The sequence below is a fragment of the Ranitomeya imitator genome, chromosome 1, assembly GCF_032444005.1.
Source record: "Ranitomeya imitator isolate aRanImi1 chromosome 1, aRanImi1.pri, whole genome shotgun sequence".
NCBI lineage: Eukaryota > Metazoa > Chordata > Amphibia > Anura > Dendrobatidae > Ranitomeya > Ranitomeya imitator.
The window spans coordinates 573,547,542-573,619,630 of NC_091282.1; the positions used below are offsets into that span (position 1 = coordinate 573,547,542).

Below are 72,089 nucleotides of genomic sequence, written 5' to 3' on the forward strand. Positions count from 1 at the left end.
GATGCGGGCTCCCTCTGCCCACCGGGCCCCATACGCCAGTCATGGCTGTCATGCCCTGATGGCGGCCCTGCTGGTGATCCCTGTATTACCTGTACACTGACACTGTATAGTAAGTACAGATCTCCTGTGTATAATGGCACTTATGGTGATATTAGTTTTTTTTTTTTTTTTATTAACCCCTTTACCCCCAAGGGTGGTTTGAACGTTAATGACCGGGCCAATTTTTACAATTCTGACCACTGTCCCTTTATGAGGTTATAACTCTGGAACGCTTCAATGGATCCTGGTGATTCTGACATTGTTTTCTCGTGACATATTGTACTTCATGACAATGGTAAAAATTATTTGATAGTACCTGCGTTTATTTGTGAAAAAAACGGAAATTTGGCGAAAATTATGAAAATTTCGCAATTTTCCAACTTTGAATTTTTATGCAATTAAATCACAGAGATATGTCACACAAAATACTTAATAAGTAACATTTCCCACATGTCTACTTTACATCAGCACAATTTTGGAACCAAAATTTTTTTTTGTTAGGGAGTTATAAGGGTTAAAAGTTGACCAGCAATTTCTCATTTCTACAACACCATTTTATTTTAGGGACCACATCTCATTTGAAGTCATTTTGAGGGGTCTATATGATAGAAAATACCCAAGTGTGACACCATTCTAAAAACTACACCCCTTAAGGTGCTCAAACCCATATTCAAGAAGTTTATTAACCCTTCTGGTGCTTCACAGGAATTTTTTGAATGTTTAAATAAAAATGAACATTTAACTTTTTTTCACAAAAAATGTAATTCAGCTCCAATTTGTTTTATTTTACCAAGGGTAACAGGAGAAAATGGACCCCAAACATTGTTGGACAATTTGTCCTGAGTATGCCAATACACCACATGTGGGGGTAAACCACTGTTTGGGCGCATGGCAGAGCTCGGAAGCGAAGGAGTGCCATTTGACTTTTCAATGCAAAATTGACTGGAATTGAGATGGGACGCCATGTTTCGTTTGGAGAGCCCCTGATGTGGCTAAACATTGAAACCCCCCACAAGTGACACCATTTTGGAAAGTAGACCCCCTAAGGAACTTATCTAGAGGTGTGGTGAGCACTTTGACCCAACAAGTGCTTCACAGAAGTTTATAATGTAGAACCGTAAAAATAAAAAATCATATTTTTTCACAAAAATTATCTTTTCGCCCCCAATTTTTTATTTTCCCAAGGGTAAGAGAAGAAATTGGACCCCAAAAGTTGTTGTACAATTTGTCCTGAGTACGCTGATAGCCCATATGTGGGGGTAAACCACTGTTTGGGCGGATGGGAGAGCTCGGAAGGGAAGGAGCGCCGTTTGACTTTTCAATGCAAAATTGACAGGAATTGAGATGGGACGTCATGTTGCGTTTGAAGAGCCACTGATGTGCCTAAACATTGAAACCCCCCACAAGTGACACCATTTTGGAAAGTAGACCCCCTAAGGAACTTATCTAGAGGTGTGGTGAGCACTTTGACCCACCAAGTGCTTCACAGAAGTTTATAATGTAGAACCGTAAAAATAAAAAATCATATTTTTTCACAAATTATCTTTTTGCCCCCAATTTTTTATTTTCCCAAGGGTAAGAGAAGAAATTGGACCCCAAAAGTTGTTGTACAATTTGTCCTGAGTACGCGGATACCCCATATGTGGGGGTAAACCACTGTTTGGGTGGATGGGAGAGCTCGGAAGGGAAGGAGCGCCGTTTGACTTTTCAAAGCAAAATTGACAGGAATTGAGATGGGACGCCATGTTGCGTTTGAAGAGCCACTGATGTGCCTAAACATTGAAACCCCCCACAAATGACACCATTTTGGAAAGTAGACCCCCTAAGGAACTTATCTAGAGGTGTGGTGAGCACTTTGACCCACCAAGTGCTTCACAGAAGTTTATAATGCAGAGCCGTAAAAATAAAACAAAATTTTTTTCCCACAAAAATTATTTTTTTAGCCCCCAGTTTTGTATTTTCCTGAGGGTAACAGGAGAAATTGGACCCCAAAATTTGTTGGCCAATTTGTCCTGAGTGCGATGATACACCATATGTGGGGGGAACCACTGTTTGGGCACATGGGAGGGCTCAGAAGGGAAGGAGTGCCATTTGAATGCAGACTTAGATGGAATGGTCTGCAGGTGTCACATTGCGTTTGCAGAGCCCCTAATGTACCTAAACAGTAGAAACCCCCCACAAGTGACACCATTTTGGAAAGTAGACCCCCTTAGGAACTTATCTAGATGTGTGCTGAGCGCTTTGACCCACCAAGGGCTTCACAGAAGTTTATAATGGAGAGCCGTAAAAATAAAACAAAAATTTTTTCCCACAAAAATTATTTTTTAGCCCCCAGTTTTGTATTTTTCCGAGGGTAAAAGGAGAAATTCGACCCCACAATTTGTTGTCCAATTTGTCCTGAGTGCGCTGATACCCCATATGTGGGGGGGAACCACTGTTTGGGCGCATGGGAGGGCTCGGAAGGGAAGGAGCTCCATTTGGAATGAGGACTTAGATGGAATGGTCTGCAGGTGTCACATTGCATTTGCAGAGCCCCTAATGTACCTAAACAGTAGAAACCTCCCACAAGTGACACCATTTTGGAAACTAGACCCCCTAAGGAACTCATCTAGATGTGTTGTGATAGCTTTGAACCCCCAAGTGTTTCACTACAGTTTGTAACGCAGAGCCGTGAAAATTAAAAAAAAAAATCTTTCCCCCCAAAATTATTTTTTAGCCCCCAGTTTTGTATTTTCCCGAGGGTAAGAGAAGAAATTCGACCCCAAAAGTTGTTGTCCAATTTGTCCTGAGTACGCTGATACCCCGTATGTTGGGGGAAACCAACGTTTGAGCGCATGGCAGAGCTCGGAAGGGAAGGAGCGCCATTTGGAATGCAGACTTAGATGGAATGGTCTGCAGACGTCACATTGCGTTTGCAGAACCCCTAATGTACCTAAACAGTAGAAACCCCCCACAAGTGACCCCATATTGGAAACTAGACCCCCCAGGGAACTAATCTAGATGTGTTGTGAGAACTTTGAACCCCCAAGTGTTTCACTACAGTTTATAACGCAGAGCCGTGAAAATAAAAAATCTTTTTTTTTCCCACAAAAAATATGTTTTAGCCCCGAGTTTTGTATTTTCCCAAGGGTAGCAGGAGAAATTGGACCCCAAAAGTTGTTGTCCTATTTCTCCTGAGTACGCTGATACCCCATATGTTGGGGTAAACCCCTGCTTGGGCACACGGGAGAGCTCGGAAGGGAAGAAGCACTGTTTTACTTTTTCAACGCAGAATTGGCTGGAATTGAGATCGGACGCCATGTCGCGTTTGGAGAGCCCCTGATGTGCCTAAACAGTGGAAACCCCCCAATTATAACTGAAACCCTAATCCAAACACATCCCTAACCCTAATCCCAACAGTAACCCTAACCACACCTCTAACCCTGACACACCCCTAACCCTAATCCCAACCCTATTCCCAACCGTAAATGTAATCTAAACCCTAACTGTAACTTTAGCCCCAACCCAAACTGTAGCCCTAGCCCTAACCCTAGCCCTAACCCTAGCCCTAACCCTAACCCTAGCCCTAGCCCTAACCCTAGCCCTAACCCTAGCCCTAACCCTAACCCTAGCCCTAACCCTAGCCCTAACCTTAGCCCTAACCCTAGCCCTAACCCTAGCCCTAACCCTAGCCCTAACCCTAGCCCTAACCCTAGCCCTAACCCTAGCCCTAGCCCTAACCCTAGCCCTAACCCTAGCCCTAACCCTAGCCCTAACTCTAACCCTAGCCCTAATGGGAAAATGGAAATAAATACATTTTTTTAATTTTTCCCTAACTAAGGGGGTGATGAAGGGGGGTTTGATTTACTTTTATAGCGGGTTTTTTAGCGGATTTTTATGATTGGCAGCCGTCACACACTGAAAGACGCTTTTTATTGCAAAAAATATTTTTTGCGTTACCACATTTTGAGAGCTATAATTTTTCTATATTCTGGTCCACAGAGTCATGTGAGGTCTTGGTTTTTGCGGGACGAGTTGATGTTTTTATTGGTAACATTTTCGGGCACGTGACATTTTTTGATCGCTTTTTATTCCGATTTTTGTGAGGCAGAATGACCAAAAACCAGCTATTCATGAATTTCTTTTGGGGGAGGCGTTTATACCGTTCCGCGTTTGGTAAAATTGATGAAGCAGTTTTATTCTTCGGGTCAGTACGATTACAGCGACACCTCATTTATATCATTTTTTAATGTTTTGGCGCTTTTATACGATAAAAACTATTTTATAGAAAAAATAATTATTTTTGCATCGCTTTATTCTCAGGACTATAACTTTTTTATTTTTTTGCTGATGATGCTGTATGGCGGCTCGTTTTTTGCGGGACAAGATGACGTTTTCAGCGGTACCATGGTTAGTTATATCTGTCTTTTTGATCGCGTGTTATTCCACTTTTTGTTCGGCGGTATGATTATCAAGCGTTGTTTTTTGCCTCGTTTTTTTTTTTTTTTTCTTACGGTGTTTACTGAACTAGTGGGCCAGTTTTATAGGTCGGGCCGTTACGGACGCGGCGATACTAAATATGTGTACTTTTATTGTTTTGTTTTTTTTATTTAGATAAAGAAATGTATTTATGGGAATAATATTTTTATTTTTTTTTTCATTATTTTGGAATATTTTTTTTTATTTTTTTTTACACATTTGAAATTTTTTTTTTTACTTTTTTACTTTGTCCCAGGGGGGGACATCACAGATCAGTGATCTGACAGTTTGCACAGCACTCTGTCAGATCACTGATCTGATAGGAGTGCAGGCTGCTTCACAGTGCCTGCTCTGAGCAGGCTCTGTGAAGCCACCTCCCTCCCTGCAGGACCCGGATCCGCGGCCATCTTGGATCCGGGGCTGGAGGGAGCAGGGAGGGAGGTGAGACCCTCGCAGCAACGCGATCACATCGCGTTGCTGCGGGGGGCTCAGGGAAGCCCGCAGGGAGCCCCCTCCCTGCGCGGTGCTTCCCTGTACCGCCGGCACATCGCGATCATCTTTGATCGCGGTGTGCCGGGGGTTAATGTGCCGGGGGCGGTCCGTGACCGCTCCTGGCACATAGTGCTGGATGTCAGCTGCGATAAACAGCTGACACCCGGCCGCGATCGGCGGCGCTCCCCCCGTGAGCGCTGCCGATCGCATATGACGTACTATTGCGTCCTTGGGAAGTAAAGCCCACCCCACATGGACGCAATAGTACGTCTAATGGCAGAAAGGGGTTAACGATCAGTATTTCAGTATTAGGTCACTATGTGGTGGTAATATTTGATCTGGTCATGGCATGGTGGTATTTATCCCTTGTATGTGGTATTATAGGTCACTATGTGGTGGTAATATGGTGTCACTGTCTGGTCATGGTGTGGAGGTATTTGACCCTTGTAAATGGTATTATTGGTCATTTTAAAAATTGAAAAATAGATAAGAATATACCTAAAATTGTATTGGATATTTTAAGAAATGTTTCCTAGGTTAGAGTAGGACCCTGCCAAAAGAGTCTACCTTGTTGTGGTGGCGGAAAAAACAATCTCTTGTCCAAAAGCTGCTGCTATGTCATCTGGTGATGGGAACTGTAATGTGTGATTGCTGAGGATGTGGTGCAGAAGTGGAGCTTTCCCAAGAGTGGGCAGTGGGACTGAGGAAGGTTAGAGGGGCGGAGGCTCAAGGGGGCCTGAACTTTTGCCAATATGGTGCCCGGAAATTCCTGGTGGCAGCCCTGGTGCAGGTACTTGACGGCCGCTCCAAGCTTCCTCTATGGGGCTGCTAGAGAGAGCCAAGCGCAGCCCACTGATCAGTAACTCATCACCTGACAAGCCTGAGGATGGGCCTAAAAAATTACAAGGTTAGGCTACGTTCACATTAGCGTTGCGCGCCGGTGCGTCGGCGACGCAACGCACGACACACAAAAAACGCGCACAAAACGCGCGCAAAAACGCTGTGTTTTGCGACGCGTGCGTCGTTTTTTGACGAAAATCGGACGCACGAAAAATGCAACTCGGAAACGACGCACGTGTCGAAAAACGCACCCAAAAAAACGCACGCGTCCCCTATGTTAAACATAGGGGCGCGTCGCCGCTGCGTCGCCGACGCAACAGCGACGCACATTAGCGGAACGCTAATGTGAACGTAGCCTTATGGGGCAACAGTGTCTATGACGCGCAGCCCCACACTAGCGTCAGCGTGTAGCATTGCCAGTCACAGCGCCACCCACTGGAGGAGACAGCACACTGCTCGTCTGGTATACACTGGATCTGAGGACGCTGCAGCCATTACACCCAACCAGTACGTGAGGACATTGGCGAAGACCGGAAGTGCGTAGAGCAGCGCTCCGCCCCCCGAGTTAAGGAAGCAGGTGACCTGCTCCTCGTCGCCATTGGCTGCCGTTCGGTGAGGAGATAGGACGCCGGTGACCTGTGTGAGGCCGGGGCGCTCTGCAACATGAAGGGGTCCGGGCTGTTAGTCGCTGCCGTGCTGCTCGTCCTGAGCTGGAGCGGGGCGGAGTGCTCAGGTAAGCGGTTAGAGGGCAGTGAGGACACTGTGGTGCGGTGACCCCAGCGGCGGTTCCTGTGTGTGGTGTGACCAGGGCCCTGCGCGGCTTGCGGTCACTGAGTAGAAGCCCCGGCCTGCTGGGCTGTAAGCAGTGCTCTCCTGCCGTGTCTGTGGATGGGGGAGCAGTAGCAGGCTTCTGAGCTGGGGTTACATAAGTTCTTCCACCAGTTTAGGGGACCCAGACATTTTCTGACCTGCCCAGCGCCTGCAATGCTGGGCTCTCACTACTGAATGCTCTGAAAGCAGCATTACAACACACTGAGTATATTCCATTTGTTGACTAAAGGTTTATCCAAGGGGTAACATTTCTCCTTGTGGCGCGTGCGTAACATGTTGCTCTCCGCGAGGAGAAACGTTACCCCTACGCCAGATCTCACACTTTGCGCTGATGAGGGGCAGCACCCTGAAACTGTCTGCTAATTGAGATTCTGGTTTGGCTCTTATCCTAAGTCATGTGACAAGGCTCGGTAAAGGGTGAACATTGACTGTTAGGATTGCTACTTCCTATAGGTGGCGCTAGAGTTCTAGTCCTCTTCCTCTCTGAAGAGACCATTGACTAAGGCTATGTGCACACGTTCAGGATTTATTGCAGAAATTTCCTGAGAAAATCCTGAGATTTTCTGCAAGAAATCTGCATGCGTTTTTTTACTACGTTTTTGGTGCGTTTTTTTTGCGGATCTTTCCGGACACTTCCCAATGCATTATATAGTGGGAAATCCGCTGCGTTTTGTTACCGCAATGGTTTTTTTTTTTTTTGCGGGAAAAAAACGCATCATGTGCACAAAAATTGCAGAATTCATTAAAAATGATGGGATGCATAATGTATGCTTTTTTTTTTTTTTTTTTTTTGTGGTTTTATAGCGTTTTTATTGGGAAAAAACTCGAAAGATCAGCAACGTGTGCACACAGCCTAAAAGTTACATCTTATTGACATCACTGTAATTAATTACTTGGTGAAAGTCAGAAAATGCCTATTCTAATAGAAACGCATGGGTTATTCCATTCTTCATGTAATAGCACGCCTCTAGGATATGATTTAACTCTGACAGCTGAGGTCCAAACCAATCCTAAAGATAAGGGGGCTGCACTCTGTGCACAGCAGCCCCCTACTGTATAGGCTTCTGCAGCCAGCACTGGTTAGTGAATGGACCTCAGGCGACCAGACGTGATGCTGCACAGAGAAAAACCTTCATAAACCTTATCTGTGGCCTCTTCATTCTCAGACTTGGGTAGGGTGCCTTGAGTTTTGACCTCACTGTGGTGTCATAATATGCCATAGCAGCATGGTGGCTCAGTGGTTAGTACTGCTGCTTTGCATCTCTGGGGTCCTGGGTTCAAACCCCACCAAGGACATCTGACACTCCAAACACATACTAATAGGGAATATAGAGGGTGAGCCCCAATGGGGACAGTGATAATGTATGTAAAGCGCTGCAGAATATGATGGCACTATCTATATAGGCAATGCAAAATAACAGTTAATTTCATTTTCCGACAATATCCTTGTCAAGCAATTGCTGTGCCTGCGAATCAATGTAGTTGTAGAAATATATATATATATATATATATATATATATATATATATATATATATATATATATATATATATATATATATATATATATTCTGTACCAATCCTTTAACCTTATTTGCCATATTAGCAAAATGCCCTTGTGTGGCAGCTTTCCTCGCTGCAAGGACTCCTTGTAAGCCGTAGCCAATCCCATATCCATGGTGCTAGTTCTGCCTGCTAAGGGCACACCGACCAGTCCAGCTCCCTACATGAGTGTGTACAGGCCTCTGTCAGTACCTGCTCTAGCTGTGAGGGGTTGTCTTCTTCTGTATACATCACTAATCCACCATGAGTTCTACGTTTTAGTTGATGAATGTTTGCCATTTTCTTGTTTATTGGGACAGTATACGGCATTTCTTTAGTACAGTCAATCTAATTACATGTGACTTGCTCATGCAATGAAACTTTGAGTACAGAAAGCCTATTGGCCTGTTAATAATCCTCTTTATTAAAATGTTTGGCCGCCTTGGGACATGGCATGTGATTCCAGCTGGCACTCTTCAATAGCTTGCATTCTTCAGCAGAGGCAGCCTTGCTGCGCCATTTATTCACCCTGCTGCTAATTCTCAGTGTGTCTGCTCATGACAGGTTCTTGTTGGCACACTGGCCCTTTGTTTTAGGCTCTTTACGAATGCATGTTATCTGGACTGCAACTAAAGGTACCGTAACACTAAACGACTTACCAACGATCACGACCAGCGATACGACCTGGCCGTGATCGTTGGTAAGTCATTGTGTGGTTGCTGGGGAGCTGTCACATAGACAGCTCTCTCCAGCGACCAACGATCCGGGGAAAGACTTCGGCATCGTTGGAACTGCCTTCAACGATGCCGAAGTGCCCGGGTAACCAGGGTAAACATTGGGTTACTAAGTGCAGGGCCGTGCTTAGTAACCCGATATTTACCCTGGTTACCATTGTAAAAGTAAAAAAAAAAATACTACATACTCACATTCCGATGTCTGTCACGTCCCCCACCGTCAGCACCGGCCGTAAAGCAGAGCACAGCGGTGACGTCACCACTGTGCTCTGCTTTATGGCCGGTGCTGACATCAATGCAGGGAAGCTGACGGCGGGGGACGTGACAGACATCAGAATGTGAGTATGTAGAATTTTTTTTTTTAACTTTTACAATGGTAACCATGGTAAATATCGGGTTACTAAGCGCGGCCCTGTGCTTAGTAACCCAATATTTACCCTGGTTACAGGTGAACACATCGCTAGATCGGCGTCACACACGCCGATCCAGCGATTGACACCGGGTGATCAGCGACCAAAAAAAGGTCCTGATCATTCCCAGCGACCAACGATCTCCCAGCAGGGGCCTGATCGTTGGTCGTTGTCACACATAACGAGATCGTTAGCGGGATCATTGCTACGTCACAAAAAGCGTGATGTTGCAATGATATCGTTAACGAAATCGTTGTGTGAAGGTACCTTAAGTGTTTTTGGCTCTTTGCATGTTTATGGGGCATGCACCCCTTGACTTCCATTGTGTCATGCCAATCCGCCGCAAAACCGCAGGTGTAAAAAGGTTTGCGGTTTTGCAGCGGACTTAAAGGGCCACTGTCACCCCCTCCAGCCGTTCTAAACTAAAAGAGCCACCTTGTGCAGCAGTAATGCTGCATTCTAACAAAGTGGCTCTTTTAGTTTTTGGTGCATGTATTCCCAAAATAAAGCGTTTTATTACTTCTCCAAAATACCTGTCTTTCGCCAGGGATGCAGGTCCTCACCCCCCTGCTTGAAACGCCACACTGCCGTCACTCAAATATTCAGGGGCTCCGGGCACCGCGCCCTCCGCGCTGTTCTCGCTTGAAATCCGGCGCCTGCGCTGTGTAGTACTGTGTGGGGCAGGCGCAGTGAGCTCTGGCCGTCTGACGTCACAGCCAGAATGCAGACTGTGCCTGTGCGGGCAGTGCGGACACCCACCTTGGGAATCCCAGCCCTGCAGTGTGTTATGCATTATGCACAGTGCGGGGCTGGGATTCCTAGGCAGGGCGGCCGCACAGGCGCAGTCTGCATCCTGGCTGTGACGTCAGATGGCCAGAGCTCACTGCGCCTGCCCCACACAGTAGTACACAGCGCAGGCGCCGGATTTCAAGCGAAAACAGCGCGGAGGGGGCGGTGCCCGGAGCCGCTGAATATTTGAGTGACGGCAGTGTGGCGTTTCAAGCAGGGGGGTGAGGACCTGCCTCCCTGGATAAAGACAAGTATTTTGGAGAAGTAATAAAAGGCTTTATTTTGGGAATACATGCACCAAAAACTAAAAGAGCCACCTTGTTAGAATGCAGCATTACTGCTGCACAAGGTGGCTCTTTTAGTTTAGAACGGCTGGAGGGGGTGACAGTGGCCCTTTAAGTGCGAGAAACGCTGGAGGAAGGAGTAAGTGTATGGGCGCAGATCTATCTACAGTATGTCTGTGTAAACATTATTCAATGGACTATGTAAACAAAGAGGTTGGACAAGAAATGACATCACAATTTTTTTTTTTTGTTAAATAGATCTTTATTTAGCTTACAAAAACGCATACATATCCGCATCAAATCAATTCCACAGGCAAATCTGCAATGTGTGCACATAGTCTCAATCTCCTTCGCCTTCTGGCTCTTTTCTCCCTGCACTGATATGGATAACATTATTATTATTATTATTATTATTATTACTACTATTGTACATTTTTATAGCGCCATTTACTCCATGGCGCTTTACATGTGAAAAGGGGGCAAATATAGACAAATACAACTAAACATGAGCAAAAAACAAGGCACACAGGTACAGAAGGAGGGAAGACCCTGCCGCGAGAGCCGAGTCTGCAGGAGATGGGTGAGGATACACTAGGAGAGGGTAGAGCAAGTTGTGCTGCGGTCCAGTAGGTTGGGGATCACTGCAGGTTGTAGGCTTGTCGGAAGAGGTGGGTCTTCAGGTTCTTTTTGAAGGTTTCTCTGGTAGGCGAGAGTCTGATGTGTTGTGGTAGAGTTCCAGAGTATGGGGGAAGCACGGGAGAAGTCTTGGATGCGGATGACAGATCTGTGTGTATAGGAGGCCGTCCGTCAACTGTAAAAGATCTCGTTAAACGTTTTTCTCTGAAACAGCTGCATTTAGGTGAAAAATATAGCTGGAAGCAATTGTGCTGGGCTCTTGGCAGTATAACTAAACGGTTTCTTTCTTTTAAAAAAAAAAAAAATTCCAAGATAAAATTGAATATTGCCTGCCATAAACTCCATAAATTTCTATAACAAATTCTTTGGCTTTGAAAGGGTTATAAACTGTGGTAAATCTGTAGTTATATCTACATGCGCATTTTGCTAATTGTACCTGTAAACTGGGTATTAATAATTATTATTAGTAGTATTAGTATTATTATTTTCATACAAATTACAGATATCACTTACAGTAAGCAAACTAACAATTACAGACTGATACAGAGGGGCAAGGACCCTGCCCTTGCGGGCTTACATTCTACAGGATGGTGGGGATGGAGACAATAGGTTGAGGGTTGCAGGAGCTCCGGTGTTGGTGAGGCTGTGGCTTCGGTAGTGGTGAGGAGGCAGCGGGGTTAGTGCAGGCTGTAGGCTTTCCTGAAGAGGTGGGTTTTCAGGTTCCGTCTGAAGGATCCAAATGCGGTTGATAGTCGGACGTGTTGGGGCAAAGAATTCCAGAGGATGGGGGATGTTTGGGAGAAGTCTTGGAGGCGGTTGGGTGAGGAGCGAATAAGTGTGGAGGAGAGAAGGCGGTCTTGGAAGGACCTGAGATTACATGAGGGAAGATATCGAGAGATTAGTTCAGAGATGTATGGAGGAGACAGGTTGTGGATGGCTTTGTAGGCTAGTGTTAGTAATTTGAACTGGATACGCTGAGGGAATGGGGGCCAGTGAAGAGATTTGCAGAGGGGGGAAGCAGAAAAGTAGCGAGGAGAGATGAATTAGTCGGGCATCAGAGTTAAGAATGGACTGGAGAGGTGCAATGGTGTTAGCAGGGAGGCCACAGAAAAGGATGTTGCAGTAGTCAAGGCAGGAGATGATGAGGGCATGCACAAGAATTTTAGTAGATTGACGTTTGAGGAAAGGACGGATTCTAGAGATATTTTTGAGCTGGAGGCGACAGGAGGTGGAAAGAGCTTGTATGTGCGGATTGAAGGACAGAGCAGAGTCAAGGGTTACTCCGAGGCAGTGGACTTCCAGTACGGGGGAAAGCGTGGTGTCATTAATTGCGATAGGTCAGGTAAGGAAGTTCTATGAGATGGAGGAAAGATCATGAGTTCGGATTTGTCCACATCGAATTTGAGGAAGCAAGAGGAAAAGGAGGATATGGCTGATAGACACTCTGGGATTCTGGACAGCAGAGAGGGGACGTCTGGCCCAGAAAGGTAGATCTGAGTGTCATCAGCATAAAGGTGGTACTGGAAAACATGGGACTTTGAGTTGTCCCAGGCCAAGTGTATAAATTGAGAAGAGTAGGGATCCTAGAACAGAGCCTTGGGGGGCTCCAACAGAGAGACGGTATGATGAGGAGTTAGTATGGGAGTGGGAGATGCTGAATGTGCGGTTGGAAAGGTATGAGGAGATCCAGGATAGGGCAAGGTCTTTGATGCCAATGGAGGAGAGGATCTGTAGTAAGTAGGAGGCAGTGGTCAACTGTGTCGAAAGCAGAGCACCGGTCTAGAAGGAGGAGTACAGAGTATTGTCCGTTAGCTTTAGCTGTAAGTAGGTTGTTAGTAATTTTGGTCAGGGCTGTCTCAGTTGAGTGATGGGGGCGGAAACCAGATTGTAGATTGTCAAAGAGCAAGTTAGATGAGAGGTGGGAGCAAAGTTGTGTGGACGTGCTGCTCCAGGAGTTTGGAAGCAAATGGGAGCAGTGATATTGGGCGATAGCTGGACATAGCAGTTGGATCGAGGGTTGGCTTTTTAAGGAAAGGCGTGATTGTGGCATGTTTAAAAGCAGAAGGGAAGGTGCCAGAAGTTAGTGAAAGGTTGAAGAGGTGGGTTAGGGATGGGATAAGTGTGGTGGTGAGGTTGGGGAGGAGGTGGGATGGGGTCGGGTGCACAGGTGGTGAGGTGTGATTTGGAGAGGAGACAATTAATCCCCCCTTCAGTGATGTTGGATAGGGAGGTTATGGGGTTTGGGCATTGGTCTGGTATACAAAGGGGTTGTGGTGGTTGAACAACGAAGATTTGCCTTGTTTGGTAGATCTTATTTTTAAAGTGTGTGGCAAAGTCCTCAGCAGAGATGAGGGAGGTTGGAGGGGGCAGTGGGGGCCGGAGGAGGGAGTTAAAGGTTTTGAATAACTGGGGTTGTAGGATAGGGAAGATACGAGGGTTGTGAAGTAGGCCTGTTTAGCAGAGGTGAGGGCAAATTTAAGGGCTTGTTTTCACTTGCGAGGAACACGTCCGTGTCTCGCATGTGGAAACGAAGCTCTGGTGCCGGCACTGTGGAGTGGAGCGTACGGCCACATTTGTTGCTATGCGGCCGCACGCTCCGCTCCACAGTGCCGGCACCAGAGCTTCATTTCCACATGCGAGACACGGACGTGTTCCTCGCAAGTGAAAACAAGCCCTAAAAGCGAGTGTTGCCTGTTTGAATGCAGTGAAGTCGTCTTGCGGATGTGTTTTCTTCCAGTGCTGCTCTGCAACCCTGGACACTTGCTGAAGCTTTTTAGTGGTGTTGTTGTGCCAGGGTTGTCTATTGATACGTCGCACTCTGCCATGAACGAGAGGGGCAACTGTGTCAATAGCTGATGCGAGAGTGGCATTGTAGAAAGCAGCGGCACTGTCTGTCATGGAGTGAGGTTATGGATGCCAGTGGTAGGATAGTCAGAGTGTGTGGGTGTCTAGGTGTGCAAGGTTTCTGCAGGGTGCGCATGTTGCTGGACGTGGGTGACCGGTGAGGAGGACAAGGATGAGAAGATGAGCAGATGGTGGTCGGATACAGGGAGAGGGGAGGTGGTGAAGTTAGATAGAGAGCAGAGATGGGTGAAGACCAGGTCTAGTGTATGTCCGTCTGTGTGGGTGGCTACGGAGGACCACTGAGTAAGTCCAAAAGATGAAGAAAGGGACAGAAGTTTGGAGGCTGCTGACTGAAGGGTATCAGTGGGGATGTTGAAGTCACTAATGGCTACTAATGGTTATAGCTTTGGTAAATTATATTTAGACCAGAAAGCATGGTGGCAAAAGTATACATGCATGAAACCTGGGGACATATACTGTAAATGGGGTGCTCTTCAACCTATATCCTGCAGTTCAGATTGTATTTGTAGAGACGCTTTGTAAAGACTGTACTTGCTTGCCATGCATTATGGTGCTGAGGATGACCAAAAATATGATGGTACTGTGAACATAACTGAAATGTCTCATTGATCTAAAGGCATCCTGCATATTACCTCCATTGTACATTCCTACCATGTGAGCAGATGCAAGTACTTGTGTGCATTTCTAATTGTACTTAGTAGCTTCTTCACTGTATTTTTTTCAGGGGGGGTAATGAGTAGTGATGAGCGAGTGCACTCTTGCTTGGGTTTTCCTGAGCACGCTTGGGTAACCTCTGAGTATTTGTTAGTGTTCGAAGATTTAGTTTTCATGATGGCAGCTGAATGATTTACAGCCAGGCTGAGTACATCTGGGGGTTGCCTGGTTACTAGGTAATCCCCACATGTAATCAAGCTGGCTAATAGCTGTAAATCATGTTGCTGAGGCAATGAAAACTTAATCTCCGAGCAGTCATAAATACTCGGAGACCACCCGAGCAACGAGTACATCACTAGTAATGAATGTTTTCTCACTTGGTCTCCAAAAATATACCCTTGATATTTCATATTCAACCTTTCTTTGCATTGTCGTCATAAGGGAATCCATCTCGAATGTTGTCTGCCCTCGAGGTCCTGTGTGCTTATCAGTGGGCATCACGAAATTCAGCCTAATAATGGCAGATGGAGTCTGAAGTATTAACAGGATGCTGTTGATGCCAGTGGAAATGAGCTTAAAGGTCATTACAGCTTTAATACATAATACACGTTAAATGGTATGTCAAATCGTGAGTAGTTAATCAGTAAAATGATTAAAGTGACCTGGGCTAGTGCCACATGTGCTTTTTTTTTTGCCACCTCCATTGTAAAAATGCAAATAAAACCACGTAATTTTGCCAGAGCAATGGTTAACTAAAGTGTCTTGAAGATTAGGATACCGTTGGTCACCAGCCACACCATAAATATTTTGTTTGCTAAGCAGTGGCCTTAAAGGGAACCTGTCACCCCGTTTTTTGAGATTGAGCTATAAATACTGTTAAATAGGGCCTGCGCTGTGTGTTACTATAGTGTATGTAGTGTACCCTGATTCCCCATGTATGCTGAGAAATACATTACCAAAGTCGCCGTTTTCGCCTGTCAATCAGGCTGGTCTGGTCAGGTGGGCGTGTTCATAGTGCTCTTTTCTTCCCCAGCTTTCCGTTGGTGGCGTAGTGGTGTGCGCATGTCCAGAGTTCCGACTTCCCTGCGCCCACGTGAAGACACGGCGCGCGATCTGCGCTGTAATCCCTTGCATCGGTGGGGGCGGCCATCTTCCTGGGGCCGCGCGTGCGCAGATGGAGTGCTCTGCTGCACGGGGCTTCAGGAAAATGGCCGCGGGCAGCCGCGCGTGCGCATTAGAGATCGCGGCGGCCATTTTCCCAAAGCCGAGTTTACATCGCGCGCTGTGTCTTCACGTGGGCGCAGGGAAGTCGGAACTCTGGACATGCGCACACCACTACGCCACCAACGGAAAGCTGGGGAAGAAAAGAGCGCTGTGAACACGCCCACCTGACCAGACCAGCCTGATTGACAGGCGAAAACGGCGACTTTGGTAATGTATTTCTCAGCATACATGGGGAATCGGGGTACACTACATACACTATAGTAACACACAGCGCAGGCCCTATTTAACAGTATTTATAGCTCAATCTCAAAAAACGGGGTGACAGGTTCCCTTTAATGTATTCACCCTTGCTTATTAGGTATGATGTATCTGGAGAAGAAAGGTTTGGTTCCCAACTTTTAAAAGTGATCCTTTTGAGGTCTGTCACATCATCCTGGAATAAAACTAAAAACCCAGCTGAGTTTCTAGAGAGACTATTCTAGTGACATTACCAGTGATACAAGGTGTTGCTGCTTTCTTCTCTGATGCAGCAGCGTGAGCGGTCAGGTTGGCCTCAAAAGCTGCAGCCCTTTCGAATGCAGCCCGGAGAGCATTATGGCTGAAAATGAGCAGGAGATTTAGCCATGGAAGGCCTTCCAGAGACCGGACCAAGTGGGATGATAGGAGGAAAGGTAGGGATTTCATGTTTGGAAACTCTTCCCAAGATCATAAGAAACCATCTCAATGACTCCTGGGGGTGGGCTGTTAAACCTTAGAAAGTCACGTCTATAACGCCTAGGAGTTCTTGGGGTGAGTGCTAGATTCTGAGGTTCAGGAGTGTCGGCTGCTGGCTAACAAATTTTGAAAGCATCCAACACCAGGTGTTGAGGGCTGTGAACAGTCCCTCTATGTCCCTTAAAAGGGCGATGCTGCTCCTTGGGTCACTAACTTCCTGTATCCAAGCTGTCCGGTGGGCTCCATTTCAAACTAGATCCTTGCAGTGGGACGTCTTGCTTAAAGGGCCACTGTCACCCCCTCCAGCCGTTATAAACTAAAAGAGCCACCTTGTGCAGCAGTAATGCTGCATTCTAACAAGGTGGCTCTTTTAGTTTTGTGTTCATGTATTACTAAAATAAAGCGTTTTGAAACTTTTCAAAAATACCTGTCTTTGTCCATGGAGGCGGGTCTGAAGCCTCCTCTGTGAAGCGCCCAACTGCCGTCACTCATCTCTTCTGGGGCGATGGTCGCCGCCCCATGCGCGCTGTTTTCTTCTGAAATCCGGCGCCTGCGCTGTGCGTGCCTGCCTGGGGCAGGCGCAGTGAGAATTGGCAGTCATGGCTCTCAGACGCCGGTTCCTGACTGCGCCTGTGCGGGCAGTGCGGTCACCCTGTTACTGAATCCCCGCCCCACACTGTGTTATGCATTATGCACAGTGCGGGGCTGGGATTCCTGGGCATGCGCACTGCGCTTGTCAGACGCTCCCCCAGGTTCCCCGCCTTCCAGCGTCGGTCTGTGCAGGAATCTGCCCAGGAATCCCAGCCCCGCACTGTGCATAATGCATAACACAGTGTGGGGCGGGGATTCAGTAACAGGGTGACCGCACTGCCCGCACAGGCGCAGTCAGGAACCCGGCATCTGAGATCTATGACGGCCAATTCTCACTGCGCCTGCCCCAGGCAGGCAGGCATGCACAGCGAAGGCACCGGATTTCAGAAGAAAACAGCGCGCATGGGGCGGCGACCATCGCCCCAGAAGAGATGAGTGACGGCAGTTGGGCGCTTCACAGAGGAGGCTTCAGACCCGCCTCCATGTACAAAGACAGGTATTTTGGATAAGTTTCAAAACGCTTTATTTTAGTAATACATGAACACAAAACTAAAAGAGCCACCTTGTTAGAATGCAGCATTGCTGCTGCACAAGGTGGCTCTTTTAGTTTATAACGGCTGGAGGGGGTGACAGTGGCCCTTTAATGACAGTTCTTGGGGTCACATCCTGGTAGGTGTGACAGGCGAGCTCAGGCCACTCATCCATTTTTGAAGACCAAAATGTGAAGGGGTCCAAACCCTTATCCCTTGGAGGTTTTATCATGCCCGGCAGCCAGCATTCTCTCAAAACAGGTCTTCAGCGCTGCTGGTGGTGTCCTGACGGATAAATGAAGTCTGCTGTCCCCTGAAAGTGTAGGCTGCCTAACTTTCATCGAGATGAACAAGTCATGGATCCCCAAGGCCTCTTGCACCCCAAATCAGACTGTACAGACTAGGCGATTTTGTAGTTAGTGTGTTGCATTGATCTTGCGTAATTGCAGTCTGCAATATCTTTAGTGGAGCTTTTGCGCCTGCTGCAGATGTTAACACCAATTTGTTGGAAATTTGAACACTCCTGGCTGAGTCTCCACCTGCTGGATTGGCTATAATGGAAGATGTCAGTCCCCATTATACTAGTACTATTCTGGTGAAAGGGATGCCACTTTGGTAGTGTCTGTCTCCAATTTTTAGAAGTGTGTAGACTCCTGGTTGGGTCTCCATGTGTTGCTTGTAGCAGTAGGCCTCCAAGACCGGCAGCCCTCCACTTCCTTTGTGTCAGTTACTTTTACTTTTTATACATTTAATCTGGAAGTGTAGGCAATGTTTAAAATATAAAAATAGGAGCAAAACAATAAGGTATATGCAATTACATTAAAAAAAAAAATACAAAGTGCTAAACCTGATGTCGCAGAAATGTCTCAGAACTTAGCTGAGGGAGGAACGCCTTAGGAAAACTGACAGAACTACAGCAAGCTGCAACTTCCAGAATTTACAAGATAAAAAGCAGAATTTGGGTTTTTGTATTAGATGAAGACTACACCCACATACCTCCCCTTGGTGAGCCCATGTTAGGACTAGGTTCGGGATATGCTAGGTCTGTTCATTTTTTGAAATCCATCTTTCAAGATGTCTTTGCCCCTGGAGTTTTCAGGCAGAAGATAGTGTGGTCATGTTTCCCATCCAGAGTTCACCTTTCTATAGCAGATGAAACATGGCGTGAATAGCATCATTGAGCTGGCCTATATTAAGTTGGAGGTGTTAGAACGGCCCTATGGTGATGTGGGTGAATGAGTTGTTAGTCTCTTCACCACGGCAATGAAAATATATCGCCCATAAATATCGTATCGATGCAAACCATAATATTCATCACTGACCACTGGCTCTAAAGTGTTTCCGGCTAGCCCTTTAAACAGAGGAAGCTCTTGCCTTGGAAGTACTTTCCCCACCTCTGAATAAACCTATCCCAGTGCTAGAGGCTCAGTCTCAGAAAAGATCTCCTGTTGTAATTACCTGGTCATTGCAAGGAGGTCCTTACTTCAATTGAGGTTTACGTTGAATCTCATTCAATTTGAGTGTGATCAGTTCCCTCCCTGGATAGGTCTTTATGGATTTTTAAATTGCATCTACTAAAAATATGCACAGATGAGTTGTATAGTTTTACAACAGAAATCTGTCAAATTGATAAATACGAGACCAAATGCTATTCTATACGGTTGTATTTGGAAGTCTGAAAGACACTTGCTGCCTTTTTAACATCTCAGTAAGGCAGTTATCAGAAGTGATTTTAGTGCAGTGGTCCCCAACCTTTCTGACCTTGAGAGCCACATTCAGCTCCGTAAGAGGGTCGCGAGCCACATCCAGCTCCTGTCCCACTCGCAGTAGTGGCAACCAAAGCCCCCATTATGGGTATAATAACCAAAGCTTCCTAAAGCAAATCACCCTACAGCAGTATACCAAGATCCAGGGGTACCCACCACATTCAGCATTCTCCCATCATGCACTCCCAACAGTCACATCCATCTTCAAGCACCTCCTCTGACCGGTAGTATCATCCTGTCTCCAGCGTACCATACTTAAATTATCTCTAAACCCCCCAAGACCAGTAGATGTATGTGTACCCAGATCTGCTCTTCTGTGCAGGGCTACTCACAAAGTTCACCATTTTGAGATGTGCTCTTCATACCAGTTTATTAAATCTGGAGCTTATGCACCAAGCTGGCAGACAGCCGCAAGCTACAATTCATGGGACTGTGAGTTACTTGTGGCTCCCGAGCTAAGGTCGGGGACCCCTGCTTTATTGCATCAAATATAGATCAAAGTATTAAAAATCATGAAGATAACAGGAAATACCCATCTCTTAGGATCTACTATGCACAAACCAATAAAAGCCAAAATTCCTGTAGAAGTTGCAAAGACCAATGTGCAGGCATATGGTTACTAAATATTACATATAGTTGAACCTATGAAGAGTTGCGCTCCAATGCTTGTAGGAAATAAAAGATCAGATATACTTGTCTATATGAAAGTCTTAGTTACTTACTGTTAAAGGGAACCTGTCAGCAGGATTGTGCATTCTAGCAAACAGTGGCAGGTCGGCGCCGTTATACTGAATAAAATGATACCTTGGTTGGTTTAGATTTTAGCTAGCCACCAGTGTTTTTATTGTCCCCTATGGGGCATGAAGAGGTCCTGGAGAGTGCTGCTGTGGCCGGCAATCGGGAGCACTTCCCGATACATGCTGGGCAACTGAGGTCGGGGGCTCCGCTTTCCTCCGGTGGCTGCTTCCGTCTCCATAGCTCTTGTGTGACTCGGGGACCCCCTCTCCCGCCCTTCCTGCGCCTCCTTGTGGGATAAGGCAGGGCGGTGACGTGCGCTGGGGTCCTCCTGTAGCTCCCCGGGACCTTCCTCCCTCCAGAAGTGATGTCGCCTGCACTTCCGGTTTGTTCATGTGCATTTCACGCTGGAGCGTGCGCTGGCCAGTGTTTTCTAGGAGCCAGCAGTGTTTGGGATGCCCTCTTCGGGTTCCCCTACCCCCTTCGGACCACAGGGAGGAAGAGCACTCAATTACGCTATGACCTCAATCCTTTAACATCCTGGTCTGGGGATGCCTTCAGGCAAGGCCTATTTGTCTGTATCCCTCTGTGACTGATGACTGACTGACCTATGGATGGCGACAAACCTTTACTCTCTGCCTCTGCAGAGCCCAGTGTTCACCCTCCTACTTTAAGTAGCGGATGTGGGTCCCTTACTGTCCAGGGTATAACCTTATGTTGTAGTATACCTTTTCTCTTTTTAGGGAGACGAGCTCCCTGCCCCTAAAAAGGATAAGTTGCCCAGCCACAAGTGTGGTATTTGTGCCTCCAGACTTCCTTCTGCATATAAGAAGCTCTGTCAGCTTTGCATGGATGACCTATTACGTACTGAACAGCCCACTCTCCTGGACATCGTCAAAACCCTCATAAACCAAGAGGATCAATCCTCTGACTACACTTTCCCAAACCCTGATACCACAACCACCTCCTAAGAGGCGAATTGCACCTGTGGAATCAGACTCTGACTCAGGCGAGATCCATACCTCTGGTTCGGAGGACATTTGGGAGAATGAGGGTTCCACTTCCACCTCCAGACCCAATAATAAAAAATACCTCTTATCGGTCGTCCATGACAGCACTACGGAGAGAGGGGATCCGCCCTTCAGGAACAGAAAACCTACAGATACAGAAGGGCGGCGCCTCTCCCATGCATCAGTTGGTTTCCTGTTCCTGGAGGACAGGATTCCCTTCAGATACGACTTTGTTCTCCTATCAACACCCAGGCTGGCTGTCCGACCCAGGTAGCGAGGGGGTCTCCTACCTCGGGCAGTGCGGGTCCCTGTAAGTGCCACGGTGGGTACGGGTAGGACACCACGACAGTGAGCGGTGCAGGCTGCAGCGACGTCCGGAGGAGGTCCATCCCCAGTGGCAGCGAGGTGAGCATGTCCCCCCCTCCCCCCCCCCAAGGTCCGTTCACCCTCCTGGGCCTCGGTCTTCCCCGCCTCTGATCCCCCATCAGTGCAGTGCGGTGCAGGCTTTCCGGGAGCGCCCTGTGCGCTCCTTTCGGTTCGGGGGAGGGACCGGAGCCGGGGGTCGGGCGCTGGCTTCTGCCGCGATCGCCACTGTGCTGCGGCCGTGGGCGGTGGTAGTGTAGCGGCGGGCGGCTGGGGGGTCCGGCGGAGCCGTCCCCGGCTTCCGGGAGCGTCCCTGAATGCACTGCCCGAAACCGGAAGTGACGCGCGGGGCCGGGACCGGAAGTCAAACGCTGGCAGCTTTTTTTGCTTACAGCGCTGCTGTCCTGCATGCGGTGGTTGTGGGGGGAGGGCGATTGGGGGTGGAGGAGTGTCCTGCACGTGGGGGGGGTTGATTCGGCCACACAGCTGCACATGTTCCGGATCCGGGTGAAGGGCTATTTATAGCCGAACAGAATGCTGCAGGGCTGCTTGTATGCCCATCTGCAGCTATGGATGAGCCGGAAGCTGCCGTCGGTCTGCTGGAGCAGGAGCAGGACAGATCCTCGGAGAAGTCCCATTCGAACCCCCAGCCGAAGACCCGCGGACGCAGTAATCAGCCCAGTCGCAGATCTAGACAACAGGATCTGGACCGACCCCCCCCCCCCTTAGTGATCCGGTACCTACTGCTACTGCCTGGGTAAGAACGTGAACGTACCCTGATGCAGTCTTTTCCTATGTTTATTTCCTTAGGGGAAAAAATGCACTGGTAAAGTAAAAAACAAGGAGTGCGCACTATGCGCTTGCCCTTTGCCAGACGCCTACCCTAAAAGACTTTGTCAGTCGTGTGTGCGGCAGACGGTAGGGAATAGATTGATGGGAACACTGTATAGCGGTAGCACCGGGTGAATTACATAGCCTTTTTCTCCACTCCCATAGGTGGCGGAAGAGTCTCCTGATTTTACATCAAACCTTAGGGAGATTATCAGGAAGGAGGTGAAGGATTCCCTGAAATCCCTGTCCCGGGGGGAGCCTTCCAAAAGAAGGGAGCCTAGCGCCTCAGATTCGGATTCGTCCGCTGGCCCTAGAAGGGAGAATGATTCAGACACCTCTGTCTCCTCGGGATCCTCTTCAGAAGAGGATTCTAATCGTTTGTTTCCCGCTGGACTAGATGGACAAGCTGATCAAATCAGTTAGATCCACCATGGGGGTGGCTGATGAAAGGCAAGAACTTTCAGCGCAGGACCTAATGTTTGGCGGTCTAGACCCAAAAATGCGTAGGTCATTTCCGCTTAATGACAAGGTTCAGAACCTTATCAAAAGAGAATGGAAAAAGCCAGAGAAAAAAGGCTCCTTTCCACCGGCCTTTAAACGCAGATATTCCTTTGTGGACCCCCTGGTGAATACGTGGGATAAAGCACCAAAATTGGACGCAGCGGTGGCTAAAGCGTCTAAAAAGTCATCAATTCCCTTTGATGACATGGCTTCCCTAAAGGATCCTCTCGATAAGAAGGCTGACTCATTTCTTAAAGGAACATAGGAGATATCGGCAGGTGCCCTAAGGCCTGCAGTAGCTGCGACATGTACAGCCAGATCAATGATGGTCTGGCTGGATCAACTAGGGTCCAAATTGGAAGAGGGAGTCTCCAGAGAATCCATGTTAAAATTCCTGCCAACAATTCAGAATGCCGCTGCCTTTCTCACGGATGCATCTGCAGATTCTGCAAGAATGGCGGCTAGAGCGGCAGGATTGTCAAACGCAGCATGCAGGGCCCTATGGCTGAAATGTTGGCCGGGTGACCTTCAATCCAGATCCCGTCTGTGCTCTATCCCATGCGAAGGGGAATACCTGTTCGGTCCAGTCCTAGACGAACTGCTGGAGAAAGCCGGAGACGAGAAGAAGAAATTTCCCAGTCTACCGACCACTTCTTACAGGCGTCCCTTCGCAGGGAAGAGGTTCTTCCGAAGGAGACCAGCTAGAGACCAGAGCAGATGGGACGATAAAAAGAAGAAAGGTACTGGATTTATGTTTGGAGGTGGGGGACGTCGGGAGCCTTCCCGTGAGGTCAAAAAAACACCCCAATGACTAGTCGTCCCGGTGGGAGGTAGACTTTCTGCCTTCTACCCGGCCTGGTCCAAAATCTCCAGTAGCGATTGGATTTTGGGAATAATAGCTACGGGTCTGCGGCTAGAGTTCTCCTCTATCCCTCAGAACTTCTTCAGAATCACCCCTCTCAGGTCCTCTCCAGCGGAACAGGCGTCCCTGGAAACGGAAGTTCACGACCTGCTCAATAAGAATGTCCTTTCGGAGGTTCCGGAAGGAGAACAGGGTAGAGGATTCTACTCTCCTCTATTCCTGATAGGTAAACCTGACGGCTCTTTCAGAACAATTATTAACCTTAGGGCGCTTAACAATTTCCTGATCGTACAATCATTTAAAATGGAGACTATTAACACCGCAATAAAGCTACTGTTTAAAAACTGCTTTATGGTAGTATTGGATTTAAAGGACGCCTATTACCATATCCCCATTTATGCAGGACACCAACGATTCCTGAGGGTGGCGGTGCGGTTGGATGGGTTAGTCAGACACTTCCAGTATAGGGCCCTCCCCTTTGGTATATCGGTTGCCCCTCGGGTGTTTACCAAGGTAATGGCTGAAGTTATGGCACACCTACACAAGTCTGACATTCTAATAATCCCCTACCTGGATGATCTCCTTATCGTAGGTAAAACGGGGGATCACTGTCTGGAACAGTTACATAAAGTAATGTCGACCCTGGAGCATCTGGGGTGGATGCTAAACGTTAAAAAATCACGGTTACAGCCCATGACGGTGCTGGGTTTTTTTTTTTTTGTTTTTTTTTAGGCCTGACCTTGGATTCCCAGGTTCAGGAATGCTGTTTGCCTCACGAGAAAATTGATCGCCTGCACCTTCAGGTGCTGAATGCCTCAAAAAACCCCACCATGTCCCTACGAAGAGCCATGTCTCTGTTAGGCTCTCTCTCGTCCTGTATTCCAGCGGTCCGATGGGCCCAGTATCATATGAGGATACTTCAGGACAAGGTGCTGTTACAACAAAAAAGGTTGGGGGGATGTCTGGAGAGCCTGCTGACCCTATCCCAAGACACTATTGCAATCCTCGAGTGGTGGCTAGACCGAGAGAACCTGTCCTCGGGGGTCCCCTGGGAATATAATGTAACTCATATAGTCACCTCAGACGCTAGCCCTTCTGCGTGGGGGGCTCACATGGCGGATATATTGGTCCAGGGGCTTTGGGATCAGTGTCAGATGGAAATGTCCTCCAGCCTGAAGGAGTTACCGGCAGTGGAACAGGCAGTTAAATCACTCCTTGTCTATCTACAGGGCCACCATGTGCGGGTATTCTCGGACATTCGGGTCACCGTGGCATACATAAACCAACAAGGCGGGACCCGTTCCAAATCCCTAATGTGCGTAGCAGATCGTCTGTTCCAGCTAGCAGAGCAACATCTTCTCTCATTGACGGCTCTTCACATAAGGGGAGCAGAAAACACTATGGCGGATTTCTTAAGCCGGAACACATTGAGGCAGGGAGAGTGGTCCCTGAATGGCTCAATCTTCAACCTCATCGTGCAAAGGTGGGGTCAACCGGAGGTAGACTTGTTTGCCACAAAAGGAAACAGAAAAGTGACACAATTCTGCTCTCTGAACCCCAGAGAAAATCCTGTCAGTAGACGCCCTCCTCATAGACTGGAACTTCAGGCTAGCTTACGCCTTTCCTCCCCTGTCTCTGCTTCCTCTGGTGGTGAGGAAAATCAGGAAGAACAAGGCCACAGTGATAGTAATTGCCCCCTTCTGGCCCAGAAGGACGTGGTTTCCATGCCTAAGGGCTATGTCAATATCCGACCCATGGGTCTTGCCAGACATCCCGGATCTCCTATCCCAGGGCCCAGTCTACCATCCTCGGGCGGTTGGCCTTCATCTGACGGTGTGGATTTTGAGCGGGCGCTGTTAAAGGATAGGGGGTTCTCTCCGGGCCTCATTAACACTCTGCTGAAGAGCAGAAAAATAATCACCACAAAAATTTGTCCGGATCTGGAAGAGATTTCTTCAGAACTCGGGGGTAATAGCTGGTCAGTCAATACCAATAGACCATATTTTGGAATTCTTACAGAAGGGGGTTAGATATGGGGTTATCCCCAAATACTCTTAAAGTGCAGGTATCAGCCTTAGGGGCCCTCTTTGGCTGCAACATTGCTGAGAATCACTGGGTCAGCAGTTTCATCAGGGTGACAAAACGGTCTAGGCCAATGGTAAAGAATAGGGTCATGCCATGGGACCTGAACCTAGTCCTCTCAGCCATGACAGAGGCCCCATTTGAGCCAATTACTTCAGCCTCTATTAAAAATCTATCCCTTAAAGTAGCCTTCCTGGTGGCCCTAACATCGGCACGTAGGATAGGCGACATCCAAGCATTATCCAGGGTTCCCCCTTACATGCAGCTTAGGGATGATAGAGTAATACTGTCCCCTGATCCAGCATATCTTCCTAAAGTAGTGTCCAGATTCCACAGAACACAGGAAATAGTTCTTCCATCTTTTCTCCCCAATCCTACTAACGATAAGGAAAGGAAGCTACACACTTTAGATGTAAAAAGATGTATCCTGGAATATCTAGCAGTAACCGAGCCCTGGAAGATGCATAACGCCCTATTCGTGTCCTATCAGGGTAGTAGGAAAGGTCATAGAGCATAGAAATCTACTCTAGCTAGATGGATCAGGGAGGCTATCTCGCTGGCATACGTCTCAAAGGGCAAGCCGGCGCCTGAAGGTCTAAAAGCGCATTCCACTAGAGCTATGGCAGCTTCGTGGGCGGAAAGATTGGAGCTGTTGATCGACCAAATTTGTAAGGCTGCTACTTGGTCTTCTCCAAACACATTCTATAACCACTATAGATTGAACCTGGGTGCCTCTTCTGACCTCTCTTTTGGTGTAAGGGTGCTGCAAGCTGTAGTCCCTCCCTAGTTAGGTACTCTCTGTAATTCTCTCCGTAGTGCTGTCATGGACGACCGATAAAGTCTTAGTTACTCACCGGTTAACGGTGTTTCTCGGAGTCCATGACAGCACCTGTACATACCCTTCCGTCTTCTTAAGTTCTGGGTGTACACCTCTTCCTTTATTTATATAATTCACGGGTAGTAAATAGTTTATTATTGTATCATGGTTTATTATGTAATGCTATTAACCTTCATGGTCCTCTTGTGCTCTGTAAACCAACTGATGCGTGGGAGAGGTGCCGCCCTTATGTATCTGTAGGTTTCCTGTTCCTGAAAGGCGGATCCCCTCTCTCCGTAGTGCTGTCATGGACTCCGAGAAACACCGTTAACCGGTGAGTAACTAAGACTTTCTCTTCTGATGATATGGAAGAGCTGATTGGTATGGTGAGAAGCACCATGGAGTGGAGGAGGAAGCAAAAGTCTGTACAAGACTAAATGTTCGGGGGGCTAAAATCTAAGGACCAAAAAGGGTTTCCCATACACGAGAATATTGAGAACCTTCTCCTTCATGAATGGGGCCTTCCTGAAAAAGGACTTGGTGTTTCTTCAGAGTTAAGAGACTGCTTCCCGCTGGAAGGAATAAGCAAAATCACGACTTTAATCAGCATAACTACCAACTACAGAGGTAGAAAGGTGAATGAATATCAAAATTAGACAAACAAAATTGCTTATAGTATAAGAGACCCAATGCCATCAAAGGCAGAAATTCTAACCACAGGGGAATGAATGTGATTACCTTTAGATAGAAAGCAACCGTCAAGGTTCCCGGGGTCTGTGCGCCCACCCCGACTCACGTTCCAGAAGCACTCCTTCAAGAGGGCATGCGGCACGGTGTCCTCACCTGTTTTCTATACTGTATCTAATAAAGATTATTTATATTTTAAATTGTGGACTTCATGGTCTGTTTTGGGTTTTTTTCTACCCATTTCCCCCTTCTGCTTCCTGCTTGGAAGGGAATTGTTCGTTATGGGAGATCCTCAAGGTGGGTGTGCAGGTGTCCAGGGTAACTAAAAGGACGGCTCTTCCTTTCAAAGACTCTTCCCAGCTCAAGGATTCCATGGATCATAAAATTGCAAGCTTGTTAAAGAAATTGTGGGACACCTCCACCAATCTGCTGAAAATTAACGTAGCCTCTACGTGTCGCCAGGTCTTTATTCCGCTGGCTACATTTGTTAAAAAATCACCTTACTCAGGGGACTTCTAGGGAGGAGGTACTTCAACTCTCTTCCCCTACTCCAGAAAGCAACTGGGTTCCTGGCGGATTCCTCGGCTGAGTCCGTCCGTATATTGGCAAGATCAGCAGTCCTCTTCAATTCATCTAGGAGAGCAGTATGGCTTAAAGGTACAGTCACACATAACGATATCATTAACGATATCGTTGCTTTTTGTGACGTAGCAACGATATCGTTAAGGAAATCGTTGTGTGACAGCGACCAACGATCAGGCCCCTGCTGGGAGATCGTTAGTCGCTGAACAAAGTCCAGAACTTTATTTCGTCGCTGGACTTCCCGCTGACATCGCTGGATCGGCGTGTGTGACACCGATCCAGCGATGTCTTCACTGGTAACCAGGGTAAACATCGGGTTACTAAGCGCAGGGCCACGCTTAGTAACCTGATGTTTACCATGGTTACCAGCATAAACGTTAAAAAAACAAACACTACATACTTACCTTCAGCTGTCTGTCCCCAGCGCTCTGCTTCTCTGCACTCCTCCTGCATCCTGTGTCAGCGCCAGCCAGCCGGAAAGCACAGCGGTGACGTCACCGCTCTGCTTTCCGGCTGACCGGCGCTGACAGTGCAGAGGAAAGCAGAGCGCCGGGGACAGACAGCTGAAGGTAAGTATGTAGTGTTTGTTTTTTTTAACGTTTACGCTGGTAACCAGGGTAAACATCGGGTTACTAAGCGCGGCCCTGCCCTTAGTAATCCGATGTTTACCCTGGTTACCGGGGACCTCGGGATCGTTGGTCGCTGGAGAGCTGTCTGTGTGACAGCTCTCCAGCGACCAAACAGCAACGCTGCAGCGATCGACATCGTTGTCGGTATTGCTGCTGCGTCGCTTAGTGTGACGGTACCCTAAGTCATGGGGGGGTGACCTTCCCTCCAAAACTAAGCTCTGCGGTATTCCCTTTCAGGGAGACTGTTTAGCCCAGCCCTTAATGACATTTTAGACGAGGCTACAGATAAAAAAAAAATCTCTTCCAGAACAGAAAAGCTCAAAGAAACAATTTTTTTTTCATCCCTCTTGTGATCAATCTTCCCAGAGGGAGTACAAGGGGAAAAGTAAAACAGAACGATGGAGTTACCCAAAAGGGGGTTAAGGCAGAAATATCCTTGTCCCCCAAAATCAGCAGACCCCTGATAAACAATGACTGCTCTCCTGTTGGGGGTTGACTCTCGGGTTTCCTTGCCCAGTGGCAAACCATCTTCACAAACCGGTGGGTTCTTGGTACCATACGGGACGGATTGAGGCTAGATTTCGAGAGTCCTCCCCTTCAGCGTTTGACAGTTGCCTCCCTACAGTCTCCACACCTCAGTCCTTGCTGTTGGATCTGCAGGGTCTTCTTCATGCAAATGTGATCTCCCATGTACCTCATCTGGACATAGGGAAAGGCCACTATCCTCACCTATTCTTGGTAAAGAAACCCTCAGGGAAACAAAGGATTATCATAAATCTGATACCACTGAACCGTGTGATCAAATAGATTCCATTTTCAATCTCAGGTCAGCAATCCTGCGTATTGGCCAGGATTGAGTGATGGCTACAGTAGATCTGAGGGACGCCTATAATGTGCCGAAAAGTTCCTCAGATTTGCGGTTTTCCACGGTCATCAGGTCAGGAATTACCAGTTCAATTTCCTGCCATTCGGGGTTTCATGAGCACCTCGGGTGTTTACCAAGATTATGGCAGAAGCGGTAATCTTTATCTGACAATGGGGGATTTCCATCATCTCCTATTTAGGCTGTGTGCACAAGTTGTGGTTTTTTCGCGTGTTTTTCCCGATAAAAATGCTATAAAACTGCAAAAAAAAAACACATACAATAGGCATCCCATCATTTAGAATGAATTACGCATGTTTTGTGCACATGATGCGTTTTTTTTCCGTGAAAAAACGCATTGCGGTAAAAAAACGCAGCATGTTCATTAATTTTGCGTTTTTTTTGCGGATTTCCCACTACAAAATGCATTGGGAAGTGTCCAGAAAAAAACGCGGTAAAAATGCATGCGGTTTTTTTGCGGATTTGTTGCAGAAAATGTCTGGTTTTTTTCTCAGGAATTTTCTGCGAGAAATCCTGAACGTGTGCACATAGCCTTAGACGACTTTCTCATTCTCACCATCCATCCCTCATCTGAACCGGAATGTGACTGGTGGATTCCAAATTTGGAAAAATTGGACCTTCATCAAGGAAGAAATTCCTGGGACTTCTTCTGGACTCAGGGAAAAGCACATCCTTTTTGCCCAGAGATCGTCAGCTCTACCTCATCCAGAGGATCTCCAGGTTCAGAGACCAGAGGGCACCAACCTTAAGACTCAATGTCAATTCTGGAATCATGGACGTCGTGCATACAAGCAGTCTCTTGGGCTCAGGCACATACAAGAGTCCTTCAGTCTCATGTCCTCCTGTTCTCAAAAAAAGCATCAAAATGCACTAACCAGGAAAATTCCCCTTCCCGGTCATGTGAAGTCCTCTTATCTTATCCATCACAGCAGTACATCTAAAGGGATCAGACAATACCCAAGCAGGTTTCCTCAGCAGAAAGGACATCCACCCAGGAGAATGGTGCCTGAACCAGGAAGTCTTCTTGTCCCAGGTGTCAAAGTGGGGAGGGGGGGGGGGGGGGGTAGACCTGTCTGCCAATGGTCAGAACGCAAAGGCGAGAACATATTTCTCCCTCAGTCCCGAGTATGGAGTACATGGAATAGATGCCTTCTCCCATCCTTGGAAATTCAGCCTGGCAGACTCCTTTCCACCAATTCCATTGTAAGAATACTAAAAAAATCCGATCAAGTCATCACGATTCTGATTACGCCCATGTGGCCACGAAGAAGCTGGTATGGCGCATTGATGGACATGGCTCATGAAGGTCTGCTTCTTCTGCCCCAGAAGGTCACCCTTCAACAGGGTCCCCTATTACACCCAGACTTACACAGATTGAACCTTGTGGCCTAGTTACTGAGGCCAAAATTCTAAAAGCCAAGGGACTCTCAGATGGAGAAATACAAACTCTCCAGAAGAGTAGAAAACTAGTAACCAATGCCATCTATGGCAAAGCTTGAAAACTATTCTCATCCAGGTGTTTCCCAAACAGACCTGATCCTTTCCATCCTAATATTGCACAAATTTTAAACTTTCTTCAAAGAGGTTTGGACTTGGGACTCATGCTTAGAACACTGAAAGTACAGGTCTCGGCTCTAGTTCCTATTTTGATCAGAATTTAGCTGGCCATCGCTGGGTTAAAAGCTTAATGACCCCTGCAGCAAGTATTCGTCCTAGACTTAGTAGTCCAGTTCCTCCCTGGAACTTGAATCTGGTTCTTAATAGTTTAACACAGGAACCTCTCCCATCTTTGGATATAAAAAAAAACCTGACCCTTAACTTTTTCTAGTGGCAATTACTACTGCTAGACGTGCAGGAGATCTTCAGGCCCTATCAATACAAGAGCCACTATTTAACTACCACTACAGATAGCATTATCCTCCGGTTAGATCCCTCCTTTATGCCTATAGTAGTCTCAGACTTCCATAGAGGTCCGGATATTGTGCTACCCTCATTCTGTCCAAATCCCTCCAATGCAAAGGAGGAAGTCTTCCACACCCTGGATGTTCGCAGGGTGGTTCTCTTTTACCTCTAGCAAACTGAAAGTTGGAGAATTGACCAGAACCTATTTATTCAGTTCTCAGGACAGAATAAAGGCAAAAAAGCAGCAAAAAATAAGATTGCTAACTAGATCAATCAAGCCATCTGTAAAGCATATGCATCACAGAACCTTTCACCTCCTGCATCGCTGAAGGCCCGCTCTACTTGTTCTGTATCAAAATCATGGGCAGAAAGAGGGAACGCATCTTCTGAGCAGATATGTAGAGCCCGCCACCTGGTCGTCGGTCCATACATTCACCAGGCACTACAGACTGAATTTCAATAGATTTCAAAAACCTGACCGGCACATCCAAACATAGACTCAGTGTGAACAGGTGCTGAACCTAGAGTCGCCAACTCGTATATAGTTAAGTAAATAAGGCAGCACACTGCAGCGCTAGAACATACAAACTTGAAAACCGAAATTTGAACTGCATTACTGCACTAGAAATATGAAAAATGAGAGCGTTTAGCGCATAAAAATGGCCAATTTTATGTGTACCTGGTAGCCCCTTTACGGCATCTCTCTCATACCAGGTCCTACGCAAGTGTAGGACCTGGTATAAGAGAGATGCCGTAAAGGGGCTACCAGGTACACATAAAATTGGCCATTTTTATGCGCTAAACGCTCTCATTTTTCATATTTCTAGTGCAGTAATGCAGTTCAAATTTCGGTTTTCAAGTTTGTATGTTTTAGCGCTGCAGTGTGCTGCCTTATTTACTTGAATTTCAATAGAGGCTTAACATTTGGCTAACGAGTTGTGCAGGCTGTGGCCCTCCCTTAAGAAATTAGTTGTTGGTATTACTCCAATACTGCTGTCGTGGAAGGTGACTGGAGAAAATAGAATTAGTCTTACTGGTAATTCAGTTTCTAGGAACCTTCCATGACAGCACTAATTTCCCTCCCTATCTGATATTCTTATTGGATGATTCCTGCACTTGAGTGGTAACTATTAGTGCTACTGTGTCCAGAATAAACACTGGTGGTTGTAGGGAGGGGTTTTTAACCTGTTTCCTGTCCCCATTTGGGTGGTGAGACATTCTCTGATACTGCTGTTGTGGAAAGTTCCTAGAAACCAAATTACCGGTAAAACTAATTCTATTTTCCTCTTCCTGCCTTGATGGCACGGTACAGTCGCTGTGAGCCTCAGATAGGAGTCTCAACATGATTATCACACATGCTCCTCTGGACTGCATCGGGTGTGGTGTTGAGGAGGAGAGGCCACTTGAAGCTGCGCTTGCCATCCATTCGAGCACATGCTCTTTCTGGGCCTCATTAACAAGGCGTACTGCTGTGCGTCTGACAAAAAAATTAGTGGGAGTAGCCCGTCCAGTAATAAGTTGTCTTTGTATAGTCATGATGATGTTGGTTCACTAGTGCTTTCACTAACATTACCACCTACTCCACGTACACCTTGAACACCAAGCCAAATTCGCCTTACATCACGATGTCGCTGTTTCTCAGTTGTGTTGCTCATAGTGTGGTAGGGGCACAGTATTGGCAGCCAAAAAAAATCACTTTTTTTTTTTTTTTTTTACTATGCACCAGCTCTGCACACAATGGAATTTCCGCACTAAATGACAAGTTGAAATATGTTGTGCTGAATCACGTTAGTCGTAGAAGAAGTAATGGAGTGTGGATGAGGCCTGTATAACAAAGATATGCTCCAAACAATTTCAAACTCTGATCTAGCCTGCGGTATCACTTTTGTCACAAACTTTTTTTTTTTTTGCTTAGGGGAGGGCTGCTTATTTCCTCCGCTAAGCACCGTCCACTGCCGCACCTCTTCCATTCAGCTCCGACCTACGTCAGCATGCGTACCTATCTTTAACATTGGGTACGCAGGCCATGCGAATGTATGCGGATGCCTCTGCATGCATTGTTTTGACGCTGTGTCGAACGCAACATGTTGTATTTTGTTGCAGTCGGCGCAGCGTCAAAAGGACGCATGTGAAGGCATTCGCATAGCCTGCGTACCCAATGTTAAAGATGGAGTACACAGGACACATGCCAATGTAGGCAGAGCTGAATGGAAGAGGTGCAGCAGTGTGCGGGGCTTTTCAGAGGAACTACGCAGCCCTCTGCAGCTTTGCCCTACGGAAATGTAAACCTAGCCTTAGTCTGGAAAGGTAGTGTGTATGTATGTATGTGTGTATGTATACGTGTGTGTATTGCTGACCTTTTTATCGGATGGCCATGACAGTATTTTAGTTTGGATTTGGCTTCCAGCTGTACAGATGTGGTTGTCCAACATAACACATTGCATGTGAGATTACATGGTGCTTAGTGTTTCCGTTATGATTTTTTTTTTTACTTTTTCTTTTAACGGTGAAGTACATGCCTCTGGAATATTTTTTGTGTAAATGTTATGCCCCCTCCCCTCCCCCCCCCCCCCCCCCAATCACCCTGACCTTTTCCAGAATCTGTCATTTGCATAAGTGACACTTACAGGGACCTGCTGTTCTGCCTCTGTAATATTCTGGGTAACGCTGCAGTCGTTTTAGGCATGCGATCTAATGCAGACAAAGACCTCCCTGTTTGCTTAGTTCCAGCTTCATTACTGAAGGCTGTTGTGCAGTTACAGGGAACAGGAGATTTAATTTCATAGCCTTTTGCTGGCTAGTTGCTGTGCAGTGCTGGGTGAAGGTGACTTTGAGACTGTATACTGGTGAGTCACATGACTCTGCTCGGTATTCCCTTCATGATTGGCTCTTGCATAGGATCAGCAGTTTCCTACTATGTGAAAGGTACAAGCTGTACATGGGAGGATGAGGCACAAATAGCGTTCCTTTTAGTTTAGTCTGTCAGCTATAATTCTTAACTTCGGTTCTGTTTGTGCTGAAACTTGGCTTATCACTTGCCCCACTTTTTTTCTTTTGCTTCAAATTTTGAATTTTCATAAGGGTGACAAGATAAATTGCTCCATACAATGTGTTGTGCAATTTCCCTTGAGTACGCCGATACCCAATGTGGAGGGAAACTACTTGAGGCACAGTGCAAAGCTCAGAAGGGAAGAAACTCCATGTTAGGGTATGTGTCCACGTGCTGGTTTACATCCGGATTAGCTGCGGATTGAATGCTGCATACAGCCGCAGCATTCAACCCGCATCGTCCAGATGTTACAGCATAGTGGAGGGGGATTTTATGAAATCCTGTCTCCACTATGTGTGCGAACATGCACCCGGCAGCCCTGCGTTTACGGACATGCGGCGCATCTTTTTAGAACGTAGCATGTCTGTTTATGGAAGGAGCGTCGCCGCAAGGTAAATCACAGGGCCCTATGTATAAGGTGCGGAGATTCCAGATGTGTGCAATGAACACATCCGGAATTGCCGTGCGTACAGAAGGAGGCGGTGCTTTGGGCGGAGCTGGTTTTCCGCTCCGTCCAAAGCTTCTTCATTACGGACCGTGGACACGCTCCATTACTGTGAAGACTTTGCTGCACTTGGTTGTGGGTGCCATGTTACTTTAACAGAGCCCCTGAAGTGCCAAAACAGCAGAATTTGCCACACACACACACACACACACACACCCATTTTACAAACTAAACCTTTTCAATGAATTAATCTAGGGGTACAGTTATATTGACAATCACAGGTATCAGACACTTATACCATTGGGCAGTGAAGAAAAAAATGACATTTTACATTAATAGCAACCAAGATTTGGCCCCCCTCAAGTGAACTCATTTAGGAAATTGACCCTCTGGGATCTTATCTACATTTGAAAATCATGCTGACAGGTTCTCTTAAGGCCATGTTCACACAGTGCGTTTTTTTTCTGCGGAACCGCAGCGTTTTTGCCGCTGCGGTTCCGCAGCTGTTTTCCATGCAGGGTACAGTACAATGTACCCTATGGAAAACAGGAACCACTGTGCACATGATGCGGGAATCTGGGAAAAAAAGCCGCGCTGAATAGTCGCGGTAAAAAAGAAGTACCATGTCACTTCTTTTTTCGGAGCCGCAGCGGTTCTGCACCCATTGACCTCCATTGTGAGGTCAAACCCGCAGTAAAACCCGCAGATCAAAAATATATCTGCGGGTTTTATTGCGGTTTGTGGTGCCGAACCGCTGCAGCAGGAAGTGCGGGGAAGCGGGCGGAAGTGCGTGGGCGGACTGTGGCTGCCCCGATCCCACCCCCCACATGCTCCGATGCCCCCCCCTCCCCCGTGCTCCGATGCTCCCCCCCCCCCCCCCCCCCCCCCGTGCCCTAATCTCCACCCCCCTTATGCTTACCCGGCCTCCCGGTGTCCGTCCGGCCGTCTTCTCCCTGGGCGCCGCCATCTTGCAAAATGGCGGGCGCATGCACAGTGCGCCCGCCGAATCTGCCTGCCGGCAGATTCGTTCCAAAGTGCATTTTGATCACTGAGATAGGTTATATCTCAGTGATCAAAATAAAAAAAATAGTAAATGACACCCCCCCCCCCTGTGTCACCCCCATAGGTAGGGACAATAAAAAAAATTAAGAATTTTTTTTTTTTTTTCTTTCCACTAAGGTTAGAATAGGGGTCGGGGTTGGGTTAGGGTATTTTCAGCCATTTTAACCCTAAAAAACTTCCTAGAAAACACACAGACTCTGCATAGAAAACTGCGTAAGAAACGCATCAAAAAAGCACCAAAAAAAGGACCTGCGTTTTCTGCAAAGAGCTGCGGTTTCAGTCCTGAAAAAAAGAGGGAAATCAGGAACGTGTGAACATACCCTAACACTATTAAGCGGTTAGAAAGTTAGCCATTATGAAAACTATTCCTTCTGGCTTTATATTGCCAAGTATGTTTTATTCTGCCAGTTTTGTACTGTAGAATTGCCTAAGTTTTGTGTGTGTATATATGTTTATATATGAAGTAGTTTATTATTAGTAGGGTGAGGGATGTGCCTGACAAAGGTCAGCAGCTGGTTGCTTGTCCAAACACACATTGCTACTGCCTGGCTGACATTTTGCTATAGGCAAAGGGCAGCCTCTGTAATGATACAGGACCCTGCTGCATCTGTTACATAACTGTATACATTGCTTCCTGCTTTGTATCAAAAGTAAAGTTTGTGAAATCTTATTTGATATTTCTTAGGCTATGGTCAATGTGTTTTTGCTATATATATTTTTTTTTCTTGTCAGTAAAGAATCTGCTTACAAAAAAGCAGGTTTTGCTGTGGCTTTCAGGATCCCAAGTTCAGATTTGCTTCCACCTCAGAAGCATGAACACAAGTCACCAGTGCAATACCATTTTTGGAAGATTTATGCAGTCTCAGACTTTGCTGCTGCTACTATAAAATGCAGCAGAAAACTTGCATTAAAAAAACAAATGCAACATGTGAACATGGCCTAGCAAGCAATCTGACATGCAGCCGCGGCGACTCCAACATAGTATTCGAGCATGCTGAAGATGCTCTATTCGGACACGAGTGTGCTCGGATAAGGCTTGTTCCAGCACGCTAGTTAATGACCAGTTGAGGGACATCGGTCTGCCACGCGAGCATTTACCTGATGTCCATCTTGTGTATAGCCACCTTAGTCTATATACATGCATTTTATTGAACGGACTAAATGTCAGAAGCATGGGCTAATTTTCATACTCTTGTTTGGTCTCATTATAAGCTAATCTGGTAATTATGACTTGTCCTATTTAGCATTGTGTAGCCTAATTAGCTAATGAGAATGTGTTCACAAAACTACAGTCTGTGAAAATGTCTTGAGAGAATTTAGTTGTTAATTTTCTTGTATAAATGAAGGTGCTACATGGCCGAATAATGTTTGGGGTATGTTGCATACTGTATTGATATTTTGAGCATCGCCTACATTTTTTTGCACATGTAGTGTGTTTTGTTTAACCTTTTTTCACTCATGCCCACAGCTGGGTTCATTAAGTCTCCGCTCTCAGAGTTCAGACTGACAGGAGAATCAGTGGAGCTCCACTGTGAGGCCGTTGGCCGTCCAATGCCAGAGATACAGTGGTGGTTTGAGGCAGACACTATCAATGAAAACTTCTCTCAGTTGTGGGATGGCGCACGAGAAGATCGTGTACAGATGAACGCAACATATGTCTTCCATGCAGCAAGTACACTCCATCTCTTGCACCTCAATCCAGAAGATTCTGGGACTTACGAATGTCGTGCCAGCAATGATCCAGATCGTAACCACTTGACAAAGAGTCCTCGCATCAAGTGGATTCGTTCTCAGGCCAATGTTGTTGTCTTAGACCGTGAGTGAGCTACTAAACTGAAGAATCCCTGTGATGTACTGAGGACCCGCTCCCTCGTAGTCTGATACCTTCACTTAGTCTTGTAGTCCTGATTTAGTGAACTCCTTGAGAATGCTTGGTTTCCCTGATGTTGGCTTTGATGCTCGTCTTCAAGGCACCACTTGCACAACGTGACGTCCTTCCCATCCTATTCCTTTCATAACAGGATTTGATACGGCTCAGTTGGAATGCCCCTGCTGGACCTCACTCCTTCCCCTTGCACCTTGTTTGTTTGATCTCCCAGATAACATGTTTTTTGTACCATTGAGATAGTTACAGCCAGACTGGCAGATATGCTGGATTAGGACACTGATCCAGAACATTTATTATACATTAAAAGCAAAGTGACTAAACTGCTTAGTACCGGTTTCCCAATCTCTGGATACAACCTACATCTTCTTTCTGAATATCCTTTGTTTTGTGGATGATCCTAGCCATTATCCTGTGTATTGAAACCACAGCGGGTCATAGTGCTGTACCTGACCTTCAATGCTGCCCACCTTTCTCCCTTCTGCAGTAGCTAGAAGAATGGTCCATGTTGCTTATTCTTTTTCCTAATTTGTTTTGGCTCCATGTAACAACTTTATCCCGCTTCCTTCTATTCTCTCCAGCTCCTGAAGTACTGGGGATCTCTGCAGGGGGCTTCTATTTAACTTTTTAGGGTATGTCTACACTTTCAGTATTAGGTAGCGCTTTGGACGCAGCACATGTCTGCTCCGTCCAAAGTCTGCCTGTGATTCCGCATGTACAGGTGACATTTTTCTTGTGGAGACTGGCAAGACGCGCCGCATGTTTGTCTCTGCAGGTGAGCCGCGGGTGCCGGTGCACGCTTAGTGGACATAGGATTTCTTGACATGCCATCCACTATGCTGTAACATCTGGCTGTTGCATCCAACCTGCAGCGTTTACAGATTGTGGGAACATACCCTAAAAGGTTGGCGCACTCATCTAGCAGAATGTTTCTAAATATAGTATATCCTACTTTCTAATTGTTGATATTGGTGGACAAACTTAAGGAAAAAACTGCCCAAGTTATGTACGGTAATTGTGTAGATGAGGTTCATGTGACTTTCACACATTTTAATTTTTTTTCCCTTCCCCATCCCCACAGATCCAGAGATCATTACAGACTCCCCAGATTCCCTTGGTGGAGAGTTACTAATGTGCAACTTGACAGATCCCTCTATTCAAATTTCTGGTCACCAGTGGTATAAGGGGCAGAAACTTGTCCATGAAGACAAAGATAGCTCTCAGTTTACTACATATAAGTAAGTATCCTAGTATAAATGCTACATTCATTTTTTTTCTTTTAACAAGATACTACTGTAGTCTGTCACCCCTGAAAACTTACTCAGATGCTGACATGGTGGATTTTTTTTAAGCTTTGATTCAAGAATTGAGTTTTAACTCATATGCCAATGTGGATCCTCTTGTGCACTGCACCCTTTTCCAAAACTCCGAATGCATGCACCTGCTCTTGTGCAGCCAAAATTCTCAGTGTCCATCTTTCCTGTGTGTAGGCAGAATCGCACTGCAGTTGCGTGTTTCTAGTAACCGTGAAGGGGGACTTTAACATTTATGCTGGTGTATCTAATTGAAAGTGAAATTAGGAAGGCACTAGTGTATCTGTGCAGCCAGTGACTGCCTTCATTAGCATCAATGTCAGACTGAGGTGGTGGCACTTCACCCGCTCCGGAGCAGACGCACCTCTTCAGGGATTAACCGCCTTGGCATTCCTTTCTATGCTCACGCAGGGCAGACAAATTCAGGTCAGAGTAAAACAATCTGCTTGTTTCTTCTGTCGCTTGCACACTGATTTATTAAATGATGGCGCATATTGTTTTTCAGCATTACCAAGGTGAGCGCAGAGAGTTCTGGACAATATACTTGCAAGTTTTTGACTGTTCCTGAGCTTACCGTTATTGGGGAGGTGAATGTGACAGGTATATAATTTATATTTTTTTTGAGCACATGTATAAAATTGCTACATATTGTGGTAATCCTATGATGTTGCAATTTAAAGGGCTTTAGACCTCTAATATAAGAGAAATGTTTTCAAAATTCCACTTCTGAGTTCAACAGTCTCAGAATTGTTCACCCCTTCATGACCATAATCTTTCGTATTTGGTAGAGCGACCTTTTGACTATGACCTGCTGCAAATATAATGCGTAGCCAGACCCCGATTCCTTAACTATGGCCTTCAGTTTGCATTCTCGGGTAGTCAAGCGTGATCTAAAAAGTTACTAAATCATTGACTTGTGTAATAAATAGAAAGTTGGAAATGCATTGACTATCTAAAGATTTGGCTGGAGGCACAGTTTGCCAGTTGAAAGCTAAGATGACACTGGCTACACTACCTGCATGAGCAGCCACTGGGATTCAGGTTGTCTTTTCCTCATGTTACCACACAAAACATCACAGCTTACTGTGTTCCCGGGAGACTTTATAAATCTTTCACTTTGCCCTCCCTCCTCACCTCCTCCCCACATGCAGAGCTGCAGCATGGTAACTCTATCTGCATTTTTGAAGTAGTTTTTTCATTCACTGGGTGAGAAACTCTGTGCACTCCTTTTTTTTTTTTTTTTTTCTTTCTTTAAATGCTGCAGCTTAACATTTGCAAATACAAAAGGCAGAAAAGATTGGTGGCCTAACTTTGAAGTACACGTACTGATCTAATGGCACAGGAAAAGTCTGCTCCAGTGTATTCAAGCATCCAAAAAAGCCACAGGGTTTGGGATTGTCCTGTGGAGCGATGAAACAAATCAATAACGTTTTGTGCTACTGACTGGGTTAAGTTGTCTGGAGGAATAGTGAAACATATGCTGGGGGGTGAGAACGCCAAGTCTACAGTGAAGCATGGCGCTGGCTGCTTTTTTTTGGCATATTGGGAAGACTAGTAGAAAATTTCCTGTGATGAGCCTGAAGGTTTGGCTTCACTGGACCTTTCAATTGGATCCCAAGCATACCTCAGTCCAGCAAGGCTTAGTTCTAGGCCATGGTCACAAGACCATCTATTCTCTCATGCGAGAGGATCTGGGATGATTATGTAAATGCTCTCGGAACAAACGGTCAGTTTGAACCAAGGGTCAGTGCACCGTTGCCTTCATTTTGTGTGCCTGTACATTGGACTGCACTTTGATGACATCCAAGTGCAGTCCGATGTTTCATACACATCCATAAACTTGTATGGTTGCTTGTGAGCTAAATCTCCTTCTTTCTTCCTGTGGATGACTCGTCCCCATGTCATCCAGTCTCCCCGGTATAGTGCTCCTGCACAGGTGTCCTCTGCTCTATTGAGGGCAGCTGTGACAGGTGAACAGGCCTTGTCGCATGCGCACTGCAACACTTTATGATGTCTGTCAGAGCAGAAAAGAACGCCTGCACAGTAGCACCACAATGCCGGGGAGACACTGTGGATGATGTAGGAACGCATCATCCACATGAAGGAGGATGGCATCTCAAGAAGGGAGACCAAGACCAGCGACGCCCCTCGGACCAGACCGCCCTGCAGCTGAGTATAATAGATTTTTTTTAATTTATTTCTTGAGGTCAGGTTGGGTGGCAGATGTACAGCGTTAAAGAATGTATTATTGAAAGGTAGTGGCTGTATCTCAGATCTGCCATACTTGGTGACGGGCTCCCTTTAAGCTGTGATCTGGGTGTTCTGACCTGTGCAAGACCCCTCCTAAAGATGCTTGCCTTGAACTGATGTATTGATACAGCTGTGGCTTTGTGCTGAAGGATGAAAACACCAATTAGTTGGCCTTTTTCAATTGTTGGGTGTTTTGGAGTAATATTGTGAGGTCTTATGATTCTATCAGAATTTTCCGTGAGTTATAACAATGGAGCATTAGTTTATCTGCAGTGTGTTTATTGTAAAATCCTCCCACACACTAAGCTGCAGAATACTTTGAGGTCTGTAATAGGTATGTGTAATTCTTTTTCTTTCCCCACCTCATCCCCTTTAGTTCCACCTCACGTTGTAGCTTATAAGAAAACTGAACACAGCAATGAAGGGGACACCGGTGTTATGACTTGTAAGAGCAACTCGTACCCTCTTGTGGAGCACTGGATGTGGTACAAGGCATCTGAAGATGGCAGTACCCAGGTCTGGAAATGGTTTTTTTTTTTCTTCTATAATCCTGAGTGGGTTTCATTACGTTTATGTATAAAGCCATTAATCTGAAAACTTCAGTAAATGGGTTGCTCCATTTAAACCAGCTTGGGCAAAGAACACATACACAATCTGCTAGAGCCACTTGTGATGGTTGTGGGCATGTTGGGCATTACATGTCACTTGTTGACATCCTTTATGGTCTGTATAATGCATTGGAAAGGAGCTTTGGAGGAGGCCACCCAAACGGCACTTCCTTGTGGGGCTTATGGAATTTAAAACAAAAAAAAATCTAAATGATTACTTTATGAAGGATTTTTGCTTTTCCAGAACCCTTTTCTTGTAGAATACTCATTTACAAACTCATTGATGCCTATAGATGTCAAAATATAGCTATCCTGGTGGCAATAGAATTCCCTCAGCTGGTCTTATGGCAGTGTTTTTATTCCTTACTTTAGTCTTGGAAGTTATCTTGTTTTTGGTGGCTAAAAGTAGCTTCCTAATCTCATGTCTGTTTATTCTCCCATCACTGTTGTGTTGGCAGACTATAAGAATGCATTTATATTTTTTTAAACTGTGAATCCTAGGCCTAGTACTAATCATGCTGTGCTTGGAAATGTCCCCACCTAGAAACCCCATGGCCAGGATGGAGCAGAGGAAAGTGGGTCCCACCCTTCTGTTCTTTTTGCTGGACTTGTTGCCGGCAGCCACCCTCTTCGTAGAAAACAGGAACATTCTCTTGGATGCCAGTTAACACAGCTACCAATTTAACCCTGTATTCCATAAAAATTTATCAGATAAAATTTAACTTTTAATGAATTCCTATAGAAAAATATTGACCTTTCAATCACCATATAAGCAACCGTGCTAGCTGAGTTCACCCTGCATCCAGCGCCTACCTGACAGTGGAGGTTGGCACCCTAAAACAAATGAACGAGTGATGGTGCCCCCACTCCACAGCAGCTAACCCTAAAACTCCTAGATGGCCCTATGCTGGTGAATCATGCAACCACTTTTTGCGCATATATAGGGAAAGGAGCAGAGTGGGTATTGGTGCAGGGTGAACTCGGCTAGCACGGTTGCTTGTATGGTGATTGAAAGCTCAATATTAGAGGAATTCATTACAAGTTAAATTTTATCTGATGGCTATCAATTTAACCTCCTGTCACAAAGATCTGTCTTGATTTATTGACCTTATTAGTTTATTGTTATAGTATTTTTTCAGATGCTGGCAACAATAAAGCCTCAAAGTAGAAAATGCACAACGTAATAAAACTACAATATATATCTTATTCTATATACGGTGTGTATATATATATATAATAAAAACAAAAAACTTCTGTCTGAAACTTGGATCCACATAGTCATGGGCTGAGTTCATAGTGATTTTGTTTAATGAATCTAATGGACTGTTTAACATTCTAGTAGATCTCCATTTACCCTATATATTAATCTTGTGGTAATACTTTTCCTCAGGCTATAGTGAATGGAACAGATGAACGCTATTTCATCAAGTCCACTGGAAATAAGACAGAGCTTCGCATTCACCAACTAGACATTGAGAAAGATCAGGGTGAATATATCTGCAATGGAACCAATTTTCTGGGAACCACAGGAGAGAGCGTTGCCCTACGTGTGCGCAGCCGTCTTGCTGCCCTCTGGCCTTTCCTTGGTATTGTAGCAGAGGTTCTGATTCTAGTCACGGTCATCTTTATCTATGAGAAGAGGAGAAAGCCTGATGAGGCTCCAGAAGGTAGGGCTGCATGCATGGCTTTCAGCTAGTGACATCTATTATACAACATATCTTTGCATTAGAAAAAAAAATGTCTCTGCCTAATAAAATATATAAATTGTGTATAGGGAAACTATAATCTGATTTTGCCTTTTTTGTGTATTTGGCACAATAATGAATGTGTAGGTCAAACCATTTGATTAGTGCTTGTACTGCTCCATTGCTTGCTTGTAGGCAACTCATTTACAGTAACATGTTTTTTCTTTCCACAGATGAAGATGGGGGCTCTGCACCTCTGTAAGTAAAGCTATTCATATCAAGGCATGTTTAAAACTGAAGTGGGGTATAAAAAGCAATTTAATATGAAACCAATCCGGTATAAGTCACATTTAACTTAAGTTGGTCCTAAGGTCAAAGTCATTTTCATTCAAGTGCCATAATCTAAAGTCTAGTATACTTGGGTTACAAATTCCCTATCCTTCCCTAAGGAAGCTGTTTTTTCTATTCCTCCTCCCCCATTTTTTTATGCTTAATTTGAGAATCCCATTGCATACTGGGATACTCTGTGTCAAAAGGGTGCAGAAGCTGCACCAGTGTTTATGGGGAATTTTTAGTGAAAGTATGTTAGAAAATGGGTTAGATTTATGGCACAAAATAGAGATTCGGAATGAAGATTACTTTGCCTTCAGACTACCCCTTCTAAAAAATAAATGCAAAAAGCTAATTTGAATGTTGAGGTACTGAAGGCTGGTGAATCGGGTCCTTTAGAACCCTGTTCATATTAATACAAAATGGAACCAGCTTCACCTGGATATTGTGACTTTATGAAGGCAGACTTCCACTGTATGTGGGCTGTGCTAATGGCTCATGTAATGTTAGTCGCCTAGCCTCGAAGTAGAAGAAAGTGTGTTTTTAAAATAATCTGCTGTTACTCTCTAGGAAAAGCAATGCTGGTGCCAATCACGAGACTGTGCGGCAGCGAAATTCAAGCTGAGTCATAGGTAAGACACACATGGGGAGATGGGTCACGGAGATATCCAGCGGTAGCTGGTAAGGTCCAACTGCAGTGCTTCTGCTTCTAATGTGCCCAAGTGTTCTGCTATACCGGTGGAGAAGGTGCACTTCCTGAAGTGGTGATGTGCTGTTTAATGAGGACCTGTCATTAAATCAAGAGTCCAGTTTCTGCTCTTTTTTTTTTTTTTTTTTTTTTTCTGCTGAGCTCTTGCGTTTTTTTTTTGCCAAACAATTTCAAAAGTGAACCTTTCTGCTAATGTGCCTAAGGGAGCGTTGTTTACAGGGTTCTGGTGGTGCTTTGGGCTGTTCTGCATAATTACCCTGAGAGCAATGCCCACTTAGTAAAGGCAATAAAGTGTGCATAGTAAGAGCTTTTATTTAGTGCTCCAATCTCGGGTAGCGGGCTTGGCAAAACAAAATACTAAAGAAAGAAGCAGAAATTCAATGTTGGAACTGGCCACTTTTGACCTTATGCCAGGTTTTTAAACGTGTTCCTGATTATTCAAGCCACATTTGACTCAGGCTTTGTGCACATGGTGCGTTTTTGATATGTTTTTTTTCCTTGCAGATTTGGCCCAAAAATGCTAGGGAATCCTTAAGCCAGCAAAGTCACTGAGAATCCTGAAGTGCTGTGCACATAATCCGTTCTTTTTCCTTTCAGGATTTGCTGTGTGTTTAAACCTGCAGCATGTCAATTCTCTGCTCTTTTTTGCCTGCGTTTTTCATGCATTGAATGCACAGGAAAAAAACGCATGCAAATGCTCCACAGATTTTTCTGCAGCATTTTTGCTGCCAAGAGCTGCAGAAACCTTGCAGAAATATCTGCAAGCAAATTCTCAACGTGCACACACAGCCTTAAACTGTAAAAAGTTGCTAAATTTTTGCACAACTCATGGCTGTGCAATAACGGACTTGGGCGTTTTCAGTTTTGCCGAAATGGGTGCAAGACTGAATGTGGCATACTTAATGCCAGATATCTTGTCTTGGTCCCTGGCTGGAGGAAGATTTGCGGAGACACACTGGCAACTTTTCAGACATGTCTGATTTCATTAAGAGGTATTTTAAAGGGGTTTTCCCAAGAAGAAACTACTTTTAATTTGTTGGAATAAATGGCTGTCTGACCGTGTAGTAACTTGGTCTGATCTTACCACAACTCCTGAGCAGGGGAGGAAGCAAGAGTGTACAGACATTACAGCAGGAGGTCACAGCTGATTCCTTTTTGAGGTAAAGCCTTTCATGACCTGTTTTTAAGCAGTGTTTTACTTCTAAGAATCAGCTGTAATGTCCTTCCTTTAATTTTTTTCTTTTTTTGTCCCTGCCCAGGAGATGTGGTGTGATCAGACAATGTCTCTGCACAGTCAGAACACAGCCATTACACAGTACACAGCAGGGGCACATTTATAAGATTATCTCAGCAATAGAACATTTTTACTCAACATGCCAAATTGTGGAAATTATTATTAAAGGATCAGTTTTGATTAAAATTAAGCCCCCCTAACCCCACTTAACCCCTTCATGACATGGCATAGGTCATGGCCCTGCACATGACTGATTTGGCAGTGCCAGAATCGTGTCACAAACCCCACCCATCAGCTTCTGTGTAGCATGATCATGAGGCACTGATGGGTTGACATAACAATCGCCAGGGACTTCAGAAGACCCTTGAGCTAGTTGCAGATCTTATGAATGCTGGCATGGGTTAATAGAGGATGATTTTTTGCTACACATAGCAGGGCTGAAGCCCTGCTATGTGTAGCACAATTGATCAGATTGCAGCTTCAAATCTTCTAAGGGGACTTTTTTTTTTTTTTTTTTTAAAAGCATCTAAAAAAGTTCAAATCGCCCCATTCAAAATTAAAATAAGGCTAAGTTCACACTGGGTATTTTTTTGTTGCATTTTTTTTTCTGCAGCAAACCGATTTCTTGGTAGGAAAAAACTGCATCAAAAAACGTCTTTTCATGCCTTTTTTTGGGCTAACTTTTGTCTTTATTAGCATGCACAAAGTTTAGTGCCCCCTAAGGGGAAATATGTAATATTTACATGGGAGACCCCAACATTTTCTGAAAAATGTTATTAAATACATGTACGGTAAGCGGCACACACTACTCATTATGTATGTCACTGACATCTATATATCTATTCTATCCTGTCGGTTACTGTTGTGATTTTCCTGTACACTGCTGCTGAATTGCCAGGCTAGTCTCCATCTTTGGTTCTACAGGAATTAGTTTTTTCTATATTGGTTTTTCCCCCAAAATTTTGCCACAAAAAACTGGGAAAACTTATTGACTCGAGTATAAGCCTAGGGTGAGAAATGCAGCAGCTACCAGTGAATTTCAAAAATAAAAATAAATGCTCCATACCGTTCATTATGGCCCCATAGATGCTCCATAGAAAGCTGTGCCCCATATATAATGCTCTGCACCGTTCATTATGGCCCCATAGATGCTCCATAGAAAGCTGTGCCACATATAAGGCTCTGCACCGTTCATTATGGCCCCATAGATGCTCCACATAAAGCTGTGCCCCACATATAATGCTCTGCACCGTTCATTATGGCCCCATAGATGCTCCATAGAAAGCTGTGCCACATATATATTGCTCTGCACTGTTGATTATGGCCCCATAGATGCTCCATACATAATGCTGCTGCTGCAATAAAAAAAAAACACATACTCACCTCTCTTCGCTCAGGACGCCGGTGCTTTCAATATTTACCTGCTCCTCGTGCGGCTCCGTCTCCAGCACTGACGCTCAGCAGAGGGCGCGCACTGACTACGTCACCGCGCCCTCTAACCTGAGCGTCACTGCTAGAGGACGCTGCAGACAGAGCCGCACCGGAGCGAGGAGCAGGTAAATATCGCGCAGCGCTCCCCCTCCCCTCCCCGTATACTTACCTGCTCCTGGCACGGTCCCTGCTTCCCCGGCGCTGCATCTTCTTCCTGTATTGAGCGGTCACAGTTACCGCTCATTTACAGCAATGCATATGCGGCTCCACCCCTATGGGAGGTGGAGCCGCATATTCATTGCTGTAATGAGCGGTACCATGTGACCACTCAGTACAGGAAGAAGCTGCAGCGCCAGGAGAAGCAGGGACTGCAGGGACCGCGCCGGGAGCAGGTAAGTATAATTACACAGCTCCCGCACCCCCTCCCCTGCCGACCCCCGGGTATGACTCGAGTATAAGCCGAGAGGGGGACTTTCAGCCCCCAAAAATGGGCTGAAAATCTCGGCTTATACTAGAGTATATACGGTATATTAACCCCTTTACCCCCAAGGGTGGTTTGCACGTTAATGACCGGGCCAATTTTTACAATTCTGACCACTGTCCCTTTGTGAGGTTATAACTCTGGAACGCTTCAACGGATGCCAGTGATTCTGACATTGTTTTCTCGTGACATATTGTACTTCATGACAATGGTAAAATTTCTTTGATATTACCTGCGTTTATTTGTGAAAAAAAACGGAAATATGGCGAAAATTTTGAAAATTTCGCAATTTTCCAACTTTGAATTTTTATGCAATTAAATCACAGAGATATGTCACACAAAATACTTAATAAGTAACATTTCCCACATGTCTACTTTACATCAACACAATTTTGGAACCAAAATTTTTTTTTGTTAGGGAGTTATAAGGGTTAAAAGTTGACCAGCAATTTCTCATTTCTACAACACCATTTTATTTTAGGGACCACATCTCATTTGAAGTCATTTTGAGGGGTCTATATGATAGAAAATACCCAAGTGTGACACCATTCTAAAAACTACACCCCTCAAGGTGCTCAAAACCATATTCAAGAAGTTTATTAACCCTTCTGGTGCATCACAGGAATTTTTTGAATGTTTAAATAAAAATGAACATTTAACTTTTTTTCACAAAAAATTTAATTCAGCTCCAATTTGTTTAATTTTACCAAGGGTAACAAGAGAAAATAGACCCCAAACATTGTTGTACAATTTGTCCTGAGCACGACAATACCCCACATGTGGGGGTAAACCACTGTTTGGGCGCATGGCAGAGCTCGGAAGCGAAGGAGCGCCATTTGACTTTTCAAAGCAAACTTGACTGGAATTGAGATGGGACGCCATGTTTCGTTTGGAGAGCCCCTGATGTGCCTAAACATTGAAACCCCCCACAAGTGACACCATTTTGGAAAGTAGACCCCCTAAGGAACTTATCTAGATGTGTGGTGAGCACTTTGACACACCAAGTGCTTCACAGAGGTTTATAATGTAGAACCGTAAAAATAAAAAAATCATATTTTTTCACAAAAATTAACTTTCCGCCCCCAATTTTTTATTTTCCCAAGGGTAAGAGAAGAAATTGGACCCCAAAAGTTGTTATACAATTTGTCCTGAGTACGCTAATACCCCATATGTGGGGGTAAACCACTGTTTGGGCGGATGGGAGAGCTCGGAAGGGAAGGAGCGCCGTTTGACTTTTCAATGCAAAATTGACAGGAATTGAGATGGGACGCCATGTTGCGTTTGGAGAGCCCCTGATGTGCCTAAACATTGAAACCCCCCACAAGTGACACCATTTTGGAAAGTAGACCCCCTAAGGAACTTATCTAGATGTGTGGTGAGCACTTTGACACACCAAGTGCTTCACAGAAGTTTATAATGCAGAGCCGTAAAAATAAAACAAAATTTTTCCCACAAAAATTATTTTTTTAGCCCCCAGTTTTGTATTTTCCCGAGGGTAACAGGAGAAAGTGGACCCCAAAAGTTGTTGCCCAATTTGTCCTGAGTGCGATGATACACCATATGTGGGGGGAACCACTGTTTGGGCGCATGGGAGGGTTCGGAAGGGAAGGAGTGCCATTTGAATGCAGACTTAGATGGAATGGTCTGCATGTGTCACATTGCGTTTGCAGAGCCCCTAATGTACCTAAACAGTAGAAACCCCCCACAAGAAAGTAGACCCCCTAAGGAACTTATCTACATGTGTGGTGAGCACTTTGACCCACCAAGTGTTTCACTACAGTTTGTAACGCAGAGCCGTGAAAATTGAGAAAAATCTTTCCCCCCAAAATTATTTTTTAGCCCCCAGTTTTGTATTTTCCCGAGGGTAAGAGGAGAAATTTGACCCCAAAAGTTGTTGTCCAATTTGTCCTGAGTACGCTGATACCCCATATGTTGGGGGGAACCACCGTTTGGGCGCATGGGAGGGCTCGGAAGGGAAGGAGTGCCATTTGGAATGCAGACTTAGATGGAATGGTCTGCAGGCGTCACATTGCGTTTGCAGAACCCCTAATGTACCTAAACAGTAGAAATCCCCCACAAGTGACCCCATATTGGAAACTAGATCCCCATGGAACTTATCTAGATGTGTTGTGAGAACTTTGAACCCCCAAGTGTTTCACTACAGTTTATAACGCAGAGCCGTGAAAATAAAAAATCTTTTTCCCACAAAAATTATTTTTTAGCCCCCAGTTTTGTATTTTCCCAAGGGTAACAGGAGAAATTGGACCCCAAAAGTTGTTGTCCTATTTGTCCTGAGTACGCTGATGCCCCATATGTTGGGGTAAACCCCTGTTTGGGCACACGGGAGAGCTCGGAAGGGAAGGAGCACTGTTTTACTTTTTCAACGCAGAATTGGCTGGAATTGAGATCGGACGCCATGTCCCGTTTGGAGAGCCCCTGATGTGCCTAAACAGTGGAAACCCCCCAATTATAACTGAAACCCTAATCCAAACACACCCCTAACCCTAATCCCAACAGTAACCCTAACCACACCTCTAACCCTGACACACACCTAACCCTAATCCCAACCCTATTCCCAACTGTAAATGTAATCTAAACCCTAACCGTAACTTTAGCCCCAACCCTAACTGTAGCCTTAACCCTAGCCCCAACCCTAACTTTAGCCCCAACCCAAACTGTAGCCCTAACCCTAGCCCTAACCCTAGCCCTAACTTTAGCCCCAACCCTAACTGTAGCCTTAACCCTAGCCCTAGCCCTAACCCTAATGGAAAAATGGAAATAAATACATTTTTTAAATTTTTCCCTAACTAAGGGGGTGATGAAGGGGGGTTTGATTTACTTTTATAGCGGGTTTTTTAGCGGATTTTTATGATTGGCAGCCGTCACACACTGAAAGACGCTTTTTATTGCAAAAAATATTTTTTGCGTTACCACATTTTGAGAGCTATAATTTTTCCATATTTTGGTTCAGAGTCATGTGAGGTCTTGTTTTTTGCGGGACGAGTTGACGTTTTTATTGGTAACATTTTCGGGCACGTTACATTTTTTTGATCGCTTTTTATTCCGATTTTTGCGAGGCAGAATGACCAAAAACCAGCTATTCATGAATTTCTTTTGGGGGAGGTGTTTATACCGTTCCGCGTTTGGTAAAATTGATAAAGCAGTTTTATTCTTCGGGTCAGTACGATTACAGCGACACCTCATTTATATCATTTTTTTGTGTTTTGGCGCTTTTATACGATAAAAACTATTTTATAGAAAAAATAATTATTTTTGCATCGCTTTATTCTCAGGACTATAACTTTTTTTTTTTTTTTTTTTTGCTGATGATGCTGTATGGCGGCTCGTTTTTTGCGGGACAAGATGACGCTTTCAGCGGTATCATGGTTATTAATATCTGTCTTTTTGATCGCGTGTTATTCCACTTTTTGTTCGGCGGTATGATAATAAAGCGTTGTTTTTTGCCTCGTTTTTTTTTTTCTTACGGTGTTTACTGAAGGGGTTAACTAGTGGGCCAGTTTTATAGGTCGGGTCGCTACGGACGCGGCGATACTAAATATGTGTACTTTTATTGTTTTGTTTTTTTTTATTTAGATGAAGAAATGTATTTATAGGAATAATAATTTTTATTTTTTTTCATTATTTAGGAATATTTTTTTTTAATTTTTTTTTTACACATTTTGAAAAATTTTTTTTTTTACTTTTTTACATTGTCCTGGGGGGGGGACATCACAGATCAGTGATCTAACAGTGTGCACAGCACTCTGTCAGATCACTGATCTGACATGCAGCGCTGCAGCCTTCACAGTGCCTGCTCTAAGCAGGCTCTGTGAAGCCACCTCCCTCCCTGCAGGACCCGGATCCGTGGCCATCTTGGATCCGGGGCTGGAGGAAGCAGGGAGGGAGGTGAGACCCTCGCAGCAACGCGATCACATCGCGTTGCTGCGGGGGGCTCAGGGAAGCCCGCAGGGAGCCCCCTCCCTGCGGGAAGCTTCCCTATACCGCCGGCACATCGCGATCATCTTTGATCGCGGTGTGCCAGGGGTTAATGTGCCGGGGGCGGTCCGTGACCGCTCCTGGCACATAGTGCCGGATGTCAGCTGCGATAAACAGCTGACACCCGGCCGCGATCGGCGGCGCTCCCCCCGTGAGCGCCGCCGATCGCGCTGGACGTACTATCCCGTCCGTGGTCATGGGGGCCCACCCCACCTCGACGGGATAGTACGTCCCATGTCAGAAAGGGGTTAAATGTAATATATTTTTAACCAGCAGAGCGAAATCCGAAGGCTGGGGGCAGATGTTTATAGCCTGGGAAGCAGGTAATGCCTATGGAGCTTCCCAGACTATGAATATCAGCTTGCAGCTGTTTACTTAGCCTTTACTGAATATTAAAACCACCTTTCCAAAAAAGAAAAAAAAAGGTTCCCCTATAATAACCACCAAAAGCTTGGCAAACAGCTGTGGACTGATATTAATAGCCTAAGAAGGGGCCATGGATATTAACACCCTCCCCAGGATAAAAAAAAAAAATCAGCTCTTGACTTCCCCAGAAAAGGTGCATCTATAAGTTGTGCCAATGCTGCCACTTGGCTTTGCTCCTCCCAAGCCCAGAGGTTGGTAGAGGAGAGGCTTCAACAAAATGCCCCCTTTCCCCCCCCCATTAATAGCCCCATATTCTTATTGTATAAGAACACATCCAGAATAAAGTCCTTTAATTGAAAGAATGACACTCATTTAATAAGTCTTAATTAAACTATATTTACGACATCACCCATTCCAGTGATGCCATTTTCCCCTGCAAGAGAACTTAAAATAAACACTCATATTCCTCACCTATCTGCAGAGAAGATAATGATCCATTTGTCCAACGACAGGTCCAGCTCTGCTACATCTAGATGGCAGGTTGCATGATGCGATCATACAGCCTGTCATCCAGCTGAGACACTGAGCAACGTTGGCTACCGCTGCCCAGTATCTCCCAGTGAACTCCTATAACCTGTCTGTCACCACGAGCGTGAGAAAGTTCTCCTGCTCATGGTGCCATCAAAAAAAGCGTCCTGGGGTTCACAGCCAATGAACTCTCTTCACCTTCAAATGACATCTGCTCTCTAGTGCCATTGGAAATGCCTGCTTTTTTTTTTTTTTTCTTCACCACCCATGAAAGTCATTGGGTGAAAAAACGCTGAAATTGACATACTCTGTCAAGAAAAAAACCCCACCGTAAAGCACAAAGTGCTGATGGCAAAAAACAAAGCGGTGTGCATGATATTTCTGAAATCTCAGACATAGCTGGTACTGTCAAATGCAGCTGAAAATTAGCATTTAAAAAGCGGCAAATACACATTTGGTATCGCCACGTTCAGAATCTCCAGATTAATTTAGTTTATATTTTGATAAATCGGATCAGTGAAGATAATTGTGGAATTGCACTTTTTTTTTTCAATTTCAGCACACTTGGAATTTTTTTTCCCCATTTTCCAGTACAAAACATGGTAAAATCAATGGGGACGTTCAAAAGTACAATTTGTCTGTCAAAAAAACAAGCCATCCATCCCATGGCCATATTGACAGAAAAATATGGCTGTGGGAAGAAGGGGAGCAAAAAAAGAAAAATCCCAAGGTTGTGAAGGGGTTAGGCCCCTTTCACACATCAGTTTTTTGCCATCAGTCGCAATCGGTCGAATTTTGAAGAAAAAAAACTGATCCGGCGATTGATGCCACCGGACCCGTTTTTTTCCTCATAAACTTGTATTCGCGATGGATGGACTCACATTTATTCCGTCGTTCCCTGATCCGTGAAATTGTTTGTCCGGGGGCCGGAGACAACGGACATAGTAACGTTTTTTGTCTCCGTTGAAAAAGACAGCGACGGAACCGTTTGCAAAAATGGAAGCTTATGGCGCCATCTGGCGACGGATTCCGTTTTTGTTTGTTTTTTTTATCCGGCGAAGAAACAGATCCGTCGCATCAGTTCTTCACAATCTGCGATAGATCCGTTTTTTTCAAAATTTTACGGATTGTGACTGATGGCAAAAAACTGGTGTGAAAGGGGCCTTAATGAAGTGTCTGACAGGTGGTGTGCCTCACCACATATCTTACTCCAGCTAGCGACTGGAGTCAGATCTAGCATAAGGTACACCACAGCTTGTCATAAATTATCATTTGTCCTAAGAGTGCTCATTTATTGTTCCTGAATATCAGTAACTTGTGTATTTTGTTCTGTTTCTTGCAGATGAATGGAAGACTACATTATTTAACAAGTTCCAGTGTTTTGCGCTTAGAGTTCGATTTTCTTGTCTCCTTCATACTCTACACGACAACAGCCAATCCTATTGGTTTTTAATTTCTTTAATATAAAATGTAGTTTTGTGTTTTTCTGGATGTACATCTAGTTCCAGTTCTGCTGACAGGGGCTACTTGTGTTAAATGTGCGCAGCTGCCAGTGTGTATTATTGGCAACTGATAATTAGGAATTAGTAATATCAGCCTTATGACTTCCAGTTGTTGTTTTTTTTTTTTTAATCCTGAGCTAATCATGTGATTTATAAAACTTTCTTTTTTTTTGTATGTGTAGCAGGCACACCATGAACATGCAAGACAACTAAAATTGCTTTTATCTTTTTCCATTTCCATGGGGTGGGAAATGTAGAACTTCTTATCCTGTGGTCTACAACCTGATATACCTGTTTTTCAAAGTTTGACACTGGATTGTAAATTTGTCTGAAAATAAACCCACACCAAGAAAACAAAACTATTTTGTTCTTTCCTTGAGTTTTAAATCTTGCTTGTACTTAAATTGCCCATCTGTGGCTAAAAGAGGTTATAATTGGCCACATATGAGCAGGGCTGTATAAAGCTTTTTCTGTAAGTGAAAGTGTTTAGGTTATGGTGTATCACAGGTCGCTTGACCTAAAATCTTAAATGGCCAAGATGAGAATATCGCTTCCATTGACAAGATCTCAAAGTTCAGGTGCTGATTGCACTGACATGGCCAAACATCTTAAGTATACCTTCCCACCTGCTTGTTTTCACTTTTATCTCCACCCCACACTCTAAATTACCAGTAATGTTTTTCAGAGCCCAAGAAGGCACCAGCTGAGAGGGGAGCTGCATTCAAGAATAGGAAACCTACAGAGTAAGGCTATGTGCATACGTTGCGGATTTTGCTGTTTATCCACAGTAGATCTGCAGCTGCAGATTCGCAGCAGCTTTCCATGCGTTTACAGTACAATGGAAACCTATGGAAACCACAATCCACAGTACCCATGCTGCAGAAAAAAACGCGTGGGAACGCTGCGGGTTACATTCCACAGCATGTCAATTTTGTGCAGATTCCGCTGGAGTTTACACCTGCTCCACAATAGGAATCCGCACTAAATCCGCATAAAACCACGGTAAAGCCGCAGGTAAAACGCAGTGCCTTTTACCTGCGGATTTCTAAAATCCACTGCAGAAAAATCCAGAGCTCCAAAATGTGTGTGCACATAGCCTAAAAGAGGGGTGCCTCTCCTCCTCAGTTGTTAACAGACCATGACAGGACACTACTTAATCGTTATACCCTAATTCTTCCTTATTCATACTGGGTGAATCAAGCACCACAAAGGAAATTGTGATCACCCTTTACCAGTGACTGAAGGGAATATAAGGTTGTTGTCCTGGACTCTAAAAAAAAATCATATTACTGGCAAGTAATTTATTGGTTTCCCATGATGGCACCACCTGAGAAATTTACAAGAAAACTTAAAGGGAACCTGTCACCAGATTTGACCGATATGAGATGCGGCCACCGCCATTCAGGGCTGATGTACAGTACTCTATAAAGCTGTATATCTGCTCCCAACCCGGAAGATCTAAAAAATAACTTATTATACTCTACTGCGGTCTGGTCTGCGGGTTGTCTCTCTTCTTGGTCCAGCGGCACTGATCTTTTTGCAGTGCCGTCCTACTGCTTGCTTCATGTGGATAACGCGCCCCTGCATCATTCAGTCTTCCCGACATCACACTCCTGGGCAGGCGAACTTACTGGCCTTGTTAAGGGCAGAGAAAAATACTGCAGTGCACAGGTGCTGGGAAAGGTCAGAGAGGCCGAAGCGCCTGTGCACTGCAGGCCTTTACTCTGCCCTCAACAGGACAGAGAAGTACACCTGCGCAGGAGCACGATGCCGAGCAGACTATGTGGATGATGCAGAGATGCGTCATCCACACGAACCAAGGAGGACTGCGATCATGAGAAGAAGGGAGGTGCCAGATGAAGAGCAACACCCCTTGGACCATACCGCCCCCCAGGTAAGTATGTTATTTTTATTCGGTCTCCCATGATGGCACCACGAGAGAGGGGATCTGCCCATCCCTCGCATGAGTTGGTCTCCTGTCCTTGACGGGTGAAGTACCTTCACAGGTATGTCTGAAGAGGATGATTAATCTAATTCCCAGGCCTGGTCGGTTCAGGCAGCAGGGGTCCCCTGCCTCGGCCAATGCGGAGCCGCTAGACGCACCACAGCGGGTCCAGGGTGGACCGCACAATGGTGAGCAGAGTACATGGCGCGGTGTCCTTTGAGGTTACCAGTTCTGGATGGTCAGTGCCTGAAGACTAGTGAGAATGCCTGGAGCTTGATGGCAGCGTCTCCTGTGTGGTGCACTCTGAGCATCCGGCCCTTATGTTTGATGGGTCCTGTGTTACTCCAAACCTGTGGCGTGTTTGGCACATCTGGGGCGGGCCTTGATGACACGGCCTGGGTTGCGGTGGTGACGTGGCTGAGGTGTCCAGATCCGTCAGTGTGATGACTGGCGGGCTCTGGGTCTGTGAGGGGCGGGGCATTCTTGGGCCATGTTGCTTTCGGGGGGTGCAGCTGGTGATCTCTGAAGAATGGCTCCAAGATGGCGCTGAGGACTAGGTGAGCTGCTGACCCCGATATCTGTGGGTACCGGCACATGCGCACAGACCTCCTTGCTTCTGGGCCTAATACATGTTCTGAAAGGATGGAGCCAGGTGAGCAGCAGGAACGGGATCCTGTGCAGCAGCAGTGGCCGCTCAGTCAGAAACCTCATGCATCTGTGACGACCCTGTCACAGTGCAGGAAGTGACACTGTGTGAGTCTGGATTCAGCAGAAAGGTCAAGTCAGATGAGCTCCAGCATTGTGGATGTGGAACGCCCGCCAGGGCTGTGGGGTACTTAGTATCGGGTCCAGTATTTAGAGGGATGTCACAGCGGCAGTGAGTGGTGTAGAAAGAAACGGAGGACACAGGGTTGCAGTCTCTTACTGAAGGGTTTAGGCGACCACAGTCCAGGGTACCGGACCACAGGTGCTGGCATGGTCCGGCCGGCTTGGTAGCGAATCTGGAGTCCCCCTTACCAGGTGGGGTTGGAAGCCTTCCCTCTAGCGCTGTGGTGAAGTCCCTTGCTGCCTTAGGCCTCACACAAGGTCCACACGTTTTCTCTCTGTCCCCCTTTAAGTAGGACACTAACCTGTACAACAGGTAACTCGAGCCTTTTTACAGGATCTCTATTACTGTTACTGTGTCCTCGAGTGTTAATGGTAGACTGGTAACTTGACATCTAGCGGTCTGCCGGTTTCTGCCGTGGGACATGAAGTTATCCCCACAACCTCAGTCTTCTGGCTACTGGTATATGCGGTCCGCATGGAGGAAGTTGTCACAACCTCTCCCTTCAGCTCTTCACTTCGCCTTTGCTCCTTCCTCTTTTCAGTCTCTTTACAAGTTGCTCTGTTCTTTCCTTCCCAGGAGCTGTAGAATCACTCGTCTGCACGGCCCCAGCTTTCCCTCCTCTCACCAACTGTCTCACTCTCCAACTGACTCCTCCCGACCAGACAGAGCAGCTCCCCTGAAGTTGGGTGTAGAGCTCCCCCTTTTGGCTTGGAGTCAGAATGATGTTATATGTGCTGAATAGCTGTTAAAGGGATCCTTCCTCACTTCCAAGCATGACATCTGCCTTGACATGTATGCGAAAAGATTATGCCCGGAGTCTATTGCTAAAGTGGTGAAAGAGGAAATTTCCGCCTTCATGTCCGACATAAGAGCCAGAATAAGAGAAGAGGTCAAAATCCATATCAAGTTTCCTCTCACTCCTCCCAGACGGTGGGAAATAGTCAAGTTCAGAGGGGGAATTGTCATACTATACTGACTCTGAACAGGAGGAAGGTGAACGTGTTTTGTTTTTTTTTTTTGTTTGTTTGTTTTTCTTTATCCAAACCTTTCCAGAAGAGAAAAAAAATCTTTCTCTCGGGAAAACACTGATACATTCCTATTGGCTGTGAGGATACTTGCCATTCCCCCTCAATATAAGATGAGAGTATTCCCAGTTCATAAGTACATAAAGGCCATTATCCTAGAGGAATGGAAAGATGTAGCAAAGACTTATTATACCAAAGAGTTTCAGATCTCTACCATTCGGGCTGGAAGAGAAAATTGTCATGACTGTTTTGTGTCCCGGGACCAGGAGCACCTTCCCTGACTCTAAGGGCTTGTTTCCACTTGCGAGAAACACGTCCGTGTCTCGCATGTGAAAACCAAGCTGTGGCACCGGCATTCCAGAGCGGAGAGTGCGGCTGCATACCAATACATGGGGTTGCACGCTCCGCTCCCAAGTGCCGGCGCCAGAGCTTAGTTTTCACATGCGAGACACGAACGTGTTTCTCGCAAGTGGAAACAAGCCCTTACACTAGGGCTGCCCTAGCTTGCCCTCTTCCCCGAATTACTTCTGATACTGCGGATTCAGGAGCTAAGGCTCTGGCGTCTTCACCAAGTCTGTAACCTTTCTCCTTCGCCTCATTGGGGGACACAGGACTGTGGGTGTATGCTTCTGCCGCCAGGAGGCTGACACTAAGTAAACGTGAAAAAAAGTTAGCTCCGCCTCCATCATATACACCCTGACACTGGCTACCAGAGACTCCAGTTTATGCTTAGTGTCTCAAGGAGGCACACCTCTGGGTCCTGGATTCTTTGGACCCGATTTTCAACAACTTTGGATTGAGGGGGCGACGGACCTTTTTGAGGGTCCGATCTCCCCAAACCATCAACGGGCAAGTACGTGCGATTTTCTCCACGTATCCTTTCCCGTTACTTGGGATCCTTCACCGGACTTGGCCCTGACCACCCTGAGGTAGCTAGACTCCAGGCTGTACAGGTGCCCGTAGATGTCCGTGTGTTCCCCCCTGATTCCTACACCCCTGCTCGGCGGTGTTAGCTGGGGTGGTGGACGGTCCCTCTCCTTATCCTGGGGATAATGGAGATAGGGTTCCTGCACCGTCATTTGTTTCCCTCTCGCTGGAGTGCGGTGTGACAAGGGGGGCTCCTGGCTCATTACCTGCTGCGTCCTCCGGGAGTGCAGTGCCTTTTTTGTTCTGCTGAGGTGGCTGCGGCTGTACGGGCCGCCGGCGCCGTTTCCTTCTCGGGCGATGTGAGGATGCGGCCGGCGCTGCGGCGTTAGGAACGGCCGGCACTGCGGCAGTATGATGCGGCGGCGCCGCTATCCCCCCAGAGGCTTCAGGCCCTGCCTGGCCTCCTGCGGGCGTGGGGCAGTTTCCTGGAGCCCGGACTTCCGACCAGCAGACCGCGCTGTGAGGCTCCGCCCCTCCGGCGCGTCACTTCCGGTTCCGGTTTTCCTCTCAGAATCGTGATGAGAAGGGGAAAAATTGAGGCCCCGGCTTCGGGCCTGCTACAGACCGCATCGTTGATTGGCGGTCCCTCCCCCCTGAGGCCTGCTGTGGATATGACAGCTCATTTTGGCTCCGCATCGTGCATTCAGGATCCATCGCTGTACTCGTGGGGACACAGGACAGCGGGGAAGGGCTTCTCCCTCCAGCTGGCTGAAGCATTCTTTTTGTCCCAGTCTCTGGCCCTGGGTATAGCTTTACGGATCACTATGTCTAGAAGGGTGAAAACTCACACGGTTCTTTTTACCGGTTGTGTAGCTTGCCGTGCCCCTTTTCCGCACGCCCAAAGTAATCGCCTCTGCGAGGCCTGTGAATCTGAACGCGCCCAGGAGCCCCCCCCCCCCCCTGCCAGCTCTCCAGCAGTCGCTCCAGCCCCTCAAGCAGATGCTGGGGCAGCTCCGCCGGAATGGGTCACGTCCTTGTCGCAATCCATGGCATCCCTTACTGAAACAATCAAATCTCTGCAGACCCCGACAGTCAGGGCCGGTAGTCCATCTGTCTCGAAGAGGGCCTCGGGGTCTCAGGAGCCTTCGGCCTGCAGGGGCCGCGCTCACACTAGACAGACGCATGGAAAACTGATTCGCACAGCGTCGCCCAGGCACTCAGGTGCTTCCGCATCCTGGAGTTCCGTATCTCGTTCTCCTCCTGCAGAAAGCGGGGAAGTTGAGACTGACTACGAGTCAGAAGAGTCCCTTTATTTTGAGAATCCTGGGTTTCAGGAGTCGGTAGCCTGATTGAGGCTGTCAATCAGTCTTTGGGGATAGAGGACGAGCTCGCCTCATCCTCAGATCATAAGGTCTCTTTTAAGCGGGCTAAACGGGCCCATAGGGTGTTTTTCTCTCACCCTGAGTTTGAGGACCTGATTCGACGCAACCGGGAGCACCCGGACAAGCGCTTTTCGGGGCAAAGGGCCCTGAAGGCTAGGTATCCCTTTGCTACTGAACTTTGTAGTAAATGGGCAGAAAATCCTTCTGTAGATCCTCCAGTGTCACGTTTAGCCTCTAACACGTTGCTATCTCTCCCTAATGGCTTGTCGATTAAGGACCCTACAGATCGTCTTATAGAGAGCTTGGCTCGTTCCGTCTTTGAGGCCTCAAGTTCGGCACTTTTCCCTTCCTTCGCGGCAACTTGGGTTGCCAAGGCTATGATATCTAGGTCAGAGTCATTAACAAAGGCTCTTCAAGAAGGTAATTTGTCAGTGGAATTGGCGGAAATGTCATCTCAGGTAGCACTTGCTGGTAGCTATCTGATTAACGCATCCCTAGATGCAGCAGATTGTGCTTCTCCGGCTGCGGCTAATGCCATTGCTATCAGAAGGGCTCTATGGTTAAGATCATGGCGGGCTGACTCTACCTCTAAAAAATCGCTTACAACCCTACCGTATCAGGGTGGTCGTTTGTTCGGAGAGAAGCAGGATCAGCTTATTTCTGACTCCACAGGCGGGAAGAGTAAGTTTCTTCCTCAGCAGAGGTCTAGACAGCCTCCTGCGCAGGGTCGACCCAATCAGGACCGAGACGGTCGGATCTCTTATACGGCCAGCCAGGGGGGAAGAATGCATCCCCAGTCTACTAGATCCAGAGGATCTAGGACTCGGATTTTCGGCTAAGTGACTGGAGGCCTCCTCTGTGTACCTCCAACAGAGTAGGCGGACGTCTACTTTTATTTCGCCAGGTCTGGCTTCAGGTAATCCACGACCGGTGGGTTGGAGAGCTCGTATCATCAGGGTACAAAATAGAGCTGGTTCGGCTGCCTCCTCCCCGGTTCTTCCCATCCCGTCTTCCCAGGTCCAAGTCTCTCCGTCAAAGCCTGTTCAATTCCGTAGAGTCCCTTCGTATCAGCGGAGTCATTCTCCTGTTCCAAGGGAGGAAAGGTTTCAGGGCTTTTATTCCAATCTTTTTGTAGTTCCCAAAAAGGACGGAGCAGTGAGGCCTATCCTAGATCTCAAGCTTTTAAACAGGTTTGTCCGCGTTCGTCACTTTCGGATGGAGTCTCTCCGGTCAGTCATCGCCTCTCTAGAAAAGGGAGAGTTTTTGGCCTCAGTAGACATTCAGGATGCCTATCTACATATTCCCATCTTTCCGCCTCATCAAAGATTTCTCCGGTTTGCCTTAAACAATCTACACTTCCAGTTCACGGCATTACCCTTCGGGCTGGCCTCCGCTCCCAGGGTGTTCACAAAAGTCATGTCAACTGTGGTGTCCATTCTGCACTCCCTAGGTATAGTTGTCTTGCCATACCTAGACGATCTGCTGATCAAGGGGCCGACTTTTCAATCTTGCAGGGAAAATGTCGGCATCACTCTGGACACCCTTTCTCATCTAGGTTGGCTGGTAAATTTAAGGAAGTCATCCCTACAGCCGTCTCGGAAGATCTCATTTCTAGGCATGATCTTCGACACCTCTCAAGCCCTATCAATCCTTCCCCAGGACAAGGTCCTAGCCCTTCGGTGGGAAGTGAGGAATCTTCAACAACCGTACTCTCATACGATCCGGTCCGGCATGAGGGTGTTAAAAAAGATGGTTGCAACTATAGAGGCGGTTCTGTTTGCGCAGCTTCATCTTCGACCCCTTCAACAAGCAATCCTAGCAGTGTGGAACAGAAATCCTCTCTCTCTCAACCGCAGATTTCGGTTGTCTCTCCAGGTCAGGCAAGCCCTCTCTTGGTGGCTAATCAGCTCATCTCTACTCAGGGGGAAGCCCTTTCCCCCAACCAATTGGCTAGTGGTTTCCACAGATGCCAGTCTCCTGGGTTGGGGAGCTGTGTTTTTTCACCACACAGCTCAGGGACGCTGGTCTCCTCGGGAATCCGATCTCCCCATCAATATCTTAGAGATTCGAGCAGTTCGGCTAGCCTTGCTACATTTCCACGATCTTCTGGCGGGTCGCCCTGTCCGAATTCAATCGGACAACGCCACAGCGGTAGCCTACATAAATCACCAGGGGGGCACCCGCAGCAAGGCAGCCTTGCAGGAGATAAAACAAATTCTACTCTGGGCAGAGAGAAATCATTCTGTGATCTCAGCAGTCCACATTCCGGGCGAAGAAAACTGGGCGGCAGATTTCCTAAGCCGTCAGGGTCTAGCTTCCGGGGAATGGTCTCCATTACGAGGTATTTTTGCAGATATGACATCTTTGGGGGACTCTGGACGTGGATCTAATGGTGTCCAAGGTGAATGCCAAGGTGCCCAGATTTGTCTCTCGGTACCGAGACCCACAGGCAATCGCTGTGGATGCGCTGGTACTGTCTTGGAACCAATTTCATCTCTCTTATCTGTTCCCTCCTCTGGCACTGCTCCCAAGGGTAATGAAGAAGATCAAATCAGAGAGAGTACCTGCTATCCTGATCACCCCGGATTGGCCACGACGGACCTGGTATGCAGACCTGGTACAACTTCTCGCCGGGGTTCCATGGCGGCTCCCCGATCTGCCGGATCTTCTATCTCAAGGGCCAATCTACCACCAGAACTCAGGGGTCCTATGTTTGACGGCCTGGCCGTTGAATCTTGGGTTTTAACTCAGGCAGGGTTCTCCCAAGAAGTAGCAGATACCATGATCAGTGCACGTAAGTCTGTTTCGGCCAGGATTTACTATCACACTTGGAAGGTTTTCCTTTCTTGGTGTAGAGAGCGCGGGCTGCCTCCTCTGCGTTTTTCCGTTCCAAACATTCTAGCCTTCCTTCAAGCAGGCCTGGATTCTGGGCTTGCTCCAAGTACTCCTTAAAAGGCAGATTTCGGCTTGATCAGTCCTTTCTCAGCGCAGGATTGCTACTAATCGTCAGGTCAGGACTTTTTTTCCAGGGAGTCGCTCATAAGGTCCCTCCTTATAAGACTCCTTTGGAAGCTTGGGACCTTAATTTGGTCTTAAGGGCTTTACAGGACGCTCCTTTTGAGCCTCTTCAAGATGTTTCCTTGATGTTTTTCTTGGAAAGTCGTATTTTTAGTGGCCATAACGTCTATAAGGCGGGTATCAGAGCTGGCAGCCCTTTCCTGTCGTACCCCCTTTTTGTGTTTTCATCAGGACAAGGTAGTGCTCAGACCAGCACCGTCCTTTTTGCTGAAGGATGTTTCCTCATTCCACATCAATGGGGATATTGTTCTGCTCTCTTTTTGTCCGGCACCTACGCACCGTGTAGAAAAAGCTCTCCATACGTTGGATCTGGTGAGGGCACTGAGGAGGTACGTTTCCCGTACGGCTCCTTTTCGCCAGACAGATGCTCTGTTTGTCCTTCCGGAGGGTCGCAGGAAGGGATGCGCGGCTTCAAAATCTACCTTGGCCAGGTGGATAAGGGCGACCATTCAGGAGGCCTATCGCACCAGGGGCGTGATGGTTCCGGCTGGAATCAAGGCTCATTCGACTAGAGCAGTGGGGGCTTCCTGGGCCATTCGGCACCAGGCCTCAGCAGAACAGGTTTGCAAGGCGGCGACCTGGTCTAGTCTGCATACGTTTGTCAAACATTATAATGTCCACTCCCAGATGTCTGGTTAGAAGGATTCTTCAAGCGGCAGTGGCGCATTTATAGACAACCATTATCTGGATGTCTTTTACTGGTGAGTTATTTTTCCCACCCAGGGACTGCTTTAGGACATCCCACAGTCCTGTGTCCCCCAATGAGGCGAAGGAGAAATAGGGATTTTTGTGTTACTCACCGTAAAATCCTTTTCTCCGAGACGCTCATTGGGGGACACAGCTCCTTCCCTGGTAGCCTTATGGCTGCTTTTGCTATATCTGATTACATTAGTCAGTAGGTTCTTTTCTAGACATAAGTTTTCTGTATTTATGCTGTTATATTATTTTTTATGTTTTGTTCTCCTACTGCTTTTTGCACCAAACTGGAGTCTCTTGTAGCCAGCGTCAGGGTGTATACGATAGAGGAGGAGCTAACTTTTTTTCACGTTTACTTAGTGTCCGCCTCCTGGCGGCAGAAGCATACACCCACAGTCCTGTGTCCCCCAATGAGCGTCTCGGAGAAAAGGATTTTATGGTGAGTAAAGGCCCCTTCACATTAAGCGACGCTGCAGCGATACCGACAACGATCCGGATTGCTGCAGCGTCGCTGTTTGGTCGCTGGAGAGCTGTCACACAGACCGCTCTCCAGCGACCAACGATGCCGGTAACCAGGGTAAACATCGGGTAACTAAGCGCAGGGCCGCGCTTAGTAACCCGATGTTTACCCTGGTTACCATCCTAAAAGTAAAAAAAACAAACCGTACATACTTACCTAACGCTGTCTGTCCTCCAGCGCTGTGCTCTGCACTCCTCCTGTACTGTCTGTGAGCACAGCGGCCGGAAAGCAGAGCGGTGACGTCACCGCTCTGCTTTCCGGCTGACCGACGCTCACAGCCAGTGCAGGAGGAGTGCAGAGAAGCAGAGCGCCGGGGACAGACAGCTGTAGATAAGTATGTACTGTTTGTTTTTTTTACTTTTAGGATGGTAACCAGGGTAAACATCGGGTTACTAAGCGCGGCCCTGCGCTTAGTTACCCGATGTTTACCCTGGTTACCAGTGAAGACATCGCTGGATCGGTGTCACACACGCCGATCCAGCGATGTCCACGGGAGATCCAGCGACGAAATAAAGTTCTGGACTTTCTTCAGCGACCAACGATCTCCCAGCAGGGGCCTGATCGTTGGTCGCTGTCACACATAACGATTTTATTAACGATATCGTTGCTACATCACAAAAAGCAACGATATCGTTAACAATATCGTTGTGTGAAGGTACCTTAACACAAAAATCCCTATTTCCCCACCCAGGGAAGAGGGGATTAGTAGTGTACCGTAATACTCACCAAACTAACAAGGTAATACGAACAGTAGAAATGAAAAATACAAACACAAATAAAGGGATGCATCGAGGAGTGGAGGATGGTGTTAAACCAAAGAAGAAAGGGAATTATCACACACTCAAAACATAGCAACAGTCGCAGATAAATCCACCAACTGCCTACTCTAATAACCACTAACCACAACCTCCAGCCATTCAGCAACAGCTACTCTGACAATGACCGCTACTCTGACAATGACAGCTAGCCAGGACCCAGTTTATATAGGAGATAGGAGTGGCTAACTGCACAGCCCTAGAGCCTAAACACTCTAGAAGCTTTCAACTGAGCAGATTAACCCCTGCACTGCCAAAATAAATTTACACTAATATGAAGATGAAGTGCTTCTAACCAGTGTCGGAGTAGGAAAAATCAGATGCTGTGGTCTTCTGGCTCCTCTCTGTTGCGGTAAACCATGACAATTATGGGAAGAAATCCCGAAGATAGACATTCCCATAGCCATATAATACAAAATCTTAAAGGGAACCTGTCACCCCGAAAATCGCGGATGAGGTAAGCCCACCGGCATCAGGGGCTTATCTACAGCATTCTGTAATGCTGTAGTTAAGCCCCCGATGTTACCTGAAAGAGGAGAAAAAGACGTTAGATTATACTCACCCAGGGGCGGTCCCGCTGCTGGTCCGGTCGGATGGGTGTCTCTGGTCTGCTGCAGCGCCTCGCATCTTCATTCCAAGACGTCCTCTTCTGATCTTCAGCCATGGCTCCGGCGCAGGCGTACTTTGCCCTGTTGAGGGTAGAGCAAAGTACTGCAGTGCGCAGGCGCCGGGCCTCTCTGACCTTTCCGGCGCCTGCGCACTGCAGTACCTCACCCGCGATTTTCAGGGTGACAGGTTCCCTTTAAGAACAGCACACATTATATAAAAAGTGATTCTAGGCCTCAGTACCCGAACCACTAGTGGCAGTAGCCATGGATATACTCCCACCAGATTGTACACATGCGAGAAAATAGAATAGTCAATCCACCAAGGAATGAAAAGTCAAGTAGTTTATTATTATTACTATATATAAAAAGGCACTTCTACAATAATATCTAGAAAAATGAGGGTTTCAATCAAGGAGAAACAGGTGCAACTAGTATACAACACCATTAGTGCATCATGAGATACACCAAAAACATATTAACACTGCTCTTACCCATCACTGCCTTATGGTGCCACCCCGACGGGCTTCTTCCAGGGGCTGTTAATTTAGTCAGCTCTATACATACAGTGCTGTGCAAATTAATTGGGACAAAGCATTTTTTTAAGTAAGTTGGTTACCAGTCAGTAATTCAAACTAGTTTTAATATATAATAAATAAATCTTGGTCAACTAGCCAGTGGAAACAGGTAATTTTCAGAATTCATATGTAGCCGTGCATTATAACATTTTTTTTCCTATCGCCACAACAGCACCCCTACGAGAGAGAGGGGATCCGCCCACCATCCGGACAGGAACCTACAGGATTTAAAGGGGCGGTCCCTCTCACCACTCCAGTTTGGGTTCCTGTCCGGACGGCGGGAGCCTGCAGGATGGACTTACCCAGGTCCACCATGCCTCTGTGCGGTATCTGTTAGGAACGGCAGAATCGGGGGCCCGGAAGCAGCGTCGGGGGTGTCCTGCGTGCAGACCCCCCTCGTCTGGCCATGCGGAGCGCGTCCCAGGAGTCGGGCAGTGCCGTCCTGGTCCGCAGATAGAGCGCGCGGTTCGACGTTCTCACAACCCGGAACCCGGAAGTAGTTGTAACACTTCCAGGGAAAGCCGGGGGAGGAGCGCTGCGGCGTTATGAAAAGAGCGGCGGCTATGGAATGAAGTGTGCAGCAAGAATGTCCTCAGCAGGGGAACCGAGCACCCTCAGGGAGAGGGACCAGAGCAGCGCAGCAAGAGCGGTAGCGGCCGCTCAAGAAGCAGCAGCAGTGTGGTACGGGGGTAGAAGCATGCAAGCGCCCCAGCGTCACATTTGGACCCTTCTCCCAAACCGGTATTCACAGAAACAGCCTTATGGTGAGTGTTAACGATACACCTGGTGCTGATATGGTCTGTTATTTTGTGCTTTGTTTTAGGGGAAAAAGTCATCTAAATCTAAGCATAAGCAATGTGCTTTATGCACGACTCCAATGCCTGACAGTTATACTAAAAGGCTTTGCCAGGCTTGCATCTGTCAGACCTTAGAAGAGGAAGCTCCCCTTCGGTCATCAGGGAGGAAATAAGCTATTCCCTGAGAGGCAGCCGCCATGAAAGGTCGGTCAGGGACATATCTCCTGGATCTAGCCCGTCCCTGCAAGAAGGTGAATGTTCCCGCTCCTCATCTCCATCCTCCTCAGATGAAGAGGGAAGGCCATGTTTTTCGGTCGATAACATGGATATGTTAGTTAAAGGAGTCCAAGCAACCATGGGCGTTGCAGAGAACAGGGAACCAAGATCTGCGCAAGATATAATGTTTGCGGGCTTGTGCCAGAAGAGTCGTAAGTCATTCCCGGGAATGGGATAAACAGGACAAAGGTTTCCTGCCATCATCAGCAAAAAGAAGGTATCCCTTTGACAATAATGATCTGGCGGAATGGATGAAAGTCCCCAAAGTGGACGCAGCGGTGGCTTCTACATCTAAAGCTGGTACCTTGCCTCTGGAGGATGTGGGCCTTCTGAAAGATCCGTCAGATAGAAAGGCGGACATGTTTTTGAAGAAGGTGTTGGAATCATCTGCTGGAGCATTCAAACCGGCGATATCTAGTACTTGTACAGCTAGATCCGTCATGGTCTGGATAGCCCAGCTGGAGGAACAGCTGAAATCCAAGGTGCCTAGAGACAAGATACTGAACTCCCTATCGCAAATACGGGAAGGTGTGTCGTATTTGGCGGATGCATCTGTGGATTCTCTAAAATTAGCAGCCAGATCAGCAGGTCTCTCGAACGCTGCTCGCCGAGCTCTATGGTTTAAGACCTGGAAAGGGGATGCTCAGGCGAGAGCTAAACTGTGTACAATTCTGTGTAGGGGTGAGTACCTGTTTGGCCCGGTATTGGATGACATCCTAGCTAAAGCTGAGGATAGGAAAAAGGGTTTTCCTACAGTATTCAATCCTACCTTTAGGAATACCTTCAGGAGACGCTTCCCATACCGAAGACCTTACCAGAACCGAGACTGGGAGCCAACAGAGCTGAAGAAGAAAGGTTCGCACTTTAATGCCTCATCGTCTTCCTCAAGACACAGAAGAAATTATCGTTAATAAAGATCTCCCAGTAGGGGCAGGTTAAAACACTTCTATGCTCAGTGCACCAAAATAACTTCGAGCAATTGGGTTCTGGGTATAGTTAAGTTGGGTTTAAGATTAGAATTCTGGGAAAGACCTTCTAATTTTTATATCTTGACTGCCCCTGATTCCTTAGACCAACAATAGGCCTTGGAAAAAGAGGTTCAAATGTTAAGACGGAAGGAGGTTATAGTAGAGGTTCCAAAACATCAGCAAGGGGAAGGGTTCTATTCCCCTTTATTTTTGATCTCCAAACCAGATGGATCCTTCCGAACCATCATAAATTTACGGAGATTGAACAAGTATCTACAATACCATGCCTTTAAAATGGAATCTATTAAAACGGCGACTAAACTTCTTTTTCCCAGATGTTATACGACAGTCCTCGATTTAAAGGATGCGTATTACCATCTGCCCATTCACAAGGATCATCAACAATTCCTCAGAATGGCGGTGCGCTTAAACGACCAGGTCAGACACTTTCAGTTTACTGCAATGCCATTTGGTCTATATGGCGCCGAGGGTGTTTACTAAGGTCATTGTGGAAGTAATGGCCTATGTCAGAGAACACGATACATTAATTATACCCTACTTGGATGACTTCCTGGTAGTGGGAAATTCGTTTTTTCAGTGTAGGAGTCGCCTAAATCATGTAATATCTTCCTTACAGGACTTAGGTTGGCTAGTCAATATGGAAAAATCAAGATTTCAACCCTCAACGACTCAGACTTTCCTGGGTATTCTGCTAAGTTCGGAAGAGCAACTATGTTTCCTTCCGGAAGAGAAAAAGCAGAGGATTGTGCACAAAGTCAGTACTGTAACAAAAAAACAGATCTGACTTTGAGAGACGCTATGTCCCTTCTGTGATCCCTAACATCTTGCATACCGGCCGTCCAGTGGGCTCAATTCCACACGAGTATTGCAGGCCCAGGTCTTGGATGCAGAGAGGAGTCTTCAAGGGCAATTAGGCGGAAGACTCAGGCTATCCACCGCCACTCTACACAGTCTGAAATGGTGGCTAAACATGGGACATTTAGGAAAAGGAGTACGCTGGAGTATAGTACCAGATAACACGGTCACAACCGATGCCAGTCCGATAGGATGGGGAGCTCATATAGGAGATGTTTGGACTCAAGGGCAATGGTCTCTCTTAGAGGCTCAAGAGTCCTCGAATTGGAAAGAGCTTACGGCGGTAAAAAAAGGCCCTACTCAGGTGGCTACCATCTCTGCAGGATTCACATGTAAGGGTCCAGTCAGACAATACAACAGTAGTAGCGTATCTCAACCATCAAGGAGGGACAAGGTCAAGATCTCTAATGAACACCACCACAAACATAATCAACATAGCCGAAGCTCACTTTCGGTCTCTTTCAGCCGTTCACATTCGGGGAGAGCTCAACACGGAGGCAGATTACCTCAGCCGTCATTCTCTACGTCAGGGAGAATGGGTTCTAAATCGACGGGTGTTCAGACAGATAGTAGACCTATGGGGGTCGCCCGTTATAGACCTATTTGCAACGAGAGAGAACAGACAAACCAGGAAGCTTGCTTCTCTTCGGGTGGTGGACAAGCCCTGTATAATAGACTCCCTTCAAATTCACTGGGATTTCCCTCTGGCATATGCGTTCCCCCCAATGTGTCTGATCCCTATAGTCCTCAGAGAGATCAGGGAGGAGAAGGCGAGAGTGATCCTGATTGTCCCCTTTTGGCCCAGGAGGGCATGGTTCTCGTTACTCAGGGCAATGTCTCTGACCGACCCCTGGGTGTTGCCGGTCAGTCCGGAGCTTCTTTCTCCGGGTCCGTTCAGTTACCCCAATGTGGAATCCCTGCATCTGACGGCGTGGAATTTGAGAGGGAGTTATTGAGGAGAAAAGGGTTTTCAGCTGGAAACCACTAAGATCTATGCTAAAACTTGGAAAAAGTTCCTTGCCTTCTACCAACATCCATTTTCAGGCAAGGTTCCAATTCCAGCTATTCTGGAGTTTCTACAGAAAGGCCGAGAATTGGGCTTGGTGGTAAATACCCTTAGAGTCCAAGTATCAGCTTTGGGGGCATTATATAACAGCGATGTGGCAGGAAATAGATGGGTATCCAGATTTATTAAGGCCACCGAACGTAGTAACCCAGTGTATGTTCCTAAATTACCACCATGGGATTTAAATTTTGTTTTAGACGCCTTAACAGAACTCCCCTTTGAGCCATTAGATTCTGTCTCCATTAAAAATTTAACTTTAAAAACAGCCTTCCTAGTAGCCCTGACTTCCGCTGGAGAGTGAGTGATTTACAAGCTTTGTCGATAGATCCTCCTTATTTAATGGTCTTTCAGGATAGGGTAGTATTAAAACCAGATCCAGCATACCTACCAAAAGTAGCTTCCAAATTTCATAGAAGTCAGGAAATAATTTTACCATCTTTCTGTGACAATCCGGTTTCAGCTGAAGAGCAGAAATATCACATGTTAGATGTTAGAAGAGCTCTATTAGAATACCTACATAAAACAGAACCATGGAGGCAGAGTAGGGCTCTGTTTGTTTCCTTTCAGAACCCAAGGAAAGGGGCGAGTGTAACAAAAGCGTCTATCGCCAGATGGATATGAGATGCCATATATCTTGCTTATACTGCTAAAGGCCAGACACCACCAGATGGCATCAGGGCCCACTCCACTCGAGCCATGGCCTCATCCTGGGCGGAAAGAGCGGACGTCTCCATAGACGTAATATGTAAGGCGGCAACGTGGTTATCTCCTTCCACCTTTTATAGACATTATCGTCTTGATTTATCTTCAAAGGCCAATTTAGTTTTTGGCCGTACAGTACTTAGTGCTGTAGTCCCTCCCAGGTGATTGATCTTTGAAAATCTCTCGTAGGGGTGCTGTCGTGGCGATAGAAAAACCGGTTTTTACGTACCGGTAATAGGATTTTACAGAGTCCACGACAGCACCTGCACATTCCCCCCTATAGTTAATCACTGGTTTCTGCACCCTTTTGGAAAGTGTGCTTTTAAATATCACTCTTTAGAAGGTGATGGTATTTAGTAATGTTTAAGTGTATATGTTTATGTACTAACTCAATGGCGGTGTCCCTTATACTCTGAAACACAAACTGGAGTGGTGAGGGGGACCGCCCCTTTAAATCCTGTAGGTTCCTGTCCGGATGGTGGGCGGATCCCCTCTCTCTCATAGGGGTGCTGTCGTGGACTCTGTAAAATCCTATTACCGGTACGTAAAAACCGGTATTATTAACCCCTTTCTGACCTTGGATGGGATAGTACGTCCGAGGTCAGAACCCCCGCTTTAATGCGGGCTCCGGCGGTGAGCCCGCATCAAAGCCCGGGACACGTCAGCTGTTTTGAACAGCTGACATGTGCCTGCAATAGCGGCGGGTGAAATCGCGAATCACCCGCCGCTATTAACTAGTTAAATGCCGCTGTCAAACGCTGACAGCGGCATATTATCGGCGCTTCCGGGCGGCCGGAAATGAGCGCATCGCTGACTCCTGTCACATGATCGGGGGTCAGCGATGCTTCTGTATAGTAACCATAGAGGTCCTTGAGACCTCTATGGTTACTGATCCCCAGTAGCTGTGAG

General features: G+C 46.5%; 1 protein-coding gene across 2 annotated transcripts; it reads left to right on the forward strand.

Annotated features, from left to right (window-relative positions):
- The first annotated feature begins 6,283 nt into the window (after positions 1-6,283).
- On the forward strand, positions 6,284-54,514 carry BSG (basigin (Ok blood group)). Of its 2 annotated transcripts, none has more exons than XM_069767828.1 (8): positions 6,284-6,562; positions 38,804-38,960; positions 39,541-39,635; positions 41,662-41,801; positions 43,284-43,560; positions 43,812-43,836; positions 44,479-44,540; positions 53,996-54,514. In XM_069767828.1, the coding sequence occupies exons 1-7, from the start codon at positions 6,493-6,495 to the stop codon at positions 44,531-44,533; spliced, it is 819 nt and encodes a 272-aa protein (XP_069623929.1). In that variant the 5' UTR covers positions 6,284-6,492; the 3' UTR covers positions 44,534-44,540; positions 53,996-54,514. The 2 variants fall into 2 exon arrangements, with proteins under 2 accessions (XP_069623929.1, XP_069623928.1); XM_069767827.1 differs by lacking the exon at positions 6,284-6,562 and adding an exon at positions 37,281-37,653.
- The last annotated feature ends 17,575 nt before the right edge of the window (positions 54,515-72,089 follow it).

What these genes read in the sequence shown, in the direction of transcription:
- BSG (XM_069767827.1), top strand. Translation starts at nt 37,296, where the DNA reads ATGCCCACAGCTGGGTTCATTAAGTCTCCGCTCTCAGAGTTCAGACTG. An exon ending in TGGGGAGGTGAATGTGACAG is followed by an intron (nt 39,636 to 41,661) that starts GTATATAATTTA and finishes CATCCCCTTTAG; the next exon opens with TTCCACCTCACGTTGTAGCT. An exon ending in GATGGGGGCTCTGCACCTCT is followed by an intron (nt 43,837 to 44,478) that starts GTAAGTAAAGCT and finishes GTTACTCTCTAG; the next exon opens with GAAAAGCAATGCTGGTGCCA.